The 71,118-nt window shown below is 47.1% G+C and overlaps 2 protein-coding genes across 4 annotated transcripts in view; one reads left to right on the top strand and one right to left on the bottom strand.

Annotated features, from left to right (window-relative positions):
* BANP (BTG3 associated nuclear protein) overlaps positions 1-3,969 on the bottom strand; it is a 303,621-nt gene extending 299,652 nt beyond the window's left edge. For both annotated transcript variants that reach the window (XM_060253627.1, XM_060253628.1), the window contains exon 1: positions 3,855-3,969. The gene's annotated coding sequence lies outside the window, so the exon portion shown is untranslated. The remainder of the gene's footprint in view (positions 1-3,854) is intronic.
* Positions 3,970-15,319: 11,350 nt separating this feature from the next.
* CA5A (carbonic anhydrase 5A) lies at positions 15,320-70,480 on the top strand. Of its 2 annotated transcripts, none has more exons than XM_060254282.1 (7): positions 15,320-15,615; positions 42,547-42,744; positions 53,922-54,040; positions 56,340-56,435; positions 65,112-65,174; positions 67,809-67,964; positions 69,786-70,480. In XM_060254282.1, exons 1-7 carry the CDS (start codon positions 15,477-15,479, stop codon positions 69,993-69,995), a joined length of 981 nt encoding a protein of 326 aa, XP_060110265.1. In that variant the 5' UTR covers positions 15,320-15,476; the 3' UTR covers positions 69,996-70,480. The 2 variants fall into 2 exon arrangements, with proteins under 2 accessions (XP_060110265.1, XP_060110266.1); XM_060254283.1 differs by lacking the exon at positions 15,320-15,615 and adding an exon at positions 38,414-38,565.
* Positions 70,481-71,118: the final 638 nt, after the last annotated feature.

The following is a 71,118-nucleotide window of genomic DNA, read 5'->3' as shown; positions in this document are numbered from 1 at the left end:
GCCAAAGAAGCTGCCCATTCCTGCTGTGTTTGCTGCATCTAGCAAACGGAAACGGGTGTGTGGTTAAGCAGATGATTTTATTTCTTTTTGAATGCATGAATGAGAAATTTCAGAGAAGTCTAATGTAGTCAACTTGGAGGCTGCTGCCCCCTTAGACTAAATGCGCGCAAAATAACAAAGCGTCGGCCTATGGAGACCCAGTTCTAACTTCTGCTCATCATGAAATGCCCAGAGTGACCTCAGGCCAGCCATTCTTTCTCACTAGGTTCGGTTAGTCTACCTAACCTTGAGATGAAGAAAAAATGGAGAGGGGGGGGAACCACTTTTGCTACACAAAGCTCCTCAGAGGAATGGCAAAATCACAACGTGGGTGACAGTGTTTAAAAAAAAAGCCATGAATCCAGGGAGGTTTGATTTATTGGCAGTAACTGCTTCCTACATAGATCCAAGCAGGCAGCTGCGTTAGTCTGAAGCAACAGAACAAAGTAGAAGGCAAGTTGTACCTTTGAAGACCAACAGAATTTTATTCAGAATGTAAGCTTTCGTGTGCTAGAAGCACACTTCATCAGACAATAGGATGGAATGGCAAACAGCTAATTTATGGCACTTCACACCTAATGACATAGACATCAATCTGCTATTCTGACTTATATTGCCCCCTTGTTGATGCGGTCCAGTTAACATAAACGAACAATCACCAGACCCAAAATTGTGATTCTTTTAATCTGCTAACAAAACATTTGCAGACAAAATATTCCCGAGACAAAGTTGAAACTGCTACTCTATATTGTTACTACTGCCAGAATTTTATATGCTAAGTATTGGAAGACTGATAAAATTCCCACGAGAGATGAATTTATTAGTAAGCTACTGGATGCCGCAGAATCTGATTTACTGTCCACAAGGTTACGAAATGGTAACTTGCAAAAATGTCAGAAGGAATGGGACCCCATGTATAAATGGGCTAAAAGTAAAGGTTTTGGTTTGGAGTAACTATGTTTTCTATATGCTCTATAACTCTCTTCACCTCCCATGGTATGAATGGGTGTTGATGCATGTAGTTTCACTAGTGTGTATAGTTGTATAGTTTGTTTAGTTGGTAGTTTGGTTTGTAGTATGTAGACTGTTTGATATTTTGTGTGTTGTGTATTTCTTTTCTTTTCAATAAACCTTTCTTTTCTTTAAAAAAAAAATCTGCTAACAAACATTTCCATGATTTTGCATATTAATTCACTGCCCACTTTCTCTATATTTAGGACTGTTTGCCACTCCATCCTATTGTCTGATGAAGTGTGCTTCTAGCACACGAAAGCTTACATTCTGAATAAAACTTGGTTGGTCTTAAAGGTGCAACTTGACTCCTAGTTTGCTTCCTACATCTCCTTCTTCAGTTTGTACTGCTGTGTGCATGTTTGCTAACAGTATGCCTTTGTAAAAGCTCTAGGCTCATGAAGGCCCACACTGCAACCAATTTACTAAGTCCAAGATCCCACTAGACACACAATCTCCTGGATCCTTCAATGACTAGGCAAGCCAAGCATCAAAAATCAACAGAATGTTTAAAAAGAGAAAATGTGTCTAATTACACTAACTTGCCTCTTAATCAACTTCTCTCTTTTAGAGTATCAGTGTATTACTGCAGTTCCTCTGTGTTCTTTTGATACTTGGACAGCATAATAGTTTCTGCATTTTGAATCTGTAAAATGTTAAGGGTAGCCACATTTTAAATTTAAGATGCTTCAGTTAATTAGCAGGTAAGGCTTTCCTATGGGAACTGTTGGGAGGTCCATTACAGCATTAGTCGGGTTTTTATGGTTCTTTAAATTTCCAATAACAGCAGCCACACTGAGGAAAAGGAATTATTCAGGAAGGGGGATAATACAAGGGAATGGGTCATAATCCTCCCTTGTCTCAGCACCATAGTCCCAATTCTCTTCCCCCCTCCCAGCTGTCATTAGAGAAATTAAGAGACAGAAGATCCAACTACAGCCAATGGTGCATCTAACATGAGGCTGAGCTGTGAGCCAGGGAATCATCTCAATCCCGACTACTTTTCCCTGCAAATAAGGGCAGAATTGTTGCACAAATTAACAAAATGCTCTACAAAACACTCTTTGAACACTTGCAGAGCGCTATACAAAAACAGTACCGGAAGCAACTTTTTTAAAGTTTGGCTGCTGACTGCTTAGTTTTAAAGCACTGCTTTATCACACCCAGTTACAATATTATTAGCCTCCTGCTCTCAGTAGCTCCCACCACCCATGGCACTTTTCCTGTTTGTAGCCCAAAGGATCTATTTCTGCACACTAAGAGTTACATTTCATGTGCCCGACAAACATCTCTGGCACACAAAACCTTCTGCTGTGACAAAGCCAAAACGCTATGATCGCTGCAACTTCCTTTGACCGCTTTAAGGATGATTTATTTCACGTTGATAGATTCAAGAGGGTAGCCATGTTGTTCTGATGCAGCAGAACTGATAAACACCTTCATTGTGCTGTATGCTAATTTACTACTCATCCTCTACCTACATGAATGGACGGGTAAGTTCCATTTTGTTGTATCTGACAAAGGGTGTGTTCACACAAAAACTCATACCTTGAATAAAACTTTGTTGGTCTTAAAGGTGCCACTGGGCTCAAAATTATTTCATGTTGTCCTCCTTGTTGCTTTTAAGTTTGGGTATCTCGTTAGCTGTTCCTGCGGTCCGTTTGTTTGCTTGTTTGTATTTTAATCTTAACTGTTTTTTTCTCTGCCCTACCATACATTCTTTTACTTGTAAAAATATTAATCAATTACATCTCAGAGATGGGGAAGAGACCCATGGATACTCTTTAGAATAGGATTTCTTTTAAAAAATGTATGCTTATTAATAACAATATTTAAAACAAACTTCTAAATATTTTAATAACACATCTGGTGTTTTTATCTATTTTTGCTACTTATTGCAATTTTTCAAAAAATTATACAGTCTTTCAGGGCTTTTTGGCAGAAAAAGCCCAACAGGAACTCATTTGCATATTAGACCACACCCCCTTCACATCACCATTATTTTGCATAGGGCTTTTTGAGGAAAAGTCCAGCAGGAACTCTTTTGCTTATTATGCCACACCCTCTGACATCACCATTGTTTTGCATGGGGTTTTCTGCAGAAAAAGCCCAGCAGGAACTCATTTGCATATTAATCCACACTCCCTGACACCAAGCCAGCCAGAACTGCGTTCCTGCTCAAAAAAACCCCTGCTATCTTTCCTTTTGTACTTTAAAAGCTCTGATTTACAAATGTTGAGCAAGACACTTTTTTTTTCTTTCAAAAATATAAGCCACAAAGCTCCTTGTAAAAATGCTTGGGGGGGGGGGGGAACCTTGTAACAGTAATAAAAATGAATTATCACTCTTACTAAAAATAATAATTTTGAATTATTACTCTTATTCGAAGTAACAATTGGCAGGTGCTTAAAATAATTTTTTAAAATTAGATTATTCTTTTTTTTAAACCCCAATGTTTAATTTCGCTTTCGTGGAGCAAATTCATTATTGTAAGCCGCCTGGCAAGCTAATACGAAAGCCGCGGCAGGCTAGTAGAAGCCAGCCAGGAGGCCGCGCATGCGCGCCACGGCCCCCGCGGGGAGCGCCCTGCCCCCACCTGGCAAGAGGGGCCGTGGGGAGAGGGCGGGGCGGGCGCCGCAGCCCCGCCCCTCGCCTCCCTCCCCCCGCCCGGCTGGCGGCCCAGCGGCGCCGAGGGGAGCCGAGCGGGGCGCTGTCGTCGTGAGGGAGCGGCGCCGCGGCCCTCCCGGAGCCCCAGCCGAGGAGCTCGACCCGAGGGCGGCCATCCGCGGGGGAAGCGAGGTTACCGTTTGCCTTGCCGAATTCTCGTGGTGTTTGGTCGGGCGGCTGCGATAATGGCGTCCTTCCTCGCGAGAGATCCTCCGGATTCGCTGCTGCGCAGGCGCGGCGCTCCCCCCGCCCCGCTGTCGGCTGCCTCAGGAAGCTGCGCACGCGCAGAGAGGACCAGCCCGCGGCCCACCGGCCGCTTCCCTCGCGCCCCTTCGTCGCGGCCAATCGGGGCGCGGCGCGAGAGCCGCGGCACTACGAATCCCAGGGGCCCTTGCGCGCGCGGTCTCCTTCGGACCCTGTGCCTTGACTGAGCATGCTGGGAAATGTAGTGCAAACAGAAGGCCAAGTGGAGGAGGCGAGGTACGCTGGGAAGTGTAGTGCTGAAGGTTCGCCTGAGAGCTTATGCAAGGCAGGGGACAGCAAAGAGGGATGCTGAAGGGCGCGGCTGCTTCCACGCGGGGGCGCTTTTGTTCCCCATAAAAGTCCAAACGGGCGCGTTTTTGCAATTTAGGTGAAGGTGAAAACAAAGCAAAAAGACACGTCACTGCTTGTCCTTAGGCCAACAAAAGAATCACACAACAAAGCCGCGTGCAACGTGCTGACTTTTTTCAGACCAGCAAAGCAAAAGGGGGAAGGAGGGGGAAAACTGGGTCAGGTCTTGATCTTAAAGGCAGCTTGAGTAGAATCGCCCCGCAGGCTACAACGGAGAAGGTGGATCCGAGTGCTACGTCACGGTTGCCACCCTCCAGGCAAGCGAGGTCTGGAGGTCTCCCGAAATTACAACTGATCCTCAGTCTGCAGGAATTTGTACCCCTGGGGGGAAATGGCTGCTTTGGAAAGTGGAGTGACTCTATGCAGGGTTGCCAAGTCCAAAAAATATCTGGGGACTTTGGGGGTGGAGCCAGGAAACATTGGGAATGGAGCCAGGATCAAGGCTGTGACAAGCATCATTGAACTCCAAAGGGAGTTCTGGCCATCACGTTGAAAAGGACTGTGTGCCTTCCCTCCCCTGGAAATAATGAAGGATAGGGGTATTTTCTTTGGGGGCTCATAGAATTTGCCCCCCCCCCAGGGGTCCAGTCTTTTTGAAACTTGGGGGATGTTTTGAGGAGAGGCACCAGATACTATGCTGAAAACTTGGTGCATCTATTTCAAAAACCAGCTCCTCCGGAGCCCCAGATACCCACAGATCAGTTCTCCATTACAGCAGCCTATGGGAATTGGTCTCCATAGGGAATAATGGAGTGCCCAGCAGACATTTCCCTCCCCCCCCCTTTCTGATGACCCTGAATCAGGGGGAGGGCCTCCAAACCAGGGGATCCCCTGCCTCCACCTGGGGATTTGACGGACTATCGGGACCACAGAGGAACTATTACTAGCACAACAGAAAACCTCTCTGCAAAAATTACAAAGCAACTAGGCCAGTATATGTCAACACTCGAGTTCAAAATTCAATATAAATAATATGTCCATACAAATCATGAGAAACCATACGAAAAATCACCACCCACCAGAAACCACTCTTATTCCTACTGACTCTTGGGTGAACAACGTCCACAATGTTTGGGGAGGGACGGTGGCTCAGTGGTAGAGTATCTGCTTGGTAAGCAGAAGGTCCCAGGTTCACTTTCCAGCATCTCCAAATAAAGGGTCCAGGCAAATAGGTGTGAAAAACCTCAGCTAGAGACCCTGGAGAGACGCTGCCAGTCTGAGTAGACAAGACTGACTTTGATGGACCAAGGTTCTGATTCAGTATAAGGCAGCGTCATATGTTCAACAATTGATGGTCTTAGCTGAAGTCCAACGCTCATAAAAACCGGTCCTTAAACCGTTTCGAGGCTTAAAGCTCTTCTTCCGGGGACCGTCTGTTGCCAGTGTACTGTACAGTAGGTAAGTAGTTTCAAGATACACCTTCAGGTATTCTGTATGTTTCAGTTCATTTGGCCTTTCTCATTCATTCACAATGCATTATGCCGAAATATCGCTGCTAATTTCATTCACATCTGTTCTGCAAACTGAAATTAGCCTTCCCTAGGGTGCCGGACAGTCTAGGGTTGGCCCTGAGGGTGGTCAGTATTTGTTCAATTTAAAAAGTTTTATTAGTTTCAAGAAACTGGGAATAAATAATAAGGGGGGGGATAGAAAATAAAAGTGCATATTAATCTTTTTCTGTATAGAAAATACTTTTAAAGAATACAAGTCTGCGTCTACAATGTTTTCTTAAAATACATAAATTGTCAGTTATTATTATATCTATGCTATACATCATCAACATTATATATATATAAATCTTTTAGTTATAATATCTATTGATTTTGACAAATCCAATATAGGCAATCATATAATACAACGTATAGGAAAAAAAGGAGATATAAGTTCACACCGAAGAATCTTAAAAGTCTTGAGTATCTAGCCAGGCATAAAATTTCATCCAATATTTTCTTGCTTCTTCCTTAGATTTCCCAGCCATCAGCTGGGACAAAAAGTCCAGCTCAACTGTTTCCCGAATTTTTCCCACCAAGTCCCTTCTCGTGGGAATTTTCTGAGATTTCCATCTCTGCGCCAGAAGCATCCTGGCTGCTGTATTGAAATGTCCCAACAAATGTCTCATTTCTTTGGAATAATCACCAGGAAATATATTCAATAAAAACAATTCTGGTTTGAATTGAATCTGTGTCTTCATGACTTTCTGAACTAGTTCATGCACCACTTTCCAATAGTTCTTCACCATCTCACGTGTCCACCACAGTATTTGTATAGCCTGGATTTATTGTATTTTTATTTATTTAATAGGCATATAATCCGCCTTTCCCCGTAAACGGGCTCAAGGCGGATCGCAACATATAAAAATAACGATAAAAATCCACATATCAAAGTTAAAACACCAATTTAAAATTAACGGTAAAAACAATAAATAAAACGCACCACCGGCAGACAGGGCACAGCATATCAATAACCAGTTGTTGTTCAGTCGCACAGTCGAGTCCGACTCTTTGCGACCCCATGGACAAAGTCACGCCAGGCCCACCTTAAACTATGGTAATAACAATAGGATAGCACTGTAATAAGCATGATGTCAGCACAAGGGAGGCCAAACGATGGAAAAATAGGACACCCGCTGCCTCAACCATAGGCCCGGCGGAACAGCTCTGTCTTGCAGGCCCTACGAAATAGCAGTGATTCAGGTAGGGCCTGGATCTTCACAGGGAGCTGATTCCACCAGGCAGGGGCCAGGGCTGAAAAGACCCTGATCCTGGTTGAAGTGAGCTGGGCATTCTTAGGGCCAGAGGTGGTCAGGAGGTGTTGCGTAGCCCATCGCAATGACCTCTGGGGCGTATCTGGGGAAAGGCGGTCCCTCAGGTATGTTGGTCCCAGACCGCGTGAGGCTTTAAATGTCAGTACCAAAACCTTGAAGCGGATCCAGTACTCAAGAGGTAGCCAGTGCAGTTGCCGCAGTACGGGCTGAATGCTTGCCCCGTAAAGGCGATGCAGTTAACAGCCATGCTGCCGCATTCTGCACTAGCTGGAGTTTCCAGAAGTGACCATTGCACAGATCACAGTAGCTAAATCCTGGGAGAATAGGTGGGGCGCCAGCTGCCTGGCCTGCCGAAGGTGGTGAACTTGACGACACGTTGGGACATGTTGGCATATGCGCATGTTAATTGGCTGTTACATCCATCATAATTTCATTGCAATAAAAATCTTTTGGTCACAAGTAGTTAGACTGATAAAAGAAATAACATGTGAAGCTGCCTTCTACTGAATCAGACCCTTCTGGGTCCACCAAAATCAGTGTTGTCTACTCAGACTGGCAGCGGCTCTCCAGGGTCTCAAGCTGCGGTTTTTCACTTGCCTGGACCCTTTTTAGTTGGAGATGCCGGGGACTGAACCTGGGACCTTCTGCTTACCAAGCAGATGCCCTACCACTTTGCCACCATCCCTCCCCAAAGCTGTGAGCTACTATGAACATATGAAGGTGCCTTATACTGAATCAGACCCCACCAGGGTCCATCAAAGTCAGTATTGTCTACTCAGACTGGCAGCGGCTCTCCAGGGTCTCAAGCTGAGTTTTTTTACACCTATTTGCCTGGACCCTTTTTAGTTGGAGATGCCAGGGATTGAACCTGGGACCTTCTGCTTACCAAGCAGATGCTCTACCACTCAGCCACCGGCCCTCCCCTAACAAATGTATCCTTGCTGCTTACACCTGAAATATTGCTTCTAGACAACCTAACCTCAATATAGATAGAACAAAATGAGAATTGATCTCAATTTTGCTGTCAGTAGCAAGAAACCTAATTGCAATAAAATGGCTTGACCACAAAATGCCTTCCATAAACCTTTGGTTATAAGAAGATATTGGATTTATATCCCGCCCTCCACTCCGAAGAGTCTCAGAATGGCTCACAATCTCCTTTCCCTTCCTCCCCCACAACAGACACCCTGTGAGGTGGGTGGGGCTGAGAGAACTCTCACAGCAGCTGCCCTTTCAAGGACAACGTCTGCCAGAGCTAAGGCTGACCCAAGGCCATGCTAGCAGGTGCAAGTGGAGGAGTGGGGAATCAAACCCTGTTCTCCCAGATAAAAGTCCGCACACTTAACCACTACGCCAAACTGGCTCTCCAGAGTGGCTCACAATCTCCTATATCTTCTCCCCCAACAACAGACACTCTATGAGGTGGGTGGGGCTGAAGGGTTCTCACAGCAGCTGCCCTTTCAAGGACAACCTCTGCCAGAGCCATGGCTGACCCAAGGCCATGCTAGCAGGTGCAAGTGGAGGAGTGGGGAATCAAACCTGGTTCTCCGAGATAAGAGTCCGCACACTTAACCACTACACCAAACTGGCTCTCCAAAAACTATGGAATTATTTTATTTTATCAAAGCTTGCATATTTAAGTTCAAAATTGTCTCCTAAAAACTATGAAGACAAAGTAGTAATAGTATGGTATCCTGTACTTGATTTGTTAGCTCAAAGGAATATAATTCCAAATAATCCTTTGTATCAGATAATGATTTACTTTAAGTTTTAAAGACATTGTATATTATGACACAAAGAACAGTCGTATAATCTTGGACGCAGACCTATTTTCTAATATTGCACTGTGCTTTTGTTTTTTTTTGTTTTGTACGTTGAAGTTATTATTAAAAGAATAAGAAATATAAATTTTAAAAAAAATTTCATTGCGAGAGCCAGCTACACACTACTGGTACGTTTTGCCAAGTTGGGATCAGTTCATTGGCTACAAACTGTGGTGTAGCGAAACAATTCAATATGTCTTGACTGGTTAAATCTGGTTTGGGGTCTAAGAACCCATGGCGCAGAGTGGTAAAGCTGCAGTACTGCAGTCCAAACTATGCTCACGACCTGAGTTCGATCCCGGCAGAAGCTGGGTGCAGGTAGCTGGCTCAAGGTGTCAGACATTGGAAAGCTTACTGTTATGATATAATGCTGTGTTCAAATTGCAGTGAGTTGCTTGACCTTACTGACTCCATTTTCTAACATTTGCTACTAACCCCAAATAGAAGCCTTGCTTATCAAAGTAGAAGTAAAGCTGTTACTAAGCCCGCTATGAATTCCTGTCCTTGGTACTAACAAAGGCAACAATCCTTTGAAGATAAAATGCCTCAGGGGCAGCTAGCTGAACTGTTCCTGTGGGAAAGGGAACCACGATAAGATAAGAGAAAGCAAACGTGTGAAATGTATCACTGTGGTGTGGGAATGTAGTTTTGTTTAGAAAGCGTTTGCTGTACTCCTAGTTAAAATATCTATGCTCCAAGGAAAGAGTATCAGTTCCAATGTATCTATGCTCAGAACCTTTGGGATTATCAAATAAAGTCTTAACATTGTATCCAATGGAAGTCTGCTTAATTTAAAGTTCCACTGTCTGACATTTTGGAACTGATACTCTTTCCTTGGAGCATAGATATTTTGAAGTTCCACTGTCTGACACAAGGTTGACTCAGCTTTCCATCCTTCCAAGGTTGGTTAAATGTGTACCCAGTTTGCTGGGAGGGAAGTATAGATGACCGGGGAAGGCAATGGGAAACTACCCTGTGAAAAGTCTTCCGTAAAAACGTTGTGAAAGCAACGTCACCCCGGAGTCGGAAATGACCAGTTCTTGCACAGGGGGCTACCTGTACTTCTATTATTACTTAGAAACACAGTAGAGATTCAGTAGGGCATAGTGAAAGTTATGTTTCTGCTAAAGATAAGGATGGAATGTTGTTGTCCTCTGTCTTCGTTTCCAGACTGTGTGGTAAGCCTTAAAAATGTTGCATCTACAGGCTTTTGGCCTTCCTAACTAAAGCTGTGTCCCACAGTGCTGAAAGAGCTCTTTGGAGAACTGCTCTTTAGAGAACAACTCTGAAAGAACTGTGACTGACCCAAGATCACCCAGCAGCTGCATGTGGAGGAGAAATGGGGAATCGAACCCAGTTCTCCCAGATTAGAGCCCACCACTCTTAACCACGACACCATAGGAAGGATATGTATATTTTAATTATATATATATATATATATATATATATATAAAATCTATTTTATTTGTATCCCATCCTTCCTTGGAGGTTTTGAAACAGAGGCTAGATGGCTATCTGACAGCAATGAAGATCCTGTGAATTTAGGGGGAGGTGTTTGTGAGTTTCCTGCCTTGTGCAGGGGGTCGGACTAGATGACCCTGGAGGTCTCTTCCAATTCTGTGATTCTATGACTGTTAAGAGCGGTTCCTCAGTGGAACAGGCTTCCTCCTTGGGAGGTGGTGGGCTCCTTCTTTGGAGGTTTTGAAACAGAGGCTAGATAGCCATCTGACAGCAATGAGGATCCTGTGAATTTAGGGGGAAGTGTTTGTGAGTTTCCTGCATTGTGCAGGGGGTTGGACTAGATGACCCTGGAGGTCCCTTCCAACTCTATATTTCTATGATTCTCCCCAGTGGGGACTCGAGGCAGCTTACATCATTTCCCTCTCCTTCATTTTGTCCTGAGGTAGGTTAGGCTGGGAGTCTGTGACTGGCAAACATTCATGGCAGAGTGGAGATTCAAACCCAGATCCTAATGTAAACCCCAAACCCAGTTCCCCCAGATCCTAATGTCGTATTCTAGCCACTACAGCGCAAACAATACCACACAATACCAAAATAAGATTGCAAGTCTTTAAGAGAACACGGGATTTTAAAAATCAGTACTGTTGCACTTTCAAGTGAACTGCTATTTATTGATTTGATTTACTTTAGATTTATATGCCACCCACTCTGCAAGCAGACTCTGGGCGGCTAACAGTCATCATAACAACAATTTCAATTACGATTATAAAAGAATAAAAACATGTATAAGCAATTTTAAAAAAAACCCTAAATATTAGGTGCCATTAGAAAGACTTTATAACAGTTGATTCTGCCCACAGCCTTCTTTATTTTAGGATGCCATTTTTTTGCTCAGAGGCGATTTCAAGAGCTGTGGTGCATAATTCAGGGTAAAAAATTAACCGTCTGTGCACACAATTCTGCAAAGAGTCCTGCCCCAGAACAAAGGTTTCCCTGCATGAGGAGTTATTGAAATAATAGATGCTTGCCCTCTGTAATCGTTTTCCGTGGAACAGACTGTTTCTGCAGCCCGAAAGGGAACAGCAACCAGGAGATTAGCCAGCTAATAAGACTTGGCTTTCAGAGAGCAAAAGCGGAGGGCTCCCAGGACTTCAGAAGCAGGAGCTCCGTTGCTCCCATGGCAACCCCGGGAAGTCAGGCCGCATCAGCAGTGCCCTTCCACTGTCTGCTTTGGACAAACACGTCAGTCTCTCCGTGACAGAATTAATCAACACAAATTGGACATAAGAAACCATAAAATCCAGAAACCGGCGGGAGAACATTTTAATCTCCCTGGATGTACCGTTACAGACATGACAGTCCCTGTTCTACCAAAAGAGGACTTCAAAGGGAAAATACAATGTGAAAGTGCTGAATTAGAACTCATCAAGGAAGTAAACATTACAGGCATCATCCTGACTTAGAGAGAGACTTGGGTTTCCTTAGCGACTACAACCACTAATAGCATTATAGGACCCAAGCAAGGTCACTACTTGGATGAGAGCCCACCAAGGAAGACTTTTCAGAGGAAGACAAATCGCCTCTGCTTCTCACTTGCCCTGAAAGCCCCTTGCTGAGGTCAGTACCTGGATGGGAGCCCACCAAGGAAGGCTCTGCAGAGGAAGGCCAGGGCAAACCACCTCTGCTTCTCACTGGCCTTGAAAACCCCTTGCTGGGGTTGGTACTTGGATGGGAGACCACCAAGGAAGGCTCTGCAGAGAAAGGCAGCGGCAAACCCCCTCAGCTTCTCACTGGCCTTGAAAGCCTTTGCTGGGGGACTTGGTGGCACTTCTGTGTGATAGAAGAAGAAGAAGATATTGGATTTATATCCCGCCCTCCACTCCGAAGAGTCTCAGAGCGGCTCACAATCTCCTTTCCCTCCCCCCCCCCACAACAGACACCCTGTGAGGTAGATGAAGATATTGGATTTATATCCCGCCCTCCACTCCAAAGAGTCTCAGAGCAGCTCACAATCTCCTTTCCCTTCCTCCCCCGCAACAGACACCCTTTGAGGTAGATGAAGATATTGGATTTATATCCCACCCTCCACTCTGAAGAGTCTCAGAGAGGCTCACAATCTCCTTTCCCTTCCTCCTTCCTCCCCCACAACAGACACCCTGTGAGGTAGATGATGATATTGGATTTATATCCCGCCCTCCACTCTGAAGAGTCTCAGAGCGGCTCACAATCTCCTTTCCCTTCCTCCCCCACAACAGACACCCTGTGAGGTAGATGAAGATATTAGATTTATATCCTGCCCTCCACTCCGAAGAGTCTCAGAGCGGCTCACAATCTCCTTTCCCTTCCTCCCCCACAACAGACACCCTGTGAGGTAGATGAAGATATTAGATTTATATCCCGCCCTCCACTCCGAAGAGTCTCAGAGCGGCTCACAATCTCCTTTCCCTTCCTCCCCCACAACAGACACCATGTGAGGTAGATGAAGATATTGGATTTATATCCCGCCCTCCACTCCGAAGAGTCTCAGAGCGGCTCACAATCTCCTTTCCCTTCCCCCCAACAACAGACCCCCTGTGAGGTAGATGAAGATATAAGATTTATATCCCGCCCTCCACTCCGAAGAGTCTCAGAGCGGCTCACAATCTCCTTTCCCTTCCCCCCAACAACAGACACCCTGTGAGGTAGATGAAGATATTGGATTTATATCCCGCCCTCCACTCCGAAGAGTCTCAGAGCGGCTCACAATCTCCTTTCCCTTCCTCCCCCACAACAGACACCCTGTGAGGTAGATGAAGATATTAGATTTATATCCTGCCCTCCACTCCGAAGAGTCTCAGAGCGGCTCAAAATCTCCTTTCCCTTCCTCCCCCACAACAGACACCCTGTGAGGTGGGTGGGGCTGGAGAGGGCTCTCACAGCAGCTGCTCTTTCAAGGACAACCTCTGCCAGAGCTATGGCTGACCCAAGGCCATTCCAGCAGGTGCAAGTGGAGGAGTGGGGAATCAAACTTGGTTCTCCCAGATAAGAGTCTGCACACTTAACCACTACACCAAACCGGCTCTCCTTCTTACCATCCCTTAACTGTAAGTGCTAATTCTATTTCAGACACGAACAGAGCTCACCCTTTGGTTGTTGTTTTTTTTATGGGATTCACACCTGACCTTTCTTCCTCCTTTTTTCTGCAAACGGAATCTGTACTTGAAACCCTCATGATGGAACCCTGCCTCTGCTTTAAGTCACCCCGTCCACTTTTAACCTTCCGCCTTAACTAAGGTTCTCAGTTGTTCCCCCACCTGTCTGAAGAAATAAACTGTGACTCACGAAAGCTCGTTGTGAAATAAATATTGTTAGTGTTTAAGGTGCCACTGGGCTTGTATTTTCCTTCAGTATCATTATTGTGGGTCACCACGAGTGTGAACACAGAGCTCCGTGGCACAGAGTGCTGAGGCTGCGGTAGTGCAGTCCTAAACTGTGCTCACGACCTGAGTTCAATCCTGGCAGAAGCTGGGTTTTCAGGTAGCCGACTCAAGGTTGACTCCGCCTTCCATCCTTCTGAGGTCGGTCAAATGAGTCTCCAGCTTGCTGGGGGGGAAGCGTAGATGACTGGGGAAGGCAATGGCAAACCATCCCGTAAAAAGCCTGCCACGAAAACGTCGTGATGCGACGTCACCCCAGAGTCGGAAACGACTGTTTGCACAGGGGACAACCTTTACCTATTCATGAGTGTGAAGCAACCTGACAGCACTTAAATACGCATATTGTTGCAGCCTTCTTAAGCATTAAGCAGGACGAAGCCTTCATAGCTTCCGGGATCTAAAAAGACTGGCCAAGTCAGGGCCCTGCGGTCTGTATAAAGGTGCTTTAAAAATAAGATAAAGACACCCTCGTTGCACAAGACTTGAGAAATAAAAAAAGATGCATTTAGGAAATGGAAGGAGGGTCTTATAACCAAGGATGAATACAAGCAAATAACCAGGTGCTTATAGAGAAAGAGTAAGCATCGTAGACAATCCATCCGCAATGGAAGTTGTATGTTGCGATGGCTCTCCCTAGCTAGAACACTCACATCATATCATCTCTCTTTGAAATCATTTTGAGAGCGAGCCAGTTTGGTGTTGTGGTTAAGTGTGCGGACTCTTATCTGGGAGAACCAGGTTTGATTCCCTGCTCCTCCACTTGCAGCTGCTGGAATGGCCTTGGGTCAGCCATAGCTCTAGCAGAGGTTGTCCTTGAAAGTGTGGTTGAAAGAGCCAGTTTGGTGTAGTGTTTAAGTGTGTGGACTCTTATGTGGGAGAACCGGGTTTGATTCCCCACTCCTCCACTTGCACCAGCTGGAATGGCCTTGGGTCAGCCATAGCTCTGGCAGAGGTTGTCCTTGAAAGTTTGGTTGAAAGAGCCAGTTTGGTGTAGTGGTTAAGTGTGCAGACTCTTATCTGGGAGAACCGGGTTTGATTTCCCACTCCTCCACTTGCAGCTGCTGGCATGGCCTTGGGTCAGCCATAGCTCTGGCAGAGGTTGTCCTCGAAAGGGCAGCTGCTGTCAGAGCTCTCTCAGCCCCACCTGCCTCACAGGGTGTCTGTTGTGGGGGGAGAAGATATAGGAGATAGTGAGCCACTATGAGACTCTGAGATTTAGAGTATCGGGTGGGATATAAATCCAATTTCTTCTTCCTCTTCTTTTTCTTTTTTTTTTTAAAAAGGCTTCTAAAGCTTTTTTTAAAAAGGCTTCTAAAGCTGCCAAGACATTATTGAAGGAGAGAGAAATTGCCCTTCTCTGTGAGGCAGAGACCTTCTCAGAGCCAAATCCATCTGGGAAAAATATCAGAGGAAAGGGGTGGTGAGCATCAAGGCACTAGCCCGGCCCTTCCACCAAAACCGACAACCAATGGGAATCTTGCCTTGAGGAATAGGTTGAAATTTAACTATTTGTTTGAGGGTTTTTTCCCCTTTTTTTCCCCCTTTCTATGGGTGCGCCATGCCTCTGGGTGGACAGAAGAGTGCATGAGCTGGACTGGACTGACCATTTGTGGTTAATACCGTTCCAATGCTCTGCGGTTCCATGAGCTGCGGATCCATTGGGAAGTGTGGAGCTGACCCAAAATGGTATTTCTCGCAAGCAAGAAGGCATCGGATTTTGTCCGCTTAAGCAAGCAGCTGAAAGCTGTCTGGAGTTGGCGTCCAACGTCCGTAAGACTGTGCAGTTTGGCTGCCTGCTCTCTTCAGAAGAGGTATGCTTCATGTAAGTGCCTGCACCTTTTATCAGGTTTTGTTGAAATGGCATCATTATGTTGTTTTACTTTATCTAAAGTCCCCTCCCCCTTTTCACTGACACTCAGAGAAGATTAGGAACTGCCTGGCCTGGTTTCAAATCCTCATTCTGCTTGCTGGGTGACTTTGGGCCAAGTCATACACACACCTAGTCAGCCGCACCTACCTTGTAGGATTGTTGTGAGGATAAAATGAAGGAGAAAGGGACAATGTCGGCTGCATTGGGTCCGCACAGGGGAGGAAGGTGTGTGTGGGGGGGAACGGGGACAAATGAAGTAAACAAGTTAAGACATTGACAAAAACATATTTCTGTCACCTAGATAAAATCCACAGTAATAGCCAAGAATTCCATGCTGAGGTTGAAATAAAAGAGAGGGAGAAAGTGGGCAATTAGAGGTGGGAGAGAAATCCTGGCCATCGTATTTCAGCATTCAGTTCATCTCCCTCCTTTGCAGCTGCAGAGGATTAAAAAGCCGGTTGGTATATTTGAGCTGAGAATCGGTTATTTACCAATCGTGAGGCCAGAGAAAGCAACTGCTGGAATGGCAGTCATATTATACAGAAATGCGTCGTCTCTGAGGAACGTAACCCAGTGGGAGCAGTTCTTATTTTCTGCAATGGACCCTGAATGCCACGGACCAGAAATACTGAGATTTTGCCAGAATGGCAGGTGTGGAGCATTGTAGTGGATTAAGAACTGGTCATAGTCCAAGGAGATAGATCAAGATGGGTAGCCTTGTTAATCCGTAGAGATTTAGGGTGTTTTTACATTCAGTATGATCCAGAGTTTTAGAGACTTCAAATCGCCTGCCACCGTTCCGCTTTAATTCTTTTCCTTTTACATTTGTGGACTTCCTCTGCTCATTTTGCATAGGCAAACTTTTATATTGCCTGCTGAAAGCATTTCAGTTGGGGGGGAGGAGGTCTCTGCTCAGAGGGCAGCCGAGATACCAGTGCTTAGTTAAATGTATATGATGGCTTGGAAATCGTGTCAGCACTGCAAAAACAATACAAATTTAAATTATTTATTTATTTTTCGTATTTATATCCCGCCCTCCCCGCCAGAAAAGGTTCAGGGCTGCTAACAGCATTGAATATCAACAATGAAACAACAAAACAATAGAACAATAGAAACAATTGCAATAATCTCAGTTAAAATGAACAATTTACAATTTAAATTATTAATGCCATTTTAAAACAACAGTTTTGGTGCTAAATTCCATGCCATGATGTTGGGCATCTATGTACTTTGGTTGAAGGCCATTCGAAATAATGTTTGTTTTGCAGGCTTTGCGGAATTGGGCAAGGTCCCGCAAGGGTTCTAACATCGTCTGGGAGTTGGTTCCACCAGTGGGGGGGCCGCAATAGAGAAGGCTCTTTCTCTGGCAGCCTTCAATCGCCTCCCTTGGGCAAGATGAGGCAAGCAATGATATGTAAAAATTTCAAGCGCCGTCAGTTCTCATACAAATTACTGCACCTTGTGGCAGCTTTTGGAGGAGTCTTTTAAAACGCATGAAAACTTCTACAATACAGGTTTGAAACGCCTGTAAAGAAATGACCGGATCAAAACTAGTTTCGAGAAAAACATTAGGGAGCGATGGTGGCTCAGTGGTAGAGCATCTGCTTGGGAAGCAGAAGGTCCCAGGTTCAACCCCTGGCATCTCCAAAAAAGGGCCCAGGCAAATAGGTGTGAAAAACCTCAGCTAGAGACCCTGGAGAGCCGCTGCCAGTCTGAGAAGACAAGACTGACTTTGATGGACCAAGGGTCTGGTTCAATATAAGGCAGCTTCATATGGATATGGATTCGTTGCAGCAGCAGCGCCAGAACTCATCTCACCAAAACAAACGTAGATGCTTCAGGCAGCAGCGAGGCAAAACAGTTGTGAGAACATTAGGTAATGTAAAAGGTGAGTTTCCAATGCAGTGATAGAGAGTCACAAACTGTCAGTGTAAAAACACCCTTATTCTTTTCTACTGCTACAGTCCAAGGAGAGCACAGAGCCCCGTGGCGCAGAGTGCTAAAGCTGCAGCATTCAGTCAGAGCCCTCTGCTCATGACCTGAGTTGGATCCCGGCGGAAGCTGGGTTCAGGTAGCCGGTTCAAGGTTGACTCAGCCTCCCATCCTTCTGAGGTCAGTCAAATGAGCTCGCCGTGAAAAGTCTGCCGTGAAAATGTTGCGAAAGCAATGTCACCCCAGAGTCGGAAACATCTGGTGCTTGCACAGGGGACTACCTTTACCTTTTTAGTCTGAGGAGACACAGTGTCAAATTATCACACAAATGTTAACTTCTGAAAAGTGAGATGCTGGTGCTGGAGCCGCTTGGGAAGGTACGCACTAGAGCAATTGGCCGTTTCCTGTGGCAGGAAACTTCTCTGCACGTGAACAAAGCAGGAGTCAAGTTGCACCTTTAAGACCAACCAAGTTTTATTTAGAACATAAACTTTCGTGTGCTCTCTAAGCACACCTCATCAGACGAGGGAATCGGGTATTGTGGCTGGAATACATGCAGTATGTTGATTAAGAGGGCAAACTGGCTGTGGTCACATGATAAAACAGTGTGGCTTGGCCATTTGGTCTTGGGTAGCCATAAAAGGTAATAAAAGTTCCCTGCCAAATGGTGTTTCTGCAAATCTAGGTAAATCACAAAAGGACATGTATATCCTAGTTGTAGCAAATAGATTGGGTGGACTACAGCTAGGAAATACATGTCCTTTTGTGATTTACCTAGATAATTTTTCAGTTCCCTTCCTAATAATTCCCAGTATGGTATTGGCCTTTTTTATTGCAATTGCACACTGTCTTGACATTTTCAGTGAGTTCTCTACCACGAACTCAAGATCTCTCTCTTGGTCATTCTCTGCCAGTTCACAACCCATCAACTTGTATTTGTAGCTGGTATGTATGTATTTGTATTTGTGTATGTGTGTTTGCACCTGGAAGTCATGTCAACTCCTGGTGACTGACTCCTACTGAAGGCCTGGGGGATAGTCAGGGAGGTGGCTGAATAAAGCCTGCCCCTGCCTGCAGACTGGGTATTTCGAGGACAGTTTCCCATCAAATACTTGTCAGAATCAACCCTGCATAGCTTCAGGGATCCGATGAGATCGGGCTCACCTGGGCCATCCAGGTCAGGGTGAAAAATTGATGTATTTAAAACAGTTTAATGCCATCTCTTCACCCTGTTCAGGGCGTAGCTTGATTCTAGGCATATTTAGAAGTAGTCCCATTATGCTCAGTAGTGCTGCTACCTACAGCCTGCATTGCGGGGGGTCCTTTAGCTGACTTACTTCCTTCCTTCCTTCCTTCCTTCCTTCCTTCCTTCCTTCCTTCCTTCCTTCCTTCCTTCCTTCCTTCCTTCCTTCCTTCCTTCCTTCCTTCCTTCCTATTTATGTCCCGCCCTCTCCAAAAGCAGACTCAGGGCAGCTAACAAGCAACCAAAACATTACAATGCTAAGATCGTTAAAATAAACAATACTGAAATCATTAAAATAGAACATGATGGTGCTATTCAAGATAAAACAGGCGGTTCACAGCCTCAGTGATTAGTCTCAAGAACCTTATCGACATGCCACTCTAAAGGCCCTTCTTCGTGCTCTTCGAAATGTACAAGCGCTCATGTTCATTGACAGAAGCTGCCCCTGGATGCTCCTGCATTCATTTTTGGCCAGGCCAAGGTCTTGAAACAAAAGCCTTTCCCGTCACCTGTCTGGCATTTCAATAAGTCCGGGGCGTGGCACAAGCCTTGATGTAACATATGATGCTCTGGAAAGGTTCTGCTGCTGGAAAACCTCGCTAACAGATAACAAGCCAGGCTTCATATTGAGAATGATTCATCTGAAGTCATGCAAGGTCACAAATGCAACTCATGAATCCCCAAAGTGGTTGGTTTCTTTAGGGATGCCAGTCTCCAGGTGGGACCTGGAGGGTCCTCTGGAACCACAGCTTCTCTCCAGACTATGGAGATCAGTTCCTCTTCTGAAAGCAGATGTTTTGGTGGATGGACTCTAGGGTCTTGAGCTCCACTGAGGTTTCTGTCCTCCCCAGTCTCCATCCCCAAATCTTCAGGAGTTTCCCAAACTGGATCTGGCAACCCTATCCCCCATCTCCCAACAGTGGCCGAGGAAGTCCTGCTGGCAACCTGTCTAGGGTCCAATCATGAAGAAGTGCTGCCCTTTTCATGTATGTGTTGGAATCAGCCTCAAAGGAAGGGGAAATCTGCTCAGTCCCTTTGGAGCAGTCAATCAGTCCAGCAGACCAAATTGCGCTAATGAACCTCTCTTGCTGAATTACAAATTATTATGAAACTTGGAACACACACCTCCCCAGGACTGAACAGGGTTCTTTTATCTCATTGCATATGCTAAACCCACTCTCCCTGAGTATAGCTATACATCCACAGTATTCCAATGTATTTCTCTTTTTGATTAGTGTATCAGAATAATTTTTTGTATTGACATACTCGAATAAGGGATATTGGCTGCTCATCTCATTACATATAAAGGTAAAGGTAGTCCCCTGTGCAAGCACCAGTCGTTTTCGACTCTGGGGTGACGTTGCTTTCACAACGTTTTCACGGCAGACTTTTGACGGGGTGGTTTGCCATTGCCTTCCCCAGTCATCGACACTTTCCCCCCAGCAAGCTGGGGATTCATTTGACCGACCTCGGAAGGATGGAAGGCTGAGTCAACCTGGAGCCAACTACCTGAACCAGCTTCCACTGGGATTGAATTCAGGTCGTGAGCAGAGGGCTCCGACTACAGTACTGCAGCTTTACCACTTTGCGCCACGGGGCTCTTCCCTCATTACATATACTTCATTTTATGTATTCTTTTTTTCTAATGGCAAACTAGAATGATGTTTGTAATGTATAGAATGATGTTAAAAAGTAAATTAGGTGAGCAAGAACATCACTAGGAAATACATGTCCTTTTGTTTTACCTAGACTTGCAGCAATAGCAATTAACAGGCAACTTTTATTACCTTTTATTGCTATCCAGACCAAATCGTCTTCCAATTTATTACACTATTTCGCCATGTGATGTGATCCTAACTTTGTATCAGTTTGCACTCTTAACCCACCAACTACATGTATTTCAGCCCACTGTACCTTATGCCCTCGTCTGAAGAAGTCTGCCTGCATACGAAAGCTTACATTCTGAGTAAAACTTCGTTGGTCTTTAAGGTGTTACTTGACTCCTACTTTGTTCTGCTTCAGACCAACACGGCTGCCCACTTGGACCTCTCTTGCTAAGTGACGCACATGTCTTGCTCGGGGAAAGACTCAGCTGGAATGGGGAGCTGAGGAAATGCAGTCAAAGATTGTACGGCCCTACTTGAGGACCTGGAAAAGGGCAAACTATGGAACAGCCATTCCAACCAAATAGATAGATCCCAGAGGGGAGCCGTGTTGGTCTGAAGTAGTTGAACAAAGAAGATGGTCCATGAACTCCTACAGAAAATTTTTGAAGACATAGATTCAATTTAAGCCAGAACTATTTTTATTGAATATGTATCCCAGTAACTATACAAAAGAGATGAGACATTTAATAGCTCATATTAATACAGCAGCTAGAATCCTTTTGGCACAGAAATGGAAACTTCAGGAAATCCCCAAGAGATCGGACTTGATAGAGAGAATCTTGGAAGCGGCGGAAACAGACTATTTATCCCAGTTGTTGGCTGGGAAATCTAAGGAAGAAGCAAGGAAACACTGGGAGAAGCTATATGTGTGGTTAGACACTTTAAGATATACTGGTGTGAACTTCTATCCTCTTTTTCTTATCTATTATGATGTATATCAAAATGTGGAAGGGTAATCCAGTATGGTTAGATAGATAGTTTAAATGACGATTTACAATCTTTATAACATAAGAACATAAGAGAAGCCATGTTGGATCAGGCCAATGGCCCATCCAGTCCAACACTCTGTGTCACACAGTGGCATACACACACACACACACACACAAACACACACATATATACTGTGGCTAATAGCCACTGATGGACCTCTGCTCCATATTTTTATCCAATCCCCTCTTAAAGCTGGCTATGCTTGTAGCTGCCGCCTCCTGTGGCAGTGAATTCCACATGTCAATCACCCTTTGGGTGAAGAAGTACTTCCTTTTTAACCTGACTGCTCAGCAATTTCATTGAATGCTCACGAGTTCTTGTATTGTGAGAAAGGGAGAAAAGTACTTTCTCTACTTTCTCCATCCCATGCATAATCTTATAAACCTCTATCATGTCACTCCGCAGTCAACGTTTCTCCAAGCTAAAGAGCCCCAAGCTTTTTAACTTTTCTTCATAGGGAAAGTGTTCTACACCTTTAATCATTCTAGTTGCCCTTTTCTGCACTTTTTCCAATGTTATAATATCCTTTTTGAGGTGCGGTGACCAGAACTGCGCACAGTACTCCAAATGAGACCGCACCATCGATTTATACAGGGGCATGATGATACTGGCTGATTTGTTTTCAGTTCCCTTCCTAATAATTCCCAGCATGGCGTTTTTTATAGATCAGAAAGACATGATGTAAAATGAATAACAATATATCAGTGATATTTTATTTAAAAGATTTGTCAGCATGCAGACTGGATTACAAACGTATTGTTAATGACAACTTTCATTTTTATTTCCCATTTCCCTTTCCCTTCTTCTACTTTGGAAAATCAATAAAACTTTAATACTCATGAAGTAGTTGAACAAAGCAGGAGTCAAGTTGCACCTTTAAGACCAACCAAGTTTTATTGAGAACGTCAGCTTTCGTGTGCTCTCGAAGCACACTTCATCAGATGAGGGGATCAGGTATTGTAATCCCCTCGACTGACGAAGTGTGCTTAGAGAGCACACAAAAGCTGACGTTCTTAATAAAACTTGGTTGGTCTTAAAGGTGCCCCTTGACTCCTGCTTTGTTCCAACCAAAGATACCATTTCGCAGTTTCTCTCCGGTTCTTTCCAGAACCACAGTTACCACCAAATCTTTTTGACGCTGAACCAAATCCAAAGGAAATTTCTAGCCCGTAGTTCCTAGGGAAGCACATACAGTGTGCATGACTCACTCGTGTCTCTCTGGCGGTGTTTTTCCATTTTCTGGCTTTTTCAAATGTTTTCTTAAAGGCGTGCCAACAGCCTGAACTATTTTCACTTCTGCTCTGCTGCTGTTGCAACTGGAGTTTCATACAGGAGGCTTTGGGGCTTTTGGGTTGAGTTCTGAGACAGAGACCAGCAGCTGTTACCTTTTTCAATTATTAGTACATAGAGAAGAAGGCTAAAGTGATACCGCAGCTTTTATATGGGGTCCCAGTGTGGATCACAGCCTTGAACAACAACATAGGGGAGGGACGGTGGCTCAGTGGTAGAGCATCTGCTTGGTAAGCAGGAGGTCCCAGGTTCAATCCCCGGCATCTCCAACTAAAAAGGGTCCAGGCAAATAGGTGTGAGAAACCTCAGCTTGAGACCCTGGAGAGCCGCTGCCAGTCTGAGAAGACAAGACTGACTTTGATGGACCAAAGGTTTGATTCAGTATAAGGTAGCTTCATATGTTCATATTGAAGGTGTCCAATCAAAATTCCTACGGAAAATCCTGGGATTCCCAAAGTGCATACCATATGCAGTTTTATGTTTAGAAACAGGTACGAATCTTGTGGAGACACAAGCATGGCTAATGTCACTTAAATATTGGTTACAGCTACATTTCCACTCTGATTCGGAGAGCCTTTTATATCAACTGCTCTCAGAATCTAATATGTCAAATTGGCTAGTATTTATTGAGAGGAAAATTAAATCTATGGGCATTGATTTAGATTCACTTCTTATGCTATCCCTAAAAGATGCATTTTTGAAACTTAAGCTCAGAATTCTAGATATTGAAATGCAAACGTTATATAGCCTGGCCAACAAGTCTTGCTCCCCGCTGAATTTCGAATTTCCTCTCTCAGTAGGGAAATTAGCGTCATATTTCTCCTCTCTGCAAGCTCCGCAGCAACAGCGTGCGTTCTCGTTAACGAGATGCAATGCATTACCATCTGCTATCTTATTTGGTAGATTTAACAGGATTGAGTACTCTAATAGACATTGTCTTTGTAATCCCAAGTGTATTGAAACTATTTCCCATGTATTATTGAACTGTCCCCTTTATGATGATATTCGTTGTATATACCTGAAAGATATTTTAGCAGATATGTTGGGCTGTGCTGATTCAGGCAAAGTCCACAAACTTTTAAATGACACTTGCTCTGAGGTAACTTTAACGGTTGCTAGATTTCTTCAACAGGCCATGGAAATACGACAGAGAATGGTTCTGGAATGACCACATTTTATTTGTTTTAATTATTTAATTTGGCTAAACTCGACTCATATATATTCTACTTATTTTTTCATATATATTCTACTTATTTTTTGTATATTAGCTCCCTACGTACTCTATAATCTAGGATTTTATATTATTTATATTGCTATTTTACTGCTAAATCTGTTTTATGCCAATAAAGGCTTGCTGTTACTGTTGCTATTGTTGCAATTATTAGTAATAATCCCTTTATTGCTGCTGTATCCTGACCCTGTGTTTACAGAGAAGCAAAACCCACTGAGTTTGAGAGAACTTACTTTCAAATTGCAGCCCCAACAAGTACAGTTGCCAACTCCAGATTGGAAAATACACGGAAATTTGGGGGATGCAGCCTGAAGATGGTGGAATTTGGGGAGGGGAGGGACTTTAAGGGGACCTAAATGGCCATTTGCTCCAGGGGAACTGATCTCGATCACCTGGTGTTCCATTGTTATCCCAGGGGATCTCCAGCTAACACCTGGAGATTTGGCAACCTTACCAACAAGCCAAACACATTATAAGAATCCCATGTAGATTGCTGTTCTCTTCTCATTTTACAAATGAGGAGCTGGGCGTGACTGGCAGCTCAGTCCTAAGAAAAGGAAAGACCCCCTGTGCAAGCACCAGTCGTTTCCGACTCTGGGGTGACGTTGCTTTCACGTTTTCACGGCAGACTTTTTACAGGGTGGTTTGCCATTGCCTTCCTCAGTCATCTCCACTTTCCCCCCAGCAAGCTGGGGACTCATTTGACTTACTTCGGAAGAATGGAAGGCTGAGTCAACCTTGAGCCGGCTACCTGAAAACCACTCCTCCACTTGCAGCTGCTGGAATGACCTTGGGTCAGCCATAGCTCTTGCAGAGGTTGTCCTTGAAAGGGTGGTTGAAAGAGCCAGTTTGGTGTAGTGGTTAAGTGTGCAGACTCTTATCTGGGAGAATCGGGTTTGATTCCCCACTCCTCCACTTGCAGCTGCTGGAATGGCCTTGGGTCAGCCATAGCTCTGGCAGAGGTTGTCCTTGAAAGGGTGGCTGAAAGAGCCAGTTTGGTGTAGTGGTTAAGTGTGCAGACTCTTATCTGGGAGAACCGGGTTTGATTCCCCACTCCTCCACTTGCACCTGCTGGAATGGCCTTGGGTCAGCCATGGCTCTGGCAGAGGTTGTCCTTGAAAGGGCAGCTGCTGTGAGAGCCCTCTCAGGCCCACCCACCTCACAGGGTGTCTGTTGTGGGGGTAAAAGATAGATTGTAAGCCGCTCTGAGTCTCTGGTTCAGAGAGAAGGGCGGGGTATAAATCTGCAGTCGTCATCTTTGTTGTTAACGGCACGATAGGCGGGTGTGTGTGTGTGTGTGCTGTGGCGCCCCCCTTCCCTTGGAAGCCCACACACATGTTTATTTGGCTTAGCGGTTCATCCAGGACCGGGTTGGGGAGCAGATTCGGTGCTGGCCCGTCCTGGTTCGGATTGTAGAGGTATCACCTAGAATGGCCTTTCCTTTCTTCCCTCTGCACACACCCCGTCAGGCCAGGCAAGTGTGTGCTTTAAAAAAAACACACACACAATAATAGAGAAATCCTTTAGTATATTTTGTGAAGCATAAAAGAGGATTAAAGACTCAACAAAGCCGGCAGTTTCCTGGTTGAAGGGAGGGACCTCCTGCCGAAAAGACCTGAGCCAAAGTGTGTGGAAAGAGCATGCTTTCACCTTCTCACCGCCAGTTTGGTGTAGTGGTGAAGTGTGTGGACTCTTATCTGGAGAACTGGGTTTGATTCCCCCCTCCTCCACTTGCAGCTGCTGGAACGGCCTTGGGTCAGCCATAGCTCTTGCAGAGGTTGTCCTTGAAAGGACAGCTGCCATAAGAGCTCTCTCAGCCCCACCTACCTCACAGGGTGTCTGTTGTGGGGGGAGAAGATATCGGCGATTGTAAGCCGCTCTGAGACTCTGATTCAGAGAGAAGGGCGGGGTGTAAACCTACAATTCTTCTTCTTCTTCTTCTTCTTCTTCTTCTTCTTCTTCTTCTTCTTCTTCTTCTTCTTCTTCTTCTTCTTCTTCTTCTTCTTCTTCTTCTTCTTCTTCTTCTCATCAACACTTATGACATCCGACAGAAGCCCTCTTCATGTGCTGATAGGGAAAGCCAAGCATCCTGTGTGGCAATGTTCCCTCGAATTATTTCCCCCTGCTGAGCGGAGCTGTTTATATCCTGAGAACAGAACTGCTGGAATCTTCAAATTGTGCGACTCCAAATTGCTGCGGAGTGGGACTTCCTGTGTTAATGAGCAGCCCTTCACACACACATAGAATCATAGAGTTGGAAGGGATCTCCAGGGTCATCTAGTCCAACACCCTGCGCAATGCAGGAAACTCACAAATACCTCCCCCTAAATTCACAGGATCCTCATTGCTGTCAGATGGCCATCTAGCCTCTGTTTCAAAACCTCCAAGGAAGGAGAGCCCACCACCTCCCAAGGAAGCCTGTTCCACTGAGGAATTGCTCTAACAGTCAGGAAGTTCTTCCTAATGTTGAGCTGGAAACTCTTGATTTAATTGCAACCCATTGGTTCTGGTCCTACCTTCTTTGGTCGCAGAAATTCTGCACCATCCTCTCTATGACAGCCCTTCAAGTCCTTGAAGATGGTGATCCTATCACCTCTCAGCCGCCTCCTCTCCAGGCTAAACATGCCCAGCTCCTTCAACCTTTCCTCATATGATTTGGTCTCCAGACCCCTCACCATCTTCGTCGCCCTCCTCTGGACCCCTTCCAGCTTGTCTAGATCCTTCTTAAAATATGGTGCCCAAAACTGAACACAATACTCCAGGTGAGGCCTTACCAGAGCAAATTAAAGCGATAGTATCGCTTCACGTGATCCGGACACTAGACTTCTGTTGATACAGCCCAAAATTGCATTTGCCTTTTTAGCATCTTACAGGAAACACCATACTTGAGTATGTTTGTGTCAGAAATCTGACCACACATTGGAAACTGACAAGAGAGCTGTCATTGGGCCAGGACAAGAGGTATTTGATACTCCGTTTCTCCATCCAGTCAAGACCCAGTGTGGCCAACACCCTCCTTCTCCCCAAGGAGACCCTCTATAATCACCCCACCACCCTGCCTTTCTCCCCAATGGAGAGCCAAAGTGGCTTATATCATTCTCCCCTTCTCCGTTTTACCTTCACAACAACCCAGTGAGGTAGGGTTGCCAATCCGCAGGTGGGGGCAGGGGATCCCCCAGTTTGGAGGCCCACCTCCCGCTTCAGGGTCATCAGAAATCAGGGGAGGGAAATGTTTGCTGGGTGCTCAATTATTCCCTATGGAGACCAATTCCCATAGGATGTAATGGAGAATTGATCCGCAAGTATCTGGAGCTCTGGGGGAGTTGTTTTTTGAGGTAGATGCACCAAATTTTCAGCATAGCATCCGGTGCCTCTCCCCAAAATACTCTCCAAGTTTCAAAAGGATTGGACCAGGGGGTCCAGTGTTATGAGCCTTCAAAAAAGGTGCCCCTATCCTTTATTATTTCCAATGGACGGAAGGCCTTTAAAAGGTGTGCAGTCCCTTTCAAAGTGATGGCCAGAACTCCCATTGAAGTTCAGTTCTGCTTGCCACAACCTTGCTCCTGGCTCCACCCCCAAAGTCCCCAGATATTTCTTGAATTGGACTTTGCAGCCCTACTGTGAAGTGAGCTAGGCTGACCGTATACAACCGGCCCAGGGCCACCGAACAAGCTCCCATGGCAGCGTGGGGATTTGAACCTGGGATTCCCAGACCCTCATCTGACAGTCTAACCATGATAACACCCTGGTATATTCAATATGTGAACTGCTCATTAGACCAGAAAGGGTTGGCAGCTTTTGTTTTGAATGAATGACTATTTATTTGCAGTCAAAGACCATTACTGCTTTTGTTGTATCAGCCTTTGCACAACTTGCTTTGCCAGCCTTAGACATGAAAATGCTGAGCTGCGTGGTGTGAGAAGTTTCAGGTGCCGGTTTCTTCAGGTGTTGCTAGTGTTAAAGGCACAGGAGCGGGCCACGACAGGTTGTGTGGTCAGTTGGCAATTGATTGCAAGAATTATTTCCACACAATGTACTCAGAAGTGTTAGGAAAAAAGATGATGAAGACAGAGGCAAATCTGTCCGGTTCTGGAGCTGAGGGCTCTTTTATTTCCAGTGTGGATTCAAATCTAGATAAATTAGACGATAAAAGAGAAAAAAGTCAAACCTGTGAAAAGCAAGAAATGAGACTGTTTGAAGTTTACCGCATTTGGAGATGGGAGGAGAAAGCAGTTTTCTTTTTAAAGACGTTTTAGCTGGGATAAATGGATTTATTTTTAAGAAAAGGAAGCCCAAAGCTATGCTTTTGGTTGTAAGTATTTGCTTTCTGTCACCCTGCCAACAAAAATTCGTATAGTCAAAGCGATGGTATTCTCAGTAGTAATGTATGGCTGTGAGATCTGGACCATAAGGAAGGCTGACTGCAGAAGAATAGATGCTTTTGAGATATGATGCTGGAGAAGACTCTTGAGAGTCCCTTGGACTGCAAGAAGATCAAAGCAGTCAGTCCTAAGGGAAATCAACCCAGACTGTTCCCTGGAAGGTCAGATGCTGAAGCTGAAGCTCCAATACTTTGGCCACCCAAGGAGAGGGGAGCACTCACTGGAGAAGACTCTGATGCTGGGAAAGACAGAAGGCAAAAGAAGAAGGGGGTGGCAAAAGATGAGATGGCTGGACAGCATTACTGATGTAACAAACACAAATTTGAGCAGACTTCGTGGAAGACAGGAGGGCCTGGCAAGACTTTGTCCATGGGGTTGCAAAGAGTCGGATTCGACTGTACGACTGAACAACAAAAATTTGCTTTCTATTTGGAACGTGTTGCCATGGCAATTATTTGTCAGTTTCTGACAAAAATAACCTTTTGGCAGTTGGGAGTGGTTTTTTGTGTGAGCGGCCTTGCCCTCTTCCAGTTTGCAGTCTGTTTGGATACAGCGTGTTCTCGGGGTTTCCCATAGAACAGATCAAAGGTCTGCTTTTCCAAAAGAAACAAAGGGGCAGGTGTTTCAGCATTCAGATCAGAATCATATTTACATTTCTCATGCCAGCTGAAAATATTTAGGAGGGTAAATCGAAGGGGATTTTGATTATTTTCTGGTGAACACAACACTAAAACACAGATGTACAGATATTGAAAGAGGGGAAAACCCAAAGGGACTGGAGGTGCACTTATATAGGGTTGCCAAGTCCAATTCAAGAAATACCTGGGGACTTGGGGGGTGGAGCCAGGAGACATTAGGGGTGGAGCCAAGAGTAAGGTTGTGACAAGCATAATTGAACTCCAAAGGGAGTTCTGGCCATCACATTTAAAGGGACTGCACACCTTTAAAACGCCTTCCCTCCACTGGAAATAATGAAGGATAGGGACACCTTCCATTTGGGCTCATAGAATTGGACCCCTGGTCCAATCTTTTTGAAACTGGGAGGGTGTTTTGAGGAGAGGCACTGGATGCTGTGCTGCAGATTTGGCATCTCTAGCTAAAAATAATAGCTCCCTGAGAGCCCCAGATACCCACAGATCAATTCTCCATCATACCCTATGGGAATGGGTCTCCGTGGGGAATAATGGAGTGCCAGCAAACATTCCCGCAGCCCCACTTTTTTATGACCCTGAAGAGGGGGAGGACCTCCAAACAAGGGATCCCCTAGTTCAACCTGGGAAATGGCAACCCTAAACTTAAAGTTCAGGGTAATTATGTACATCTCTCTCTCTCTCTCTCGGCTTGACATACACTAAGCAGAACACCACAATTATAACACCGGGAGTGATAATTGGGGTTCATTTAAAGAAACTAAATTGTAAGCACAATGGTTGTTACCTGTGCATTGCTTTCTGCAGAGAAGACATCAGAAGGTTAAATAGGGTTGCCAATCCCCAGGTGGGGGCAGGGGATCCCCCGGTTTGGAGGCCCTCCCCCCGCTTCAGGGTCGTCAGAAAGCGGGGGGAGGGGAGGGAAATGTCTGCTGGGAACTCTGTTATTCTCTATGGAGATTTATTCCCATAGAAAATAATGGAGAATTGATCCACGGATATTTGGGGCTCTGGGGGGGGCTGTTGTTTGAGGTAGAGGCGCCAAATTTTCAGTACAGCATCTAGTGCCTCTCCCCAAAATATCCCCCACGTTTCAAAACGATTGGTCCAGGGGGTCCAATTCTATGAGCCCCAAAAGAAGGTGCCCCTATCCTTCATTATTTCTTATGGAAGGAAGTCATTGAAAAGGTGTGCCGTTCCTTTAAATGTGATGGCCAGAACTCCCTTTGGAGTTCAATTATGCTTGTCACAGCCTTGATCTTGGCTCCACGCCTAATGTCTCCTGGCTCCACCCCCAAAGTCTCCTGGCTCCACCCCCAAAGTCCCCAGATATTTCTTAAATTGGACTTGGCAACCTTAAGGTTAAATGCATTTCAGGCTGCGTTGTTATCATCTGATTTAGCAATGAATGATTTCCACATTCTCACAAACTGGTTTGGCGCATTCCTCAAAAGTCAAATCAGCTGTTCTACTCCCCTTTCTACGGTGGAGGATTCCACAGGAGGGAATATAACATTTGTTTCACTTAAGGTCCGTCTTTCTCCCAAGACTTTGAGGCAAGTTACAAAACTTTTTCTAAAATAGCTAGTATAAAACACTACGAAAAATAACTAGTATAAAACACACAACAATGAAATTTAAGCAAAGTTTGTTTGGGTTTTTTGAAAACAGACATTGGAACAACTACCCTATTCCATTGGTAGGAATGCCCTCACAAACAACTCATTTAGCACAGAACGAGGAAAAAGTGGAAGAACACAACATTTCTACAGAACCATGCAAGTTTGGAACTGGTGAGGGGGGGGGGCAGGTAACCAGAAGAGAACCCACCATTAAATGCCAGTTACTTACACATCAACTTTCACATGAAGATATAGGCTTGCCAATCCCCAGGTGGGGGCAGGCGATACCCCAGTTTCATAGAATCATAGAGTTGGAAGGGACCTCTAGGGTCATCTAGTCCAACTTCCTGCACAATGCAGGAAACTCACAAACACCTCCCCCAAAATTCACAGGATCTTCATTGCTGTCAGATGACCATCTAGCCTCCAAGGAAGGAGAGCCCACCACCTCCCGAGGAAGCCTGTTCCACTGAGGAATCGTTCTAATGGTCAGGAAGTTCTTCGTAATGTTGAGCCGGAAACTCTTTTGATTCAATTTCAACCCATTGGTTCTGGTCCTACCTTCTGGGGCCACAGAAAACAATTCCACCCGATCTTCTATACAACAGCCCTTCAAGTACTTGAAGATGGTGATCCTATCACCTCTCAGCCGCCTCCTCTCCAGGCTGAACATGCCCAGCTCCTTCAACCTTTCCTCATAGGACTCGGTCTCCAGATCCCTCACCATCTTCGTCGCCCTCCTCTGGACCCGTTCCAGCTTGTCTACATCCTTCTTAAAATGTGGTGCCCAAAACTGAACACAATACTCCAGGTGGGGTCTTACCAGAGTTTGGATGCCCTCCCCCCACTTCAGGGTCATCGGAAAGCTGGGGGGGGGGTGGCGGAGAGAGAAAATGTCTGCTGGGCACTCCATTATTCCCTCTGGAGACCGATTCCCACAGGGAATAATGGAGTATTGATCTGCGAGTATCTGGGGCTGGGGGGCCCCTGTTTTTTGAGGTAGAAGCACCTTTGCTCAGTTTGATGACTACTTCCAGTTAGTGTGTGTCTGTAACATCTCCTCCTCCAGGGGCTAGAAAGTGCTCCTCCTGAGGTCTTCCACAAAAGCGAACGTTTTGCCCCAGGGGTTAGAAAGCAGCTCTACTGGTTAACAGTTTGCGTGCAGCGTTCTACAGACCACAGAGCCATGGCTGTTGTGTTTGCATGTTAGCATTCTTTCTGCTCTTCTGCGGCTTCTAGCCACGCAAACGTTAATGAAGCCTACTTATGTTTCTTTACTAAGATTTTTAAAAGTTTAGTTTAGAACTACCGGCTTTTAAAATAAGGCGTTTTTAGGAATTGAAAAGTGGCCGTTCCTTTCCTAGGATAATCTTCTGTGTTTCCAGATTACAAAGGAAAGATTTCTGCATAGGCAGCCTACAAACGCAGCATGTTTTCATCCTCAAACTCGGAGAAGTGGCTTCTAGTTTGCGAAAACTGCTAGTCTTTAAAGTGCTACTAGACTCCAGTTTCTTTTTGGTTCCACTACAATTGAAGCAAAAATTATTACTGATGTAATTATGCTGCAAGCTATCATGAACTGAAGCTGACTTCATCAGATGCAATTGTTGTATCACGGCACTGTTATGCATCATATTTTATCTTGATTTTCCAGCAGCACAGAATTTTCCCTATCCTGTTTTATCCTGGCACAGAACCCTGTGAGGTAGCTTAAACTACATGTGTATTACTCCAAGTCTGTAACAGAACACAAAAGCCCTGCTGGATCAGACCAGTGAGGGTCCATCTAGTCCAGCATATGTCTCACACAGTGGCCAGCCAGTTCCTCTGGAGGGCCAACAACAGGGCAGAGAGGCCAAGGCCTTCCCCTGAGAAGAACCTCAGAAGAGCCCTGCTGGATCAAACCAGGGAGGGTCCATCTAGTCCAGCCTCCTGCCTCACACAGTGGCCAGCCAGTTCCTCTGGAGGGCCAACAACAGGGCAGAGAGGCCGAGGCCTTCCCCTGAGAAAAACATCAGAAGAGCCCTGCTGGATCAGACCAGTGAGGGTCCATCTAGTCCAGCCTCCTGTCTCACACAGGGGCCAACCAGTTCCTCTGGAGGGCCAACAACAGGGCAGAGAGGCTGAGGCCTTCCCCTGAGAGGAACATCAGAAGAGCCCTGCTGGGTCAGACCAGTGAAGGTTCATCTAGTCCAGCCTCCTGTCTCACCCAATGGCCAGCCAGTTCCTCTGGAGGGCCAACCACAGGGCAGAGAGGCCGAGGCCTTCCCCTGAGAAGAACCTCAGAAGAGTCCTGCTGGATCAGACCAGAGAGAGTCCATCTGGTCCAGCATCCTGTCTCACACAGGGGCCAACCAGTTCCTCTGGAGAGCCAACCACAGGGCAGAGAGGCCAAGGCCTTCCCCTGATGTAGCCTCCTGTCACTGGGAATCAGAGGCTTAGTACCTCTGAATGTGGAGGTTCCCTTCAGCCGATAGGGCTAGTCGCCACTGATAAACTTATCCTCCGTGAATCTATCTAATCCCCCTTTAAAGCTGTTTATTCCTTTGACAGGGCAGAGAGATGCCGGGGCGGGGTGGAGTTTCTGCTCTCAGCTTCAGAGGCCGAGGACTTCTCTGCCTGTGATACAACCCTGACCTCTCTCCTACTTTACCCTTTGCACAGTTTTATTTTGGCACATTCTCTTTCAGACCAAGCGTCCCGTCCCCCGTCCCCCCCCCCGCTAAGCTTGCAAAAGGTATTTCTTTCTTCTGGCTGAGCCACTTCCTCCCCACCTCTCTGTTCTCCAGAAGCTTCTCCAGCGACATTGGAAGATCTGCTCTGTGTAACCTTGAAACTGGCTAGCATGCTCGGAACAAATTGCAGCTCTGTGTTTAGCCTTAAGTGCACTCTGCTCCAGTAGGATACGGATTGACTGGTTGACTATACTAGTGAATTTGTCTATCAGTCAAGTCCAACTAAAAGCCCCATGACGCAGAGGGGTAAAGCTGCAGCACTGCGGTTTGAACTCTCTGCTTGCAACCTGAGTTTGATCCTGGTGGAAGCTGGTTTCAGGTAGCCAGCTTGGGGTTGACAGCCTTCCATTCTTCCGAGGTCAGTAAAATGAGTACCCAATAGGCTTGCCAATCCCCAGCTCACAGCGGGGGTTCTTCCGCTTTCCCAGGCTCCTTCCCACCCCCAGTCAGCTGACCAGCGGGGGGAAGCCCCGCCCCCAAAGCCACCACTTTGCTGAGCACTTCATTATTCCCTTTGTGAAGATCGATTCTCATAGGGTATAATTGGGAATTGATCTGGAGGTTTCGGGGGCTCTGGGGGAGTTGTTTTTTGAGGTAGAGGCACCACATTTTCAGTATAGTATCTAGTGCCTCTCCCCAAAGTACCCCCCAAGTTTCAAAACGATTGGACCAGGGGGTCCAATTCTATGAGCCCCCCCAAAAGGTGCCCCTATCCATTATTTCCTATGGAAGGAAGACATTTTAAAATGTGTGCTGTCCCTTTAAATGTGATGGCCAGAACTCCCTTGGAGTTCAATTATGCTTGTCACACCTTTGTTCCTGGCTCTGCCCCCAATGTCTCCTGGTTCCGCCCCCAAAGTCTCCTGGCTCCACCCCCAAAGTCCCCAGATATTTCTTGAATTGGACTTGGTAACCCTAATACCCAGCTTGCTGGGGGCGGGGAGAGTGTAGATGACTGGGGAAGGCAATGGCAAACCACCCCATAAAAAGTCTGCCATGAAACATTGTGAAAGCAACGTCAGCCCAGAGTCGGAAATGACTGGTGCTTGAACAGGGGACCTTTCCTTCCTTTTCTAGTCCAACTGGTAGCCGTTCTCCACTCGGGGTTCCCCAGCTGCCAATTGGACCAGGCTTCCTTTGGCTGAAGAGGTTCCGGCACTCCGGGCAAGAGGCGGCTCCGTGGCCATCCACCTCCCTCCAGTACTAGGCAATGCAGACCTGGCAGAAGTTGTGCCCACAGCGGAGAATCACCGGGTCTCGGAAGTACTTCAGGCAGACGGGGCAACTTTATTCCTTGCAAAGCTCACTCATGAGGCCTGCTGTTGTCATTGCTGCATGTCCCGAAAGAAGGGCAAAGGCATTAACGTCACCCAGGAAGTTAGAATCATTCAGTTCTTCACCCAAAGGGTGATGAACACATGGAACTCACCACCACAGGTGGCGGCAGCTACAGGCATAGCCAGCTTCAGGAGGGGATTGGATAAGCATATGGAGCAGAGGTCCATCAGTGGCTATTAGCCACAGTGTATTATTGGAACTCTCTGTCTGGGGCAGTGATGCTCTGTCTTCTTGGTGCTTGGGCGGGGCAAACAGTGTGAGGACTTCTGGTGTCCTGGCCCCACTAATGGACCCCCTGGTGGCACCTGGTTTTTTGGCCACTGTGTGACACAGAGTGTTGGGCTGGAGGGGCCACTGGCCTGATCCAACATGGCTTCTCTTATGTTCTTATGTCTGGGGCAGTGATGCTCTGTATTCTTGGTGCTTGGGGAGGCGCAGTGAGAGGGCTTCTGGTGCCCTGGCCCCACTAATGGACCTCCTGATGGCACCTAGGTTTTTTGGCCACTGTGTGACACAGTGTTGGACTGGATGGGCCACTGGCCTGATCCAACATGGCTTCTCTTATGTTCTTATGTCTGGGGCAGTGATGCTCTGTATTCTTGGTGTTTGGGGGGGGGCAACAGTGGGAGGGCTTCTTGTGTCCTGGCACTGATGGACCTCCTGATGGCACCTGTTTTTTTGGCCACTGTGTGACAGAATGTTGGACTGGATAGGCCACTGGCCTGATCCAACATGGCTTCTCTTATGTTCTTATGTGACACAGAGTGTTGGGCTGGAGGGGCTGTTGGCCTGATCCAACATGGCTTCTCTTATGTCTGGGGCAGTGATGCTCTGTATTCTTGGTGCATGGGGGGCAACAGTGGGAGAGCTTCTTGTCTCCTGGCACTGACGGACCTCCTGATGGCACCTGGTTTTTTGGCCACTGTGTGACACACAGTGTTGGACTGGATGGGCCGTTGGCCTGATCCAACATGGCTTCTCTTACGTTCTTATGTCTGGGGCAGTGACGCTCTGTATTCTTGGTGCTTCGGGGGGCAACAGTGGGAGGGCTTCTTATGTCCTGGCACTGACGGACCTCCTGATGGCACCTGGTTTTTTGGCCATTGTATGACACACAGTGTTGGACTGGATGGGCCGTTGGCCTGATCCAACATGGCTTCTCTTATGTTCTTATGAATCAAAGAGTTGGAAGGGAGCCCCAGGGTCATCTAGTCCAACCCCCTGCACAAATCAGGAAACTCACAAAAACCTCCCCCCCACACACCCTCAGTGACCCCTGCTCCACACCCCGAAGATGGTAAAAAAACCCACCGGGACCCCTGGCCAAACTGGCCTGGAGAAGAACTCCTGCCTGGCCCCCACCTGGTGAACAACATCCCCTGGGTGTGTAAAAAAGGGCCGCAAGAACTGATGCAACTCCTCCTGCCTTCCTTCTCATGATCTGCCTAAGTCCACAGGGTCAGCATTGCTTTCCGATGACCATCTAGGCTCTGTTTAAAAATCTCCCAAGAAGGAGAGCCCACCACCTCCTGAGGAAGCCTGTTCCACTGAGGAATCGCTCTAAACTCACCAACACCTTCCCCTAAATTCACAGGATCCTTATCGCTGTCAGATGGCCATCTAGCCTCTGTTTAAAAACCTCCAAGGAAGGAGAGCCCACCACCTCCCGAGGAGGAAGCCTGTTCCACTGGGGAACCGCTCTAACAGTAAGGAAGTTCTTCCTAATGATCAATTGAAAAGTCTTCTGATTCAATTGGTTGGTTCTGGTCCCTCCTTTTGGGGCCTTAGAAAATCCATCTTCTCTATGACAGCCCTTCAAGTACTTGAAGAGGGGGTTCATATAATCTCTCAGTCATCTCCTCTCCAAGCTAAAGATACCCAGCTCTCTTCAACCTTCTCTCGTGGGACTTGGTGTCCAGACCCCTCACCGTCTTTGTTGCCCTCCACTGGACCCGTTCCAGCTTGTTTATATCCTTCTTAAAATGTGGTGCCCAAAACTGAGCACAATATTCCAGGTGAGGTCTAACCAGAGCAAAGCAAGAGAGAAGAATGGTGCAGAGGGGAAAAACTGTTTCTAAGTTCTGCCTGCCATAGCACCCTTTTTTTCTTCCCTAGAGCTCCTCTCATTTGCCTCCCCAGCAGCCTTCCCTCTAAGCTGAGTTGGCGTGAGCTAGCGCACAGATTTTTAGCCTCCCGCTCACACATTTTTGTCTTAGCTCAGGAAGGATGACCCCAGAGCACACTAATGTATGCAGTAGCTCGAAACTTTAATCCCAGGAGCTCACAAAGTAGGATTTTTGCTCACAAGACTCTGCAGCTTAGAGGGAACACTGCTCCCCAGGTATCTTGACAACCCACAGCCTCCCCCCCCCCCCATTTCCAAACCGCTGCCCTAAGAAATCTATGACCGAGTCAGATATCTACCGATAATAATGAGTCCTAACACAAGCCTACCTACCAATTTCAAGAAGGAAAAGAACTGACAGCACCCCCCCCCCCCCTCCCCAGTCTGGTTAATATAGCCTACAATTCCTAACACCTGCAAGCAATTAGGAGCACCCTGGAGGGGCTCATGAGACTCCCAGCAGGATCTGGACCACCAGGGCTGCATTTAACCCTTTGGGGAGCCATCTGGATATCTGGCCCATGTGGATCTGTAGAAAGATTTCAGTATGTAGGCAACAGGCTGCCAATAGACCGGTGGGGCCCCAGAGACCGTCTTTTTAACTCCGCCTTTAAAGAAAAGCAAGAGCCCTATGGCATAGCGTGTTAAAGCTCCAGTACTGCAGTCCTAAGCTCTAAGACCTGAGTTCGATCCCCGGTGGAAGCTGGGTTTTCAGGTAGCCGGCTCGAGGTTGACTCGGCCTTCCATCCTTCCAAGGTCGGTCAAATGAGAACCCAGCTTGCTGGGGGGTGGAGGAAGTGTAGATGACTGGGGATGACAATGGCAAACCAGCCCGTAAAAAGTCTGCCCTGAAAACGTTGTGAAAGAAACGTCACCCCAGAGTCGGAACCGACTGGTGCTTGCACGGGGGACTTTTCCTTTCTCTTTAAAGAAAAGCAGTCAGCCTGAAGAACAAAGCAGAAGTCAAGCGGCACCTTTAAGACCAGCCAGGTTTTATGCAAAATGTCAGTTTTCGTGTGCTAGAAGCACCCTTCAGACAACACCCTTGATCCAATCTTTCTCTAGATTTGGTCCCCACTTTCTCTAGATTTGGTTCCCACTTTATATTTGATCCCCACTTTCTCTAGATTTGGTCCCCACTTTCACTGTATCTGGTCCCCACTTGCTCTAGATTTGGTCCCCACTTTCTCTAGATTTGGTTCCCACTTTATATTTGATCCCCACTTTCTCTAGATTTGGTCCCCACTTTCTCTGTATCTGGTCCCCACTTGCTCTAGATTTGGTCCCCACTTTCTCTATATTTAGGACTGTTGGCGCCCGCGTTGGCCCGGGGGTTGCTTCCTTCCTTCCCTCCCGTGTCGGGCTGTCCCGTGAGAACGCTCTGTCGCGTGTGCAGCGGCCTCCTTCCTTCCGTGTCTGGGCACCGGCTGCTTTCCTTTCTCCCGGGGCGGAGGCGGGCCCGGAAGGGGCTGGCTGGCTGGCTGGCTGGGCCCGGCCGCTGGAGCGCCCTCCCGCCCGCCCGCCTTCCTTCCTTCCTTGCTTCTTTCTCCGCCGCCGCCGCTCTCGGGCCATGGCTCGCCTGGCCTCCCGGCTGGCCCTCCGCCTGGCGGCGGCTGCGATCCCTTCGCCCTCTCCCGCCGGGGCCGCCCGCCTGTGCAGCCTGGGCTGCTGCGCCTCCTACCGCCTCCGCGACCGCCGTGAGTCCCCCCGCCCCGCCACCGTTGCCAATCCCCAGGTGGGGGCGGGGGATCCCCCGGGTTGGAGACGGTGGGGGGGGGGCGAAAGGAGATGTCTGCTGGGCACTCACTCCATAATGCCCTAGGGAGACCGATTCCCATAGCGTATGATGGAGAATTGACCTGCGGGTAGAGGCTGGGGGGGCGGTGTTTTGAGGTTTTCAGCATCGCATCCGGTGCCTCTCCTCAAAACACCCTCCAAGTTTCAAAAAGTTTGGATCAGGGGGTCCGATTCTATGAGTCCCAAATAAGGTGCCCCTATCGTTCATTGCTTCTGGCTCAAGAAATATCTGGGGACTTTGGGGGTGGGGCCAGGAGACTTTGGGGGTGGTTGCAGGAGGCTTTGGGGGTGGAGTCAGGAGACTTCAGGGTGGAGCCAGGAGACTTTGGGGGTGGGCCAGGAGGCTTTGGGGTGGGGCCAGGAGGAGGCAGTCTCTGGGGAGGGGTCTCCTGCCACAGCCTCCAAGTTCCCACAGCAAGGTGTTTTCTCTAGGGGAGCTGATCCCTGTGGTTTGCCAGACCGCTTGTAATTTCAGGTCTCCAGGGCTCGTCTGGAGGTTGGTAACTGGGCATGAAGGCACGACTAGCGTCCTAGATTTGTTCAGTTGTAAATGCCTTCCCTTTGAGGCCAGGCTTCCTCACGTTTTGCCCAACCGTTTCTGTCTGCCTCCCCAGCTTTGTAGCTTCAGATCTGAGGTTCTTAGGGTGAGCCCTTCGGGTGCTCCCTGTAATCACCATGCCCAGAGCATCCTCTTCGGCTTTCTTTTCCACGTTTCTTGGGTCTCTGCTCTGCGCCACATTTCCCAATTCTGCCCTGCAGTGGAATTCTCAAAGACTGAAACTGGCATTGCCTACTATTACCAACATCACCACCCCTTTGTTATCTGCTTGCGGCTCCTCACCTTTCTTTCCTAGCCCCATAGGGCTTATGATGAAAGGGGCACTCATGCCTATCTTCTAGCTGTGCCTAGAAAGGTGCCAATCATTCTTTTCGTGTTTGGCTACAGCTCTAATTTTTTTTTCCACCCTGAAAACTCACCTCTGAGTTTCTGAGTGACTCGTTTATTTACCTCTTTATTTATTTACCTCTTTTTTCTTGCAGAAGGTTTTAGTAATTTTGAATAGAGATGGATATGCTTTCTCTTTGAGTTGTAATATTCTCTTAGAAGGTGCTCTTTGTACCGTGTTGGATACAGAATTCATTCACCTGTGTGTTTGTTTTGATATATTTATCTCAATAAAAACATTTTTTGTAAGAAGGAAGGAAGGAAGGAAAGAAAGAAAGAAAGAAAGAAAGAAAGAAAGAAAGAAAGAAAGAAAGAAAGAAAGAAAGAAAGAAAGAAAGAAAGAAAGAAAGAAAGAAAGAGGCAACACCCTTTTCTGTCTGTTGCTCCCCCCCCCCCCAGCCCAGTTTCTTTTCTGTCTCTCTTTGCCCATCTGGCAAAAGTTGTCGCCCCAATGAAAATTAGGAAACAGGATTTTTTTTTGGCAATGTCACGATAAAAGCAGTGGTTCCACAGGACTTTTAGCTGCTTTTCTTCTGCAGCAGATTAATCCAGTTACTAGCTGGAGGTTTTCCTCTGGTGCAGCGTAGCCTTCTCACCCCTCTGTCTCCACCCCATTCCACAAAGTTGCTTACCCCACCCCTAGAATATCCTTCCGCCCTTTGACTCCATCTCTGCGGTCTCCGTTGCCACCCAGTGCCTGGTTCCATGCCCTTCCCTCCAGAGTTTCCTACTCAAATAGATGGTAATCATCCAAAATATCCACAGCAGGCTTGTCCTTGTTTGGTGAAGAAAAACACTGTGCTTTGTCTAAACATGTGCAAAAAGTTGGGATGCACTGAGTGGTGGTGGAGACGTGTTTGCAGGAGAGAGTTAGGAAAGGGTCGCTTTCTTTTTTTGCCTACTTGTAAGCCGCCCTGAGCCTGCCTCGACGGGGAGGGCGGGGTATAACTAAAAAAATTATTGTATTTATTTATTTACTGTTCCCAGGCTGTTCCCCCACCCCAATCTGTGTTTTGTTTTGTTTGTTTGGTTTTGCATCAGTTTGGAAAGAAACCACACCCCTTCTGCCTGCAAATATTCCCTGGTAAAAGATGATTTTGTTTAAGTTTTTGTTTTAGCCAGCTTTAAGAGGGGGTTAGATAAAAATATGGAGCAGAGGTCCATCAGTGGCTATTAGCCACAGTGTGTGTGTGTGTGTATATATATATATATATATATATAGGCCACTGTGTGACACAGAGTGTTGGACTGGATGGGCCACTGGCCTGATCCAACATGGCTTCTCTTATGTTCTTATGTCTGGAGCAGTGACGCTCTGTATTCTTGGTGCTTGTGGGGGGGCACAGCAGGTGGTTTTCCAGTGTTCTGGCCCCACTGATAAACCTCCAGATGGCACCTGGGGGGTTTTGGCCACTGTGTGACACAGAGTGTTGGACTGGATGGGCCATTGGCCTGATCCAACATGGTGTCACGGCTAGGGCCGGGTCAGGCAAAGTCCAGAGGCAGTCCGAGGTCTGTAGCCAGTAAGCAGGAGGGTCCGAGGCGCCAAATCCGAATCACTGTAGAAGTATCGCAGGTCTGAGGTCCAGAAGCCGAGGTCAGGGAGTCCAGAAGTCCAAAGTCAGGAACCGGAGTGGATGCTAGAATGTCAGGGAGATGACTAGTTGCTTCCACAAAGCCTCCTCCCAAAGCCCACAGCTATATAGCCCTCTGCTGGCTGTTGCCCGTTTGGGCTAATTGCTGGCTCAGGGAGGCAGCCAGGATCCTGTTACCACTCAAGCATCCTTGCTCTTAGAAGGGCCAGAATCCTCTCAGAACTCAGGGCTCAGGGAGCGTCTTGCTCGTGAGCATGCCGCCCTCCTCCGATCCCTGAGGTCCTGCCGGAGGCGGTCACGCACACGAGCCACCCGAGAGGGCGAGGCAGGGGGGCTGGGATCTTCTCCAGCAGGAGGCAGGGGCGCTGGTGCAGGTGGCAGGGGCACAGTTTCCTCATCAGACTCAACTTCCTCTGAAGGGTCCCCAGCACCCATGACACATGGTTTCTCTTATGTTCTTCTGTGACACAGAGTGTTGGACTGGACGGGCCATTGGCCTGATCCAACATGGCTTCTCTTATATTCTTAAGTTGGTGATGCCGTCTATTTAAACCTAGAACTAACAACAAACCCTTATTTATGACACTTTACACCTATGACATCGGTCTGCTTTTTATCACCCTCCATTGTTGTTTCAGCCCAGTTAACAGCACAAACAAACACAGACCCTAATTTGTGATTCTTTTAATCTGCTAAAAACATTTCCATGGTTCTACATACTAACTCCCTGCTCGTTTTCTCTATTTAAGGACAGCTTGCCCTTCCATTTTTGTCTGATGAACTCTGCTTAGAGTGTACGAAAGCTGACATTCTGAATAAAACCCCACAGAAAACAATTCCACACCATCCTCTATATGACAGCCCTTCAAGTACTTGAAGATGGTGATTCTATCACCACTCAGCTGCCTCCTCTCCAGGCTAAACGTGCCCAGCTCCCTCAACCTTTCTTCATAGGACTTGGTCTCCAGACCCCTCACCATCTTCGTCGCCCTCCTCTGGACCCGTTCCAGCCTGTCTAGATCCTTCTTAAAATACCCCATCCTTCTCTCTAAATCAGAGTCTCAGAGTGGCTTACAATCTCCTATCTTCTCCCCCCACAACCGACACCCTGTGAGGCGGGTGGGACTGGGAGAGCTCTACCAGAAGCTGCTCTTTCAAGGACAGCTCTGCCAGAGCTATGGTTGACCCAAGGCCATTCCAGCAGCTGCAAGTGGAGGAGTGGGAATCAAACCCAGTTCTCCCAGATAAGAGTCCGCACACTTCACCACTGCACCAAACTGGCTCTCAGTTTGCAGATAAATACACGCAAAATGTGTGAGCTTGCCTCCTTTTCTTCTCAGTGCACCCTCTCTGGCAGAGCCCGATTACAATTCCCGGAGGGAGTCGCCAGTCTCCGATCAACATCCAGTGGAGAGACAGCGTTTATGATCCTCACCTTCAACCCTTGGAAATACGCTACGATCCAGAATCTTGTCTTCATATGTGGAACAACGGCTACTGCTTCCTGGTCGAATTTGAGGATTCCACGGACAAATCATGTGAGGGCAGCTGCAGCGGGCTTTGGGAAGCGCAGGGCAAGGCAGGCAGTGGCGGAAGCCATGTTGAGGCACCAGGGGTCTGAATCGAATTCCCGGAGAGCCGTTTCCTAGCTCTGAAAATCCAAGGGCTTACGTGAAACGGGTCATTTAGTGTGTTATGCTTGAAGTGTGAGTCTTCAGTGAAAGGGCGGGTTTTAAATGCCAGCCTGGTGAGGCAAGAGGGTTTCCCTGCATGACTTTCCCCAGACTCAGCGCCCTGTTTAAGCTGCACAGAACCTTGCCTGGAAAAGCGCCGCAGCCTTAGTTAGCGCACTGGAGTTTGGTTACCCTTGCGATTGCATGCCGTGCTGGTGTGCTAATTCACTGCTTTTTGCAGAAGCATTTAAATGAGATGCTGAGCCCGTACAAAGTTGCAAGGAAGAACTTTGCCTTGCCAGCTACTGTGGTATAGTGGTTAAAGCAGGGGTGTCAAACATGCAGTTTGGGGCCGACTCAGGACCCCGGAGGGTTCCTATCAGGCCCCCAAGCAACTGGGTTTCTTCTGCATCCTTCTCCCTATATCTTGCTTCCTTCTGCATAACAGCTTGCTTTGCAAGGCTTGCTCAATTGCATGGGAGCTACGGAGCAAAACCTCTATTTTCTCCATTGGCTGAGGCTCCTTCCCCTTCTGGTCCACTGGGGAAGGAAGGAAAGAGCCAGAGCTTCCTTTGCCCAGTTCCCTGGATCTCATGGGAGAAATACAAAGAAAGCATCTTTAAGACCAAGGAGTGCTAACCATTTAAGCATGTTTTAATTTTTTTTAAAAAAGACATGTGTTTGTCTGTATTCTTTATAAAATTTATATCTCTGCTACCTAATCTTAAATAGGTACACACATGGCCCGGCCCAACATGGTTTGGCCCAACCCGACACGACCCGGCCCAACAAGGTCTCGTTTATGTCAGATCCAGCCCTCATAACAAATGAGTTCGACACCCCTGGGTTAAAGGGTTGGATTAGGATCTGAAAGGCTCAGTTAAAAAAAAAAAAAAAGACTCCGTTTCAAATCCCTGCTTGGTCTTGGAAGTTTGCTGGTGTGATCTTGGGCCAGTCACAGACTTTCAGCTCAAACTACTTTCCCAGAGTTCTTGTGAGGATAAAATAGAGGGGAGGAGGATTCTGTGAGCCACCTTGGGGGAGGGGGGAAACCGTGGGGGGTTAATGAAATAAATATATTCATCTTTACATCATTTCTGTGAGTCAGGTTAGGCTGCGGGACAGTGACTCAGCAAGCCGAAGGAACCCCGAATCCAAGTTTCCCTGCTCTAAATCCCACATTAATTTAATTATCTTATGGCAGCATGTAGTTTCGGGAGTGTAGCTTCAAGGTTTTAGTACTGACGCTTAAAGCCTTAAGCAGCCTGGGACCGGCATACCTGTGGGACCATCTCTCCCCATATGAGCCCCAGAGGTCATTAAGATCAGCAAATCAACATCTTTTGACCATCCCTGGCCCAGGGGACGTCCGGCTTGCCTCGACCAGGGCCAGCCTGGTGGAACCAGCTCCCTTTAGACCAGGGGTGTCGAACTCATTTGTTATGAGGGCTGGATCTGACATAAATGAGACTTTGTCGGGCCGGGCCATATTGGGCCGAGCCATATGCGTATCTATCTAAGATTAGATAGCAGAGACATAAACTTTATAAAGGACACGGACAAACACAATTAAAGATTTTTTTTAAAAAAATTAAAACCTGCTTAAAACGTTAGCACTCATTGGTCTTAAAGGTGTTTTCTTTGTATTTCTCCCCTGGGATCCAGGGAACTGGGCAAAGGAAGCTCTGGCTCTTTCCTGCCTTACCCAGGGGATCAGTTGGGAGAGGAGCCTCAGCCAATAGAAGGAACAGAGGCTTGGTTCAGTAGCTGCGCTGTGCGATTGTGATAGCCTGGCAAAGCAAGCTCTTCCTCCCCAAGGGAGGAGCCTCAGCAAATGAAGAAAATTTGCTCTATTGGTCTATTTGTTCTGTGCGATTGAGCAAATCTTGCAAAACAGTTACGTAGAAGTAAGACAGAGGGAGAAGGAAGCAGATGACAGCCAGTTGCTCGGGGGGGTTGATAGGAGCCCTCTGGAGACTTGATTCGGCCCCCAGGCCAGATGTTTGACACTCCTGCTTTAGATGTTCAGGCCCTGCCGGATCTGTTGCTATTCCGGAGGGCCTGTAAGGTGGAGCTGTTCCGCCAGGCCTATGGCTAAGGCCGGCGGACGTCGTTACTTTATTATACCATCAAATCAGCCTCCCTGCACTAATACTTAAGTCGGGCCAATACAGCTGGTATCCTTGACACCAAAGCTGTATTTAACAGATGTGTCCATACCATTCCATGCCGCATTGAAATCCACACTGAGTTAAATGGCTTAACTTGTTTAAATTTTAATCTCTTTTTAATTGTTTGGTTCTGTTTTATTGTTGGCTTGATTGTTTTGTTGTGTTGGAACCCGCCCCGAGCCAATCACGGGATAGGGTGGGCTCTAAATCGACAGAAATAAATAAATAAAATAGTACAGCCAGGAGATGCTAATATTGTCTGGCAGCCAGAAGTTCTAGCTCTGTTAGTGTTATGCACCACTAGGTGGCGAGCTGGACTTGTTTTTTTTTAAAGGCAAGAGACGTTTCAGAGGTGGCTGGCCATTGCCTGCTTCTGTATCACACTCCTGGTGTTCCTTGGAGGTCGCCTTTGCAAATATTAGCCAAGGGCAACCCTGCTTCACTTCCGACATCTGACCAGATTGGGCTAGCCTGGCCTATCTGGGTCAAGGCCAACAGGCCTTGCAAGCTGACCTATCTAGGCTGAGGCAGTACTTTTATTGCCCAAACGCTACGTCGTTTGCTTTTTGTATGACCGCTTTTTGTGGGGGGAGGGAAATTTGCCATATTATTGCCTCTCGTCTCAGGCTTACATGTACCCGGGTGGAAAGCCAAACTCTGACATTAACCATTAATGAAATAAAAGGCTGCTTATCTCTTTGGCTATATTAACAAAGATAAGCTTTTGAGTAATGTACTTGAAAATATCTATAAGGCAAGATAGGCGCTTGCTTTTCAGCAAAGTGAGCTCTTTCTCCTTGGAATTATTTAAACAGTGCTAAACGGGAGCGAAAAGGAACGAAGTGGCTTTCTCTGGCATTGCAGGAGTTTCTTTTTTTCCTTTAAAAAGGAAAAGGCGAGTTTCACGCGCTCCCTGTAACTGAGTACTTTGCATTTAAACATAATGGATGCCTCCATGTAAACAGATAAGATAAGCACATCAAAAGCCCTAAGCAATTTAGCAACTGGGCATAAGCAGCGGTTCTTTATTGCCCGTTGTATACATGTGGTTAGTGTCTGGCAGCACTCATTCATTTAGTTGTATTGCACACATTTTGACCTCACCTAGTTACCCAGTGAACTGTTTTGCAAAGAGAGCATTGGCTGGCCTTGGTCCAAGTCGGCTGCTACCTCAGTTGGTGAACAGCTGCTGTAGAACCGGCTCGGAAGCTGCAGTTAGTTGCCCTGAGCTGGGCAATGTCTGTCTTCACACTCAAAGGTCATTTGAGGTGGGCGAGCTTCACTGGTTTGCAGTAGGAGAGCTAGATTCTATTTCAGTAGAAACCTAGAGGCCAACGAGATCTATGGGGTAAGAGTTTTGCTATTAAAGGTTGCAGCTCTGCTACAGTAGTCCTCTTGGGTTTGAGGTATTCAGGGGAAAATATCTCAGGGGAAGCTATTTAATGCAGATTTTCACTGCTTCTTTTTGCAGAAGGCCTTTGGCTGGTTTTGTGTGATTGACAGTGCAAGCGTCTGCCCAGCAGCTCTAGTATAAACCCACTTTAAATTGGTGGGCTTAAAGCAGAGTTAGTAAGGACCCCGTGGCGCAGAGTGTTAAAGCTGCAGTACTGCAGTCCGAGCTCTGCTCACAACCTGAGTTCGATCCCCGGTGGAAGCTGGGTTCAGGTAGCTGGCTCAAGGTTGACTTGGCCTTACATCCTTCTGAGGTCGGTAAAATGAGTACCCAGAGCTGTCTGCGGGTAAAATGTAGATGACTGGAGAAGGCAATGGCAAACCACCCCGTATAAAAGTCTGCCAAGAAAACCTTGTGATGTAACGCCACCCCATGGGTCAGGAAGACTTGGTGCTTGCACAGCGCACTACCTTTTGCCCTTTTACCTTTAGAGCAGAGTTACGCTGCAGAGGACTGCACTGTAAGACATAGGAGACATGGTATGGCATCCTTGCCGAAGCTAAGCAGGCATAGACCGGAGAGCTCCTCTGAGCAGGGGTTGAACTAGATGACCTCTGAGATCCCTTCCAACTCTAACGTTCTGTGATCTCCGCACGAATAGCAATAATGATGTATTCACCAATCAGTTTGCAGGCTCCCCCAGCAGGCTCCTTGAGTCTTGGGAAAGAAAAGCACAAGGCTCACGGCAAAACAAAACGCTTCAAAGATTAAATATGTGAAACAACTGGACACGCAATGAAGAACTGCAAATTTCAACTGCAAACTCAGTTGCAAATCAATCACTGACTCGAGAAAATAAATAGAAAGCGCTGGTCCATGCTGACTGCGTCTTCACGATAGTCCTTAAAGAGCCCAAGCTATTAAATGTCCCAGATAACTTGTCGGACTTTCAGTCTTCAGCCTTATATGACTGCGAAAGAAATTGGAGCATGGGCTCTTTAAGGACTATCGTGAAGACGCAGTCAGCATTAGGGTTGCCAAGTCCAATTCAAGAAACATCTGGGGACTTTGGGGCTGGAGCCAGGAGCAAGGGTGCAACAAGCACAATTGAACTCCACAGGGAGTTCTGGCCTTCACATTTACAGGGAACGTGAACCTTTTAAATGCCTTCCTTCCATAGGAAATAATGAAGGGTAGGGGCACCTTCTTTTGGGGCTCATAGAATTGGACCCCCTAATACAATCTTTCTGAAAGTTGAGGGGTATTTTGGGGAGAGGCATTGGGTGCTATGCTGAAAATGTGGTGCCTCTACCTCAAAATGCAGCCCCCCCCCAGAACCCCAAATACCCACGGATCAATTCTCCATTATTTTCTATGAAAATAAGTCTCCATAAGGAATAATAGAGTTCCCAGCAGACATTTCCCTCCCCTCCCCCCCGCTTTCTGATGATCCTGAAGCGGGGGGAGGGCCTCCAAACCGGGGGATCCCCTGCCCCCACCTGGGGATTGGCAACCCTAGCCAGCATGGATCAGTGTTTTCTATTTGTTTTCTCGAGTCAGTGATTGATTTGCAACCGGGTTGCAGTTGAAATCTGCAGTTCTTCATTGTGTATTCAGTTGCTTAATATATTTCATCTTTGCAGTATTTTGTTTTGCCGTGAGCCTTGTGCTTTTTTCCGTTTGTCTATTGCATGGCTTCCTCTTTTGGTTTGGCTTCTTGAGTCTTAGCAGCTGAAAAAGGTTGAGGGATCTGTCAGCAGAAAGAAATACCTCTGCTTCCCTTCTGCACTCTTGTTTTTAGTATCGTGACGTTGCTGCATTTCCCTGCTCTCCTCTACCTTTGTAGATTGTTCTGCAGTTGCTGCTAAACAGAATTGCACAGTGGAGTTATTGCCACATTTCATTGGATGGTTATCCCAAACAGTGTACCCCCTAAGCTGAGTTAGTGTGAGCTAGCTCACAGTTTTTTAGCCTCCAGCTCACACATTTTTGTCTCAGCTCAGGAAAAATGGCCCCAGAGCATAATTTATGCAGTCGCTCACAACTTTAACGCCATTCGTTCACGAAGTAGGATGTTTACTCATAAAACTCCACAGCTTCATTTAATTTAATTTTTAGATTTATATCCTGCACTTTGCCGGACATGGGCTCAGGGCGGTTTACAGCAGAAGTTTAACATACAAATTAAACTATAAAACGTCATAAAAGCATACAGCATAAAAATCTGAGGGCAGGACAACATAACAAGGGACCATTGATCCCAACTGTGACTTCTAGAAGGAGTTTCCTTTGCACTTCCTACTTGGGCACCAGCCCTGCTCTGTGTGTGTGTGTGCAAAACATTTGCTCTGTCCATTTTGTCTTGTGAGTTTGCCGCCTTCATTCTCTAAATTTTCCTGGGAGTCTTAGTGATCTACAGCAGTATTGCAAATCATGTGTTAAAATAGACCCAGGGTCATATGAAGCTGCCTTCTACTGAATCAGACCCTCCTGGGTCCATCAAAGTCAGTCTTGTCTACTCAGACTGGCAGCAGCTCTCCAGGGTCTCAAGCTGAGGTTTTTCATGCCTATTTGCCTGGACCCTTTTTAGTTGGAGAAGCCGGGGATTGAACCTGGGACCTTCTGCATGCCAAGCAGATGCTTTACCAATGAGCCACTGGCCCTCCCCTAATAACAGAACATATGAAGCTGCCTTATACTGAATCAGGCCCTCCTGGGTCCATCAAAGTCAGTATTGTCTTCTCAGACTGGCAGCGGCTCTCCAGGGTCTCAAGCTGAGGTTTTTCACACCTATTTGCCTGGATCTTTTTTCGTTGGAGATGCCGGGGATTGAACCTGGGACCTTCTGCTTACCAAGCAGACACTCTACCACTGAGCCACCGTCCCTCCCTTCAACAGGGTGACCCTAGAAGCCACAGCATCCACCAATGCCAATCCAAGGGCCTGCCCAGTTTGTTTGTTTTTTAAGTGGGCAGGGTCCGGCAGGGCTTTTGCCCAGCAAGGCTTCTGACTGGCTATTGGAGATTTGATTGGCAGTGCAGATTTTTAAAGTTATAGCCTGGGCAGCGGCTGGCACCACAGGACAAAGAGGTTGTGCTGAAGGTGAGCTGTGGCAGCCATTTTGTGGCTGGCTCCGCCTCATGAGGCAGCCATTTTGTGACTGTGTCCTCCACATGGTGCCAGAATTCTAAAGATGCCTACAAGTTCGAAAAGGTTGGAATAGGGATGGCTTGGAACAGACATTCGCTGTAATTTACCGCTGTAATTGCATCACTATAGCAGGTGATTATTTAGTGCAGGGTAAGTTAAAAGCAGGGGTGGAATTCTAGCAGGAGCTCCTTTGCATATTAGGCCACACTCCATGATGTAGCCAATCCTCCAAGAGTTTACAAAAAGAGCCTTGTAAGCTCTTGGAGGATTGGCTGCATCAGGGGGTGTGGCCTAATATGCAAAGGAGCTCCTGCTAGAATTCCATCCCTGGTTATAAGCACTTTCCGCAAAATTTCTTCCTCAGGCTGTGGTATTTGGTCACCTTCACTGGTGCTCACCAAGTTCATTTCCTAAAAAGGTAGCCTTCTTCTTGCTTTGTTCTGAGAGCCTGTTTGGTGTAGTAGTGAAGTGTGTGGACTCTTAGCTGGGAGAACTGGGTTTTATTCCCCACTCCTCCACTTGCAGCTGCTGGAATGGCCTTGGGACAGCCATAGCTCTCACAGCAGTTGTCCTTGAAAAAGGGCAGCTGCTGTGAGAGCCCTCTCAGCCTCACCCACCTCACAGGGTGTCTGTTGTGGGAGGAGAAGATATAGGAGATTGTAAGCCACTCTGAGTCTCTGATTCAGGGAGAAGGGCGGGGTATAAATCTGCAATTCTTCCTCCACTTGCACCTGCTGGAATGGCCTTGGGTTAGCCATAGATCTCATAGGAGTTGTCCTTGAAAGGGCAGCTGGTGTGAGAGCCCGCTCAGCCCCACCCACCTCACGGGGTGTCTGTTGTTGGGGGAGAAGATATAGGAGATTGTAAGCCGTTCTGAGTCTCTGATTCAGAGAGAAGGGCAGGGTATAAATCTGCAATCTTCTTCTTCTTGCTTTGTGTTAAAGTTTCTCCTTTGTGTTCTTTTCAGAATACTAAATGCTTAACTTTGCCTTTAAAAAAAATATCTATCCCTTGTGCTTCTTTCTTTATGTTCTTTCTTTCTTTCTATTTTCTCTCTCTCTCTGCTTGCTTCTGCCCTTTACCAAAAGTAGAGAGATGCCGGTAGACAAAAGAAATGTGGATTTAAAGTAGAAGTGACGGACAATGCAAAGAGCTGGAAAGTGGAGCGGAAAAGAAGTAGAAAAACAGCATCTGGGACCAGATTCAGATGGGATCCCTCCAAATGGTGAGGTTAGTTTCTTAGCATGAAAACAAAACAGATGTGAAATTCTTGCTCTGTTGCCCCCTGCTGGCTGATTGTGGGCACACGGCGTTGGCATAGGCAGCAATTCCAAAACGGGGAACGCAGGGCCTGTCGGTGGGAGAAGCCATGTGGATTTCAGCAGTTATGAACAATGCAGGGGCAAAGGGCTTTCAGTTCCGGAAAAAGTCCAGAAAAGGGCAACTAGGATGATTCAAGGGTTGGAACACTTTCCCTAAGAAGGAAGGTTAAAACACTTGGGGCTCTTTAGCTTGGAGAAACGTCCACTGAGGAGTGACATGATCGAGGTTTACAAGATTATGCATGGGATGAAGAAAGCAGAGAAAGAAGTACTTTTCTCCCTTTCTCACACTACGGGAACTCACAGGCACTCCATGAAATTGCTGACTACTTGAGTTAGAATGGATAAAAGGAAGTACTTCTTCACCTAAAGGGTGATGAACACTTGGAATTCACTGCCACAGGAGGTGGTGGTGGCTGCAAGCATAGCCGGTTTCAAGAGGGGGTTAGATAAACATCTGGAGCAGAGGTCCATCAGTGGCTATTAGCCACAGGGTATTGTTGGAACTCTCTTTCTGGGGTGTGATGCTCTGTATTCTTGCTGCTTGGGGGGCACAGTGGGAGGGCTTCTAGTGTCCTGGCCCCACTGGTGTACCTCCTGATGACACCTGGTTTTTTTGGCCACTGTGTGACACAGAGTGTTGGACTGGATGGGTCACTGGCCTCATCCAACATGACTTCTCTTATGTTCTTATGTCTGGGGCAGTGATGCTCTGTATCCTTGGTGCTTGGGTGAGGGGCAACAGTGGGAGGGCTTCTAGTGTCCTGGCCCCAATGGTGGACCTCCTGATGGCGCCTGGGTTTTTTGGCCACTGTGTGACACAGAGTGTTGGACTGGATGGGCCATTGGCCTGATCCAACGTGGCTTCTCTTATGTTCTTCTGTGACACAGTGTTGGACTGGATGGGCCACTGGCCTTGATCCAACGTTGCTTCTCTTATGTTCTTCTGTGACACAGAGTGTTGGACTGGATGGGCCATTGGCCTGACCCAACATGGCTTCTCTTATGTTCTTCTGTGACACAGAGTGTTGGACTGGATGGGCCATTGGCCTGACCCAACGTGGCTTCCCTTATGTTCTTCTGTGACACAGAGTGTTGGACTGGATGGGCCATTGGCCTGATCCAACATGGCTTCTCATGTTCTTCTGTGACACAGAGTGTTGGACTGGATGGGCCATTGGCCTGATCCAACATGACTTCTCTTATGTTCTGATTCAAGAGTAGGAACAGAAGGTTTTGTCAGGAGGGAGAATGTGACAGGACCCCTTAAGAAGGTAGGACCAGAACCAGTGGGTTGAAATTAAATCAAAAGACTTTCTGGCTCAGCATCAGGAAGAACTTCCTGACTGTTAGAGCGGTTCCTCAGTGGAACAGGCTTCCTTCGGAGGTGGTGGGCTCTCCTTCCTTGGAGGTTTTTAAACAGAGGCTGGATGGTCATCTGACAGCGATGAAGATCCTGTGAATTTGGGGTAGATATTTGTGGGTTTCTTGCATTGTGCAGGGGGTTGGACTAGATGACCCTGGAGGTCCCTTCCAACTCTATGATTCTATAACTGGGTTTTCCTCGTCGGGATATGAGGACAATCGTGCAGCATCTTCAGTTATCCTTCCGTTATCCAAAGGAGTGAGAAGTGACTCACGAAAGCTCATCCCCTGCCACAAATTTTGTATAAGGACCAGAAAGTTATTCAGCAGTTACCATGGACTGATTTATACGGAACTAACCAACGAAGTTGTCGGAACATATGAAATCAGCAGCTATGAATCTTTTGGTATTTGCATTAAAAATAGCATAGCTGGGCCTGAACGTTGTTACTAGCGGGCCTTTGGTGGGGCACGTGAATATAATTCCTGCAATGAGCAACTCGGAGAATAGCTCCAGCTTTTGCGGCCACCCGTGTTTGTCGCGATTCCAGAAGCATCACTGGCTGGTCACGGGACCAAAGGAGAATCTGTGTTTGGGTGCCGAAGTTGCAAGCGTCCCGTAATATCTCTGTGAGACAGTTCAGAAGAACCTGCTTGTGGAGGGAGACCAGACCCCCTCTGACTCTGTGCCAGCATTTTTCAAGAGTTGCTGTGGTTGTTCTCCTTCTAAAGTGTTTTGTTTGTGAGGACACGGATACAGGATACTTCCCATTCTGACAGCCCCTCTTTCCCTGGCCACTGGAAGGGGATGAACATATGAAGCTGCCTTATACTGAATCAGACCCTTCTGGGTCCATCTAAGTCAGTATTGTCTTCTCAGACTGGCAGCGGCTCTCCAGGGTCTCAAGCTGAGGTTTTTCACACCTACTTGCCTGGACCCTTTTTTGGAGATGCCAGGGATTGAACCTGGGACCTTCTGCCTACCAAGCAGATGCTCTACCACTGAGCCACCGTCCCTCCCCTGCTCTCCAGGGTCTCAAGCTGAGGTTTTTCACACCTATTTGTCTGGACCCTTTTTTGGAGATGCCAGGGATTGATCCTGGGACCTTCTGCTTCCCAAGCAGATGCTCTACCACTGAGCCACCATCCCTCTCCTACCACTGAGCCACCGTCCCTGGGGGGGTTGGGTTGCCAGTTCGAGGCTGAGAAACTCCTGAAGATTTGGGGATGGAGTCTGGTGAGTGCAGGAACCTCAGAGGCATACAATGCCTTAGACTCCACCCTCTGAAGCATCCCTTTTCTCCAGGGGAGCTGATCTCTGCAGTCTGGAGATGAGCTGCAATTCCAGGGGATCCCCAGGTCCCGCCTGGAGGCTGCTGGCATCCCTAGCATTTTCCATCTCTGCAGTACAGCCATTTTGCACCTGCCCGGTGCTTTCGGCCGAGTTTGTCTGTTCTTCTCCCAAACGGCTTCCATCTCGGCTTCTCACCAAGCCACTCCTTAGGAGTTGGGAGTCCTCAAAGGTTAGAACTGTGACGGTTCCAGCCCAGCTGCTCCCAATGTCATTGCAGCGCATCAGTTTCATTCAGCGGTCTGTTCTTAAGCATCCATCTTCTAATGCCTTTTATCTGTTTGTGGAAGATATTACAGGAGGCCCCTTGGAGAACAACTACAGGCTGAAGCAGTTCCACTTCCACTGGGGGGCCGTAAATGACTGGGGTTCCGAACACACAGTCGACTGTAAAGTTTTCCCAGCAGAGGTAAGAAGAAGAACAAGAGGGGTGGTTGTGGTTACGGTAGCCAAAACTACCGGTACGGGGAGGATGATAGCTGGCTCTCCCCAATATTTCCCTTTCCTGAAATGTAGCTCTGGGCACAGTGGGGTAGGATAGGATGACCGGGGCTTTTTTTATAGCAGGAACTCCTTTGCATATTAGGCCACACCCCCTGATGTAGCCAATCCTCCTGGAGCTTGCAATAGGCCCTGTACTGAGAGCCCTGTAAGCTCTTGGAGGATTGGCTACATTGGGGGGAGTGGCCTAATATGCAAAGGAGTTCCTGAGGATGACCAGTTTTTCTTTTAAGCTTGTTCCCTCCTCACCAGCTACAGTTAACTCAGCAGGGGAAAGATGCTGGTAGGCACCCATATCTCTTTCTCCAAAGGCTCATTTCTCTTAGAGGGAGTGATTAGGGCTAAGAAAGTGGTTAAGCATTCCCTCTCTCCCCCCACCCCTTTCTAATGGTCCCAATGCAGCATACTTGGGTGTCATGGTGAAGTGCATGCATTCTTATCTGGGAGAACTGGGTTTGATTCCCCACTCCTCCACTTGCAGCTGCTGGAATGGCCTTGGGTCATTCATAACTCTCGTGGAGTTGTCCTTGAAAGGGCAGCTTCTGGGAGAGCTCTCTCAGCCCCACCCACCTCACAGGGTGTCTGTTGTGGGGGAGAAAGGGAAAGGAGATTGCAGGCCGCTCTGAGACTCTGTCCTTGAAAGGGCAGCTTCTGGAAGAGCCCTCTCAGCCCCTCTGACCTCACAAGGCATCTGTTGTGGGGGAGAAAGATAAAGGAGATTGTGAGCCACTCTGAGATTCAGAGTGTAGGGCGGGATATAAATCCAATATCTTCTTCTGCGAAGGAAAAGGGTTTTTTACTAATTGCCCAGAAAAGCCTTATTTATGACGACGATACTGAATAAGAATCCAAAGAGAATAAGTGGGTAACAGATGGTGGCGCATCTAGTCACATCACACACTGCAAAGGTTTCTTTGGTGAACTTAATGACGGTGAGAAAGAAATAAAAATTGCTAATGGTAAATGCATACAGATTCAGGCCGTAGGTACCTGCAGTTTATGCTTGAGCAAACTCTTTGATTGACAGTCTCCCTGCCCCCCAAATGCACCTTCTTTAAAACCGAGAGATCCATGGTACAGCCCTAAGTTGGTACTTCAATTTAAGCTGTTGACTCTGAATAATATTGGGCTGCCAGTGAGCTTTGATTCAGAGTATAGATTTGAAATTAGCTGGCATAAGCTGGCCTTTAACTCCACCAGTCTCACAACTCCCGTGTAAGAAGAAGATGATGATATTGGATTTATATCCTGCCCTATACTCTGAATCTCAGAGCAGCTCACAATCTCCTTTCCCTTCCTCCCCCACAACAGACACCCTGTGAGGTAGATGAAGATATTGGATTTATATCCCGCCCTCCACTCTGAAGAGTCTCAGAGCGGCTCACAATCTCCTTTCCCTTCCTCCCCCACAACAGACACCCTGTGAGGTAGATGAAGATATTGGATTTATATCCTGCCCTATACTCTGAATCTCAGAGCAGCTCACAATCTCCTTTCCCTTCCTCCCCCACAACAGACAACCTGTGAGGTGGGTGGGGCTGAGAGAGCTCTCCTAGAAGCTGCCCTTTCAAGGACGACTCCTACGAGAGTTATGGCTGACCCAAGGCCATTCCAGCAGCTGTAAAAGGAGGAGTGGGGAATCAAACCTGGTTCTCCCAGTTAAGAGTCCACACATTTAACCACTACACCAAACTGGCTCATAACACAAGAAGAGCCCTACTGGATCAGACTAGTGGTCCATCTAGTCCAACATTTTGCCTAACATGGTGGCCAGCAACAGGGCACAGAGGCCGAGATCTTCCTCTGCTGTTGCCTCTCGGCACTGGGATTCAGAGGCTGACTGCTTCGGAACATGGAGGCTTTGCCCCTTGACATTCTCACAAGTGGAGTGCTAGAATGTCTCGCGCAAGTGGGCCTTGATAAAGAAGATTCCTAAGTGAATTAGCTGTGGTGGATCTTCTTCCTAGGAACCACACGTCTTGGCTTCGCATCTCTTTGGTCAAGACGTGGTCAAAGCCAGAGATGTGGCTGTTCGTTTGACCCAGTAGCTACATGGCCCTGTTCCTCTTTTGTGAGCTGTGTTTGGCCAGCCACAAAAGCCCATCATCTGGTCTCTGCGAGTCAAACCAGGTCATTGATGCCTCTTGAAGAAAATACGGTTCCGGTTACATTTCAGCCACAAACACAGATTCCGTTTTATTTCACAGCTGCATTTGGTACACTGGAATTCCTGCAAGTTTTCGAGTTTTGAAGAAGCTGTAATGGAGGATAATGGCCTGGCTGTAATTGGGGTCTTCTTGAAGGTACGGGCTCAACAAAAACACAGCTCTTCCTCTCTGAACTCGTGTGCAAATTAAAAAAAAATGCTACTGAAGAAATTTCACTTTTTATTTGCTGATTTCTTTTTGTTGACATTACATAGGTAAGCATACCACTGGTTCATCTAGTCCAGCATCCCATCTCACACAGTAGCCAACCAGTTCCTCTGGGGGGGGGGGGCAACCACAGGGCGGAGAGGCTGAGGCCTTCATAAAAATATTAGAAGAGCCCTGCTGGATCAAGCCAGTGGTCCATCTAGTCCAGCATCCTATCTCACATAATGGCCAGCCAGTTCCTCTGGAGGGCCAACAACAGGGCACAGGACCTGATAACATCCGAAGAGCTCTGCTGGATCAGACCAGGAAAGGTCCATTTGGTCCAGCATCCTGTCTCACACAATGGCCAGCCAGTTCCTCTGGTGGGCCAACAACAGGGCTGAGAGGCCGAGGCCTTCCCCTGAGAAGAACATCAGAAGAGCCCTACTGGGTCAGACCCGTGAGGGTCCATCTAGTCCAGCCTCCTGTCTCACACAGTGGCCAGCCAGTTCCTCTGGAGGGCCAACAACAGGGCAGAGAGGCCGAGGTCTTCATAAGAACATCAGAAGAGGCCTTGCTGGATCAGACCAGTGAGGGTCTATCTAGTCCAGCATCCTGTCTCACACAGTACCAACCAGTTCCTCTGGAGGGCCAACAACAGGGCATAGATGCCAAGGCCTTCCCCTGAGAAGAATATCAGAAGAGCCCTGCTGGGTCAGACCAGTGAGGGTCCATCTAGTCCAGCATCCTGTATCACACAGTGGCCAGCCAGTTCCTCTGGAGGGCCAACAACAGGGCAGAGAGGCTGAGGCCTTCCCCTGAGAAGAACATAAGAAGAGTCCTGCTGGATCAGATCAGTGATCCATCTGGTCTAGCATCCCTTCACACACAGTGGCCAACCGGTACCTTTGGATACCCAACAACAGGGTATGGAGGCTGAGGCCTTCCCCTGATAATAACCTAAGAAGAGCCCAGCTGGCTCAGACAAGTGGTGCCTCTGGTCCAGCATCCTATCTCTCACAGTGGCCAGCCACTGGCCTTCCCTTGATGTTGCCTCATGACACTGTGATTCAGAGGCTGACTGCCTTTAAATGTGGAGGTGCTCTTTAGTCACCATGGCTAGTAGCAGGGCTCCTCTGCATATTAGGCCACGCCCCCCTGATGTAGCCAATCCTCCAAAAGCTTAGAGGGCTCTTCTTACAGGGCCGAGGATTGGCTACGTCAGGGGGTGTGGCCTAATATGCAGAGGAGCTGCTGCTAGAACAAGAGCCCTGGTTAGTAACCACTGATAGATACCTGTCTTCCATGAATCTGTTGGATCCCCTTTTAAAGCTCTCTGTGATCACTATCTTTACCGAGCAGTGAATTCCACATGTGTTTTGTTTGCCCTGAACCTTTCTTCCTTGACCATTTCATTGGGCGTTCTGAAAGCTCTAGTATTATCAGATGCTATAAATATTAGGATGTTTTAAATAATAGAAACAGATCTTAGGACACCTACGGAGTTGGGTGCTTTAAATATTAAGTACAGATGGGAAACATACGGTAGAGATGGGAGTTGGTAACAGAGACCAAGAAAGTGTTAGAAGGGAAGAAAGTGGGGAGAGAGAATTCACTCAGCTTATTGCAAAACCAAAAGTAAGTAGACATACAGTCAGCTATTTTATTGGTTCAAATCTTTCTTCCCCTCTTTCACAAGATAGCCCAAGTTAGTCTGATCTCAGAGGGGATCAGCCGTGGTTTGGACCACCAAGGTAGTCCAGGGGCACTGCTAAGGACAGCAATGGCGACCTGCCTCTGGAAGTCTCTTGCCTTGAAGACCCTGCGACTTGAGGGCACTGTCCACCACTGCTCCACGACATCAGAGTAGGGGTGTCAAGCATGCAGCCTGTGGGCTGGATCAGGCCCCTGAAGGGCTTCTGTCAGGCCCACAAACAACTCTTGTCTGCTTCCTTCTCCCTCTCTCTTGCTTCCTTCTGCATCACACCTTGCTTTGCCCAGCTTGCTCAATTAAGCTACAGAACAAAGCCTCTATTTTCTCCATAGGCTGACCAGCACATGAAGCAACTTAAGAACATAAGAGAAGCCCTGTTGGATCAGGCCAGTGGCCCCTCCAGTCCAACACTCTGTGTCACATAAGAACATAAGAGAAGCCCTGTTGGATCAGGCCAGTGGCCCCTCCAGTCCAACACTCTGTGTCACATAAGAACATAAGAGAAGCCCTGCTGGATCAGGCCAGAGGCCCATCCAGTCCAACACTCTGTGTCACAGAAGAACATAAGAGAAGCCCTGTTGGATCAGGCCAGAGGCCCCTCCAGTCCAACACTCTGTGTCACATAAGAACATAAGAGAAGCCCTGGTGGATCAGGCCAATGGCCCCTCCAGTCCAACACTCTGTGTCACAGAAGAACATAAGAGAAGCCCTGTTGGATCAGGCCAGTGGCCCATCCAGTCCAACACTCTGTGTCACATAAGAACATAAGAGAAGCCCTGGTGGATCAGGCCAATGGCCCCTCCAGTCCAACACTCTGTGTCACAGAAGAACATAAGAGAAGCCATGTTGGATCAGGCCAGTGGCCCATCCAGTCCAACACTCTGTGTCACATAAGAACATAAGAGAAGCCTTGTTGGATCAGGCCAGTGGCCCATCCAGTCCAACACTCTGTGTCACATAAGAACATAAGAGAAGCCCTGTTGGATCAGGCCAGTGGCCCCTCCAGTCCAACACTCTGTGTCACATAAGAACATAAGAGAAGCCCTGCTGGATCAGGCCAGAGGCCCATCCAGTCCAACACTCTGTGTCACAGAAGAACATAAGAGAAGCCCTGTTGGATCAGGCCAGAGGCCCCTCCAGTCCAACACTCTGTGTCACATAAGAACATAAGAGAAGCCCTGCTGGATCAGGCCAGTGGCCCCTCCAGTCCAACACTCTGTGTCACATAAGAACATAAGAGAAGCCCTGTTGCATCAGGCCAGTGGCCCCTCCAGTCCAACACTCTTTGTCACATAAGAACATAAGAGAAGCCATGTTGGATCAGGCCAATGGCCCCTCCAGTCCTACACTCTGTGTCACATAAGAACCAGGACCTCCAAGGTGGCCTTCTCGGAAGTGCTACCTGTTCCACGTGCAGGGCAGGAGAGACAGGCGCAAATTAGAAGTCTCAATGTGTGGACGAGACGATGGTGTAAGGAGGAAGGGTTTAAGTTTGTTAGGCACTGGGATGCTTTCTGGAACAAGCCGGAGCTGTACAAAAGTGACGGTCTCCACTTGTCTCCGGATGGAACCAGGCTGCTGGCGCTTAAAATCAAAAAGGTGGCAGAGCAGTTTTTAAACTAAATCTTGGGGGAAAGCCGACAGGAGATGGAATGTCTCTGGTTCGGGAGGACTCGTCTCAAAGACATGAAGGGTTGGCTTCTATTTTTCTACCGAGTAACGGATCAGAGTTGTCCACTGTGATGGTGACAAACAGTATGGACTGTCTGCTAGAGTCTCGAGGCGGCAGGAGAGAGGTGGCGGGCCTAGCTTGCTTGGGAAATTATAAATGTTTGTATGCAAATGCTAGAAGTGTCCGAAGTAAAATTGGTGAATTGGAATGTTTAGTGTTGGGAGAAAACATAGACATTGTGGGAATTTCAGAAACTTGGTGGAATGAGGATAATCAGTGGGACACGGTGATTCCTGGATATAAGTTATATCGGAAGGATAGGGAGGGAAGGGTTGGAGGTGGGGTGGCTCTGTATGTCAGAGAGGATATACGGTCCAGTAAGACTGAGGTCAGAGAATTAGATTCCCTTTTAGAAATGCTTTGGGTTGAAATAGAGGGCCCAAAAGGAAATTTAACTATGGGAGTTTGTTATCGCCCACCAAATCAAAAGAGAGAGGACGATTATAATATGATGGAGGGATTAAAGATAGCGGCTAAACGTAAAAACTGTGTCGTAATAGGTGATTTTAACTACCCGCAGATTGATTGGGTCAATATGTGTTCTGGTCGAGAGAAAGAGATTGAGTTTCTTGATGCTCTCAATGACTGTGCTATGGAGCAGATGGTCTCAGAACCTACCAGGGGTGGGGCGATCCTGGATCTGGTCCTAAGTAATGCCCAAGACTTGGTGAGAGACGTAAAAGTGATTGCGCCGCTTGGGAACAGTGACCATAATGTTATTGATTTCACCATTTGTATAAATAGGGAGTTGCCCAAAAAGACCGCCACAACCACATTTAACTTTAAAAGGGGTAAATTCTCTGAGATGAGGAGGCATGTGAGGAGGAAACTGAAAGGAAAGGTAAATACGGTCAAAACCCTTGGGGAAGCTTGGAGACTATTTAAAACTATAATCCTAGAAGCTCAGATAAAATACATACCACAAGTTAGGAAAGGCACAAACAGGTATAAGAAGAGGCCAGCATGGTTAACAAACAAAGTAATGGAAGCTGTAAAAGGTAAGAAGGACTCCTTTAAGCGGTGGAAAACCAGTCCAAGTGAGATTAATAAAAGGGAACACAGGCAGTGGCAAATCAAATGCAAGACTGTGATCAGGCAGGCAAAAAGGGACTATGAGGAGCATATTGCAAAAAACATAAAGACCAACAATAAAAATTTCTTCAAATATATTAGAAGTAGGAAACCAGCCAGGGAAGCAGTGGGGCCCTTGGATGACCATGGGGTAAAAGGATTACTGAAGGAGGATGGGGAAATGGCTGAGAAGCTGAATGCATTTTTTGCCTCCGTCTTCACCGTGGAAGATGAGAAGTGTTTGCCCACCCCAGAACCACTAATATTGGAAGGGGTGTTGAAAGACCTGAGTCAGATTGAGGTGACAAAAGAGGAGGTCCTACAACTAATAGACAAATTAAAAACTAATAAGTCACCGGGTCCGGATGGCATACATCCGAGAGTTCTGAAAGAACTCAAAGTTGAACTTGTGGATCTTCTAACAAAAATCTGTAATCTTTCATTGAAATCTGCCTCCGTTCCTGAGGACTGGAAGGTAGCAAATGTCACCCCCATCTTTAAAAAGGGTTCCAGAGGAGATCCGGGAAATTACAGGCCAGTCAGTCTGACTTCAATACCGGGAAAGTTGGTAGAAACCATTATCAAGGACAGAATGAGTAGGCACATTGATGAACACGGGTTATTGAGGAAGACTCAGCATGGGTTCTGCAAGGGAAGATCTTGCCTCACTAACCTGTTACATTTCTTTGAGGGGGTGAACAAACATGTGGACAAAGGAGACCCGATAGATGTTGTTTACCTTGACTTCCAGAAAGCTTTTGATAAAGTTCCTCATCAAAGGCTCCTTAGAAAGCTTGAGAGTCATGGAGTAAAAGGACAGGTCCTCTTGTGGATCAAAAACTGGCTGAGTAATAGGAAGCAGAGAGTGAGTATAAATGGGCAGTCTTCGCAGTGGAGGACGGTAAGCAGTGGGGTGCCGCAGGGCTCGGTACTGGGTCCCATCCTCTTTAACTTGTTCATAAATGATTTAGAGTTGGGAGTGAGCAGTGAAGTGGCCAAATTTGCGGATGACACTAAATTGTTCAGGGTGGTGAGAACCAGAGAGGATTGTGAGGAACTCCAAAGGGATCTGTTGAGGCTGGGTGAGTGGGCGTCAACGTGGCAGATGCGGTTCAATGTGGCCAAGTGCAAAGTAATGCACATTGGGGCCAAGAATCCCAGCTACAAATACAAGTTGATGGGGTGTGAACTGGCAGAGACAGACCAAGAGAGAGATCTTGGGGTCATGGTAGATAATTCACTGAAAATGTCAAGACAGTGTGCGTTTGCAATAAAAAAGGCCAACGCCATGCTGGGAATTATTAGGAAGGGAATTGAAAACAAATCAGCCAGTATCATAATGCCTCTGTATAAATCGATGGTGCGGTCTCATTTGGAGTACTGTGTGCAGTTCTGGTCGCCACACCTCAAAAAGGATATTATAGCATTGGAGAAAGTTCAGAAAAGGGCAACTAAAATGATTAAAGGGCTGGAACACCTTCCCTATGAAGAAAGGTTGAAACGCTTAGGGCTCTTTAGCTTGGAGAAACGTCGACTGAGGGATGACATGATAGAGGTTTACAAGATAATGCATGGGATGGAGAAAGTAGAGAAAGAAGTACTTTTCTCCCTTTCTCACAATACAACAACTCGTGGGCATTCGATGAAATTGCTGAGCAGACAGGTTAAAACGGATAAAAGGAAGTACTTCTTCACCCAAAGGGTGATTAACATGTGGAATTCACTGCCACAGGAGGTGGTGGCGTCCACAAGCATAGCCACCTTCAAGAAGGGGTTAGATAAAAATATGGAGCAGAGGTCCATCAGTGGCTATTAGCCACAGTGTGTGTGTGTGTATATATATATATATATATATATATATATATATATATATATATATATATATATATATATATATATATATTTGGCCGCTGTGTGACACAGAATGTTGGACTGGATAGGCCATTGGCCTGATCTAACATGGCTTCTCTTATGTTCTTATAAGAGAATCCCTGTTGCATCAGGCCAGTGGCCCCTCCAGTCCAACACTCTGTGTCACAGAAGAACATAAGAGAAGCCCTGTTGCATCAGGCCAGTGGCCCCTCCAGTCCAACACTCTGTGTCACATAAGAACATAAGAGAAGCCATGTTGGATCAGGCCAATGGCCCATCCAGTCCAACACTCGGTGTCACATAAGAACACAAGAGAAGCCATTTTGGATCAGGCCAATGGCCCCTCCAGTCCAACACTCTGTGTCACAGAAGAACATAAGAGAAGCCATGTTGGATCAGGCCAATGGCCCTTCCAGTCCAACACTCTGTGTCACATAAGAACATAAGAGAAGCCATGTTGGAGCAGGCCAATGGCCCATCCAGTCCAACACTCTGTGTCACAGAAGAACATAAGAGAAGCCCTGTTGCATCAGGCCAATGGCCCATCCAGTCCAACACTCTGTGTCACATAAGAACATAAGAGAAGCCATGTTGGATCAGGCCAATGGCCCATCCAGTCCAACACTATGTGTCACATAAGAACACAAGAGAAGCCATGTTGGATCAGGCCAATGGCCCCTCCAGTCCAACATTCTGTGTCACATAAGGACATAAGAGAAGCCATGTTGGATCAGGCCAATGGCCCATCCAGTCCAACACTCTGTGTCACAGAAGAGCATAAGAGAAGCCGTGTTGGATCAGGCCAATGGCCCATCCAGTCCAACACTCTGTGTCACAGAAGAGCATAAAAGAAGCCCTGTTGGATCAGGCCAATGGCCCATCCAGTCCAACACTCTGTGTCCCACAATGGCCAAAAAAAAGGAGATTCACAAGTGGGGCAAGAAGCCCTTCCACTTTGCCCCCCGCAAGCACCAAGAATACAGAGCATCACTGCCCCAGACAGTTCCAGTAATATGCTGTGGCTAATAGCCACTGATGGACCTCTGCTCTACATTTTTGTCCAAACCCCTCTTGAAGCTGGTTATGCTTGTAGCTGCCACCACCTCCTGTGGCAGTGAATTACACATGTTAATCACCCTTTGGGTGAAGAAGGCTTCCTTTTATCCAATCTAAACCTACTGCTCAGCAATTTCATTGAATGCCCACGAGTTCTTGTATTGTGAGAAAGGGAGAAAAGGACTAATTTCTCTACTTTCTCCATCCCACGCATAATCTTGTAAACCTCTATCATGTCACCCACAATCGACTTTTCTCCAAGCTAAAAGAGCCCCAAGCATTTTAACCTTTCTTCAAAGGGAAAGTGTTCCAACCCTTTAATCATTTTAGTTGCCCTCTCCTGGACTTTTTCCAATGCTATAATATCCTTTTTGAGGTGCGGTGACGATTTATACAGGGGCATTATGATACTGGCTGATTTGTTTTCAATTCCCTTCCTAATAATTCCCAGCATGGTGTTGGCCTTTTTTATTGCAATCATACACTGTCTTGACATTTTCAGTGAGTGTACAAATGCTTGGAATGCCCAACCATTTCATGTTTTCCCCTGGGTCTTAGGCTCAAAGCATTGACCATGAGATTTCTGTAATGAATGTCAGTAAATCAAAAGTAGGTTTGCTGCTTATGGATACACACCTGAACAGCATACTCAGGATTGCTGCAGCACAGACACTGTCTCCAGATTTTGATGCAGTAATTTAGAGCAAGAGAGGTCAGTTATCAGAGACCATTAAATAAGCAAAATATTGCAAGGGTGCTAATATTTTATGGACTCTTTTATTTAAAGTTTTTAAAAATCTTTGCATTTGCCTGTGTCTTTTATAAACTTTATATCTCCACTACCTGGCATTGCATTTTATGACACAAATGGCCCGGTCAGATCCCTGTCCTAGAGCAATGCTGTAAAGCCACAGCGGTTTGAACAAGAACTGCTACCAGTGTTCCCTCTAGGCTGAGTTAGCGTGAGCTAGCTCACAGCTTTTTCGCCTCTAGCTCACACCTTTTGGTCTTAGCTCAGGGGAAATGGCCCCAGAGCAAACTCATTGATGCAGCAGCTCACAACTTTAAAGCCTGTAGCTCACAAAGTAGAATTTTAGCTCACAAGACTTAGAGGGAGCATTGGCTGCTCCCCCTGGGTGATCTGAAGAAAAACTCTCTGATTTTCCTCTTTGCTTTGCAGATTGGGACCCATCACAGCGGGCTGCAGAACCTGGTCGAGGCCTTACCGTCTATTAAACACAAGGTGAGAAGGGTCTGAGCATGATTCAGCTTCCTATAACCAAAGGCTGTTTCATACGTTGCAATCTGAGGCATGCTACTGAGGGTGCACTCCAGAGAAAGCTGCGACCAGTTTCGAGTCCTTGAAAAATACACTCAAACAATACACCTGTTTGTTGCATTCATACATGCACTCTGGGCTTTTTTTGTAGCAGGAGCTCCTTTGCATATTAGGCCACACACACACACACACACACCCCGATGTAGCCCATCCTCCAAGAGCTTACAGGGCTCTTCTTACAGGGCCTACTGGAAGCTTCAGGTGGATTGGCTACATCAGGGGGTGTGGCCTAATATGCAAAGAAGAAGATGATTTTGGATTTATATCCCGCCCTAGACTCTGAATCTCAGAGTCTCCGAGCGGTCACAATCTCCTCTACCTCCCCCCCCCCCAACAAACACCCTGTGAGGTAGGTGGGGCTGAGAGTTCTTTTATAGCTGTTGCCCTTTCAAGGACAGCTTCTATGAAAGCTGTGGCAGACCAAGGCCATGCTAGCAGGTGCAAGTGGAGGAGTGGGGAATCAAACCCGGTTCTCCCAGATAAGAGTCCACGCACTTAACCACTACACCAAACTGGCTCTCAAAGAAGTTCCTGCTACCAAAAAAGCCCTGCATGCACCTAAAATATTTTTAAGTGCACGTTCTAAAAAGGACATACGTGAAGCGGAACTAGAATCCCTGTACCACATGCAGGCCCTTTCTTTGCGAGGTTTGACCCAGGTCTGTTGGGCAGTTGGGCCTGTCCTCCATTGGGAATTTTATGGCTCCAGCTCCAGGTGTTATACTGACTCAGATCCTTGGTTCATCAAGGTCAGTATCATCTTCTCAGTCTGGCAGCAGCTCTCCAAGATCAGAAGCAGAGAAATTTTAGTTTAGTGTGGTGGTTAAGTGTGTGGATTCTTATCTGGGAGAACCGGGTTTGATTCCCCACTCGTCCACTTGCAGCTGCTGGAATGGCCTTGGGTCAGTCATAGCTCTCACAGAGCTGTCCTTGAAAGGGCAGCTTCTGTCAGAGCTCTCTCAGCCCCACCTACCTGATCGGGTGCCTGTTGCAGGGAGGAAGGGAAAGGAGATTGTAAGCTGCTCTGAGACTGATTCAGAGAGAAGGGTGGGGTATAAATCCCATATCATCATCTTCTTCTTTATCAAATTTATATCCCGCCCTCCCCGGCGGGTTCAGGGTGGCTAGCGACAACAAATTAAACCACATAAAACATTAAAAAACAGATTATGCAATGAAAGCAGCCAGTACAATTTACAATCATAAAACCAAGATGTGCATTTTTAATTACTCTGAATGTTCTTCCTTCAGTTATGATGATTTGGTGGGATTATCAGTGCCGTGGAGTAATAGCTACCTCCCTTCAGCCTCCAAAGGCAAGTTTAAATAATGATGTGAAAGGTCTTTCACATCACCTATTGTCTGGTCATTTACTGGAGGCACTGGGGATCGAACTTGGGACCTTCTGCATGCCAAGCAGATGCTCTACCACTGAGCCTCATCCCCTTCCCAGCTTGTGAAGGCTGCAGCTGTCAATGAGGGGACACATTCTTAGTGGATTGTCCTGCTGTACCTCCCAGCATTCCCTCTGGACACTGCCCTGTGAGGTCAGCCAGGCTGAGACATAAACCTAGCATCACCTCGTGGGCTCCGTATCTGAATGGGGATTTGAAACCTGGGTTTCACAAGTTAAGAACATAAGAGAAGCCATGTTGGATCAGGCCAGTGGACCATCCAGTCCAACACTCTGTGTCACACGGTGGCCAAAAAAACCATCAGGAGGTCCGTCAGTGGGGCCAGGACACTAGAAGCCCTCTCACTATAGCCTTCCCAAGCACCAATGAATACAATACGGCAAGCGGGGTGGAGCATACTTTATATTGGAACACTGCCATACTGTAGACATTTGCATTTAGATTACCTGGTACCCTTCTGTTCACCTGATTTCAGGGAAGGCAGCACAGAAATGGAATATAAGAATATAAGAGAAGCCATGTTGGATTAGGCCAATGGCCCATTCAATCCAACTGTCTGTGTCACACAGTGGCCAAAAAAACCAAAACCAGGTACCATCAGGAGGTCCACCCATGGGGCCAGGACACTAGAAGCCCTACCACTGTGCTCCCCCAAAGCACCAAGAATACAGAGCATAAGAACATAAGGGAAGCCATGTTGGACCAGGCCAGTGGCCCCTCCAGCCCAACACTCTGTGTCACAGAAGAAGATAAGAGAAGCCATGTTGGATCAGGCCAATGGCCCACCTAGTCCAACACTCTGTGTCACACAGTGGCCAAAAAACCCAGGTGCCATCAGGAGGTCCACCAGTGGGGCCAGGACACTAGAAGCCCTCCCACTGTGCCCCCCCAAGCACCAAGAATACAGAGCATCACTGCCCCAGACAAAGAGTTGTATCAATACACTGTAGCTAATAGCCACTGATGGACCTCTGCTCCAGATGTTTAGATGACTCTAGCGACTGGACAGTGCCATCTGCCCCGTACAGAACTGAGGATTGTCTTCCCATGGTTGATTGGTGGAAAATGGACTTTGTAGGCCCTGCAAACGGCCCAAACTCATCCCGATGCTTCGTTTTGTCAGGATACACTTGTTGAATTCGATGTATTTGATCCGTCCTGTTTGTTGCCGTCGTGCCCGGATTATTGGACCTACTCTGGGTCTTTGACCACCCCGCCACTTACGGAGTCTGTCACCTGGATCATCAAGAAGAAGCCAATAGAGGTTGACGAAGACCAGGTACGTCCAACGAAAACTGCTGCATGCTGAGGGCAAAAAGGGGGGGGGGGGAAATACCAACAATCCAAACTGTGGAAACAATAACAAAATAGATCCACACCGTTAGACCGTTGAAAAACCACTCCCTATATTCTTACAAATACTGAGGTTCAACAAGCATGCTTAATAAATAGTTTTCAATATGACAAGGGTTCATAGTACAGCTCTTAATACTAAAGTGCGTAAACCAAGTAGAATGCACAATTCATTCAAAGGCTTTTTAAAAGTTCGTCATTGGGAGACCTCATGAAGTTCCAAAAATTCCAAATGTCTCAAACAAATCAGTTCAAGTGCTTGTGCTAGTCATCTTACACTGCTTGTAGATTTCTTCCTTCATCGTTTCCAAAGGCTACTTATTGCAGGGCTGTCAAACTCATTTGTTATGAGGGCTGGATCTGGTATAAACGAGACCTTGTTAGCCCAGGCCATGTCTGCTGGGTCCGGGCCATGTAGACCTATTTAAGATTAGGTTGCAGTGATATAAACTTTATAAAGGACACAGACAAACACAATTTTTAAAAAAAGCTTAAAACATGCTTAAAAAGTTCGCACTCATTGGTATTCAAGCATCATAAGAACATTAGAGAAGCCATGTTGGATCAGGCAATGGCCCATCCAGTCCAACACTCTGTGTCACACAGTGGCCAAAAAAAAGGACGTTCACAAGTGGGGCTAGAAGCCCCCCCTCCAAGCACCAAGAATACAGAGCATCAGAGAGTTCCAATAATATGCTGCAGCTAATAGCCACTGATGGACCTCTGCTCCATATTTTTATCCAAACCCTTCTTGAAGCTGGCTATGGTTGTAGCCACCACCACCTCCTGTGGCAGTGAATTCCACATGTTAATCACCCTTTGGTTGAAGAAGGACTTCCTTTTATCCATTCTAACCCGACTGCTCAGCAATTTCATTGAGTGCCCACGAGTTCTTGTATTGTGAGAAAGGGAGAAAAGGACTTCTTTCTCTACTTTCTCCATCCCATGCATAATCTTGTCAACCTCTATCTCGTAAACCTCTATCATGTTCTTTCTTTGTATCTCTCCCATGAAATCCAGGGAACTGGGCAAAGGAAGCTCTGGCTCTTTCCTTCCTTCATTCCTTCCCCAAGGTACCAGTAGGGGGAAGGAAGAGAGGCCTGGCTCAGTAGCTCTTCTGTGCGATTGAGAGAGCCTGGAAAAACAAGCTCTGCCTTCCCCTCTTCCTCCCCAAGGGAGGAGCTTCAACCAATGGAGAAAACCGAGGTTTCGCTCTGTAGCTTGTGTGCGATTGAGCAAGCCTTGCAAAGCAAGCTGTTACGCAGAAGGAAGCAAGAGATAAGGCGAAGGAAGCAGATGACAGAGATGACAGCCAGTTGTTCAGGGGTCTGATAGGAGCCCTCCAGGGGCCTGATTTGGCCCCCAGGCTGCATGCTTGACACCCCTGGTATAGATAGAGTTTAGGTGATTTCATGGTAGTTCTACCCTAATCCTATGGCTTGCTGATGTTTAAGTCACGGAAATGGAGATTCACAGCATCTTAAAAATGAAGGTTAATCTAGAGAAGTCAAGTGTCACCATTTAGAGAGGACATCGATCGCCTGTAGACTCCTCACACTCTTGGGAATGATACATCGTAAGTGCCGTAGCTGCATTTCATCTGCAGACGCAGACGCGTCTGATCTTCCACAGCATCAGAAAAGGGGGAAAGAGCATGGCGATATGGTGTGTGTGTGTGTTGGGGTGTGTGTGTGTGTGGAATTCTTTGTCTTCCTTGCTTCCTGATTTCACCTTTTCTCGTTCTCAGCTCGAGATGTTTCGGATGTTACTCTTCACCTCCTTTGGAGACGACGAGAAGCGAATGGTGGACAACTTCCGGCCGCTTCAGCCGCTGATGGGCCGGACTGTCCGCTCGTCCTTCCCGAGCCAGTACCGGCTGGACATCGAAACAAGATCAGAGGAGCATTCTCAGCGTGCCAGCCAACAAATGCCCCTCAAAGGGACTGTGCATCTTTAAGAGGAAAACCGGATCAGAAACGTCAATAGCACTTTATATATATAATCTAGAGTATATCTTGCTGCGTATCCCAGGTTTGCATTCAGTTGCTTTGGAGGGTTTGGGGGGGGAGAGGGGGGGATTCTTGCCTTCTGCTCTCCTAACGGGCTCTCTGTTCTGCAGCACAGCAGCCTGCCTTAACGAACCCCCTCTTGCAATTAAAGCAATTCATAAAATGCACAGAGTTCTACGCCTTGCCCAGCAGCAAAACCGCTTTCCAGGTGTTTGATGGCTCCTCAGTTGTGTCAACTGAATGGTGGCAAAAGGTATCTCAGAGCAGATGCTTCCAAGGAAAACGGTGGGTCAGGGGTCGGTGTCTCAAGTCTTTGCGAAAGGAAATGCCACATTTTGGATTTAAGATGGCAGCTTTTTTCTCAACCTGGTGCTTCTCTCTGTCCGCAAAGTCCAGTCTTACCTACCTCTGAAATATATGAGCTCTGACTTTATGTGGAGTTGTCATTTTTCTCACTGTATCTTTGTGTCTTACCAGAGGCATTTTGGGGAAATATACACACAGGAAAGGAAAGGTCCCCTGTGCAAGCACCAGTCGTTTCCGACTCTGGGGTGACGTGGCTTTCGCAACGTTTTCACGGCAGACTTTTTACGGGGTGGTTTGCCATTGCCTTCCCCAGTCTTTTTACACTTTCCTCCCAGCAAGCTGGGGACTCCTTTGACCGACCTCGGAAGGATGGAAGGCTGAGTCAACCTCGGGCCGGCTACCTGAATCCAGCCTCCGCTGGAATCAAACTCAGGTCGTGAGCAGAGTTCAGACTGCAGTACTGCTGCTTTACCACTCTGCGCCACGGGGCCACTCCTTCTCCAAAGGAAAGAAAAAGGAAAGGTCCCCCGTGCAAGCACCAGTCATTTCCGACTCTGGGGTGACGTGGCTTCCACAACATTTTCATGGCAGACTTTTTATGGGGTGGTTTGCCATTGCCTTCCCCAGTCTTTTTACACTTTCCTCCCAGCAAGCTGGGGACTCCTTTGACCGACCTCGGAAGGATGGAAGGCTGAGTCAACCTTGAGCCGGCTACCTGAATCCAGCTTCTGCTGGAATCGAACTCAGGTCGTGAGCAGAGAGTTC

The sequence above is a fragment of the Heteronotia binoei genome, chromosome 14 (genome assembly GCF_032191835.1).
Source record: "Heteronotia binoei isolate CCM8104 ecotype False Entrance Well chromosome 14, APGP_CSIRO_Hbin_v1, whole genome shotgun sequence".
Lineage (NCBI taxonomy): Eukaryota > Metazoa > Chordata > Lepidosauria > Squamata > Gekkonidae > Heteronotia > Heteronotia binoei.
This window is presented reverse-complemented; position numbering and strand designations above follow the sequence as displayed.

What these genes read in the sequence shown, in the direction of transcription:
- CA5A (XM_060254282.1), top strand. Translation starts at nt 15,477, where the DNA reads ATGGTATTTCTCGCAAGCAAGAAGGCATCGGATTTTGTCCGCTTAAGC. An exon ending in TACCGTCTATTAAACACAAG is followed by an intron (nt 65,175 to 67,808) that starts GTGAGAAGGGTC and finishes TCGTTTTGTCAG; the next exon opens with GATACACTTGTTGAATTCGA. An exon ending in TAGAGGTTGACGAAGACCAG is followed by an intron (nt 67,965 to 69,785) that starts GTACGTCCAACG and finishes TCTCGTTCTCAG; the next exon opens with CTCGAGATGTTTCGGATGTT.